Source organism: Apodemus sylvaticus, chromosome 23 (genome assembly GCF_947179515.1).
Source record: "Apodemus sylvaticus chromosome 23, mApoSyl1.1, whole genome shotgun sequence".
Lineage (NCBI taxonomy): Eukaryota > Metazoa > Chordata > Mammalia > Rodentia > Muridae > Apodemus > Apodemus sylvaticus.
Window position 1 is genome coordinate 54,186,401 of NC_067494.1, and position 72,089 is coordinate 54,258,489.

Genomic DNA, 72,089 nt, shown 5'->3' on the forward strand with positions numbered 1-72,089 from the left:
TCACACAGTTAGACTCTATCTATAAAACAAAGAGAGAGAAAGACAGGGATGATTGGACACAGAGGAAGGGGATAAGGATAATCAAACAAGCATGCTGCAAGGCTCAGGGTTTAAGAGTTTGTTGCTCTTGTAGAGGACCTTGATTTTCTTCTTACCATACCCATATCCCACAAATGACTTTATGGGTATCTGATATTCTCTGAACTCTGCAGGCATCTGCCTTCATATGGTGAATATTAACTTACAAGTCACATACAAATGTACAGAAGAAAAAATAATAAATATATGTAAGATGAAAGAAAGGAATTCATAATGATCATGTGAGACTAATAGTACGGATATAAAGCAAGGCCAATGAGATGAAACTCAATAGTTCCAGTCACTATTTTTAAAAAGGAAGTTGATTTCCCTGTCTCTAATTGTTCATTCTAATAATGATCTTTATACATATTGTGGCAAATGAGAATCTGCTTATATGGGATTAATAAATGGAAAGATTCAGAACAGCAAGCAATAGTTTTGTTTTAAATAAATATTTGAAGAGCAGGAGTCATAATGGATGTAAGGAGACATCTGTGTGTACTCAGAAATATAGTCTATATAGATTGCATGTAATTGTTTTGATTGAATCTCTCTCTCATAATCCCTTTTTTGTATCAGAAGTTAATAGAACTCTACAGGAAAAACTTATGAAGAAATCAAAGAACACATATCTGTAGATGATATAATGTTCTAGCTGGTATGCTTACTAAAGTATAAGTTTGGAGAGAAAGAAAGTATAAAATTATCACACTCATACACACACACACACACACAGAGAGAGAGAGAGAGAGAGAGAGAGAGAGAGAGAGAGAGAGAGAGAGAGAATTTCTTATATTCTTTTTTCCTATGGTATTAAGTTAGTAGTTGAGGAAGTTTATGCATCGTGTCCAGGCTTTAAACTCTGTGCTCGTTAGTCAATTTCAGTCGTTAAGCCACATGGAAATAGTCTTAATTGAACATATATCATTATCAGATTAACTTGCGGGTAAGACTGATTTATTCTCTTTATGAATGCTTGATGTGAGAAGTCCCAAACAACTGTGGTGATATAACCTCAGGGCAGCGTTGTATGAGAAAACCAGGAATTGGAATTAAGCAATCAGTGTGTGTGCATTGCTTCCGACATCAAGATTAATGTATCAAAGAGATTATTTGGCAGAAAAAGAGTGGAATGTCTGCCCAATATGGAACTTTATACAACAAGTGCAGCATGCCCAAATAAAGAGCATGATACTGTGACATGGGTGAGTCTGGTGCTACTTAACTGATCTATAAGAAAGCACAATAACACAACCTAGCAATGTGCATTTTGAGTGAACTGTTTCTGCTGCTAACATAACCACTCCTATTCTGGAGATCACTTTCATTTTCAAAACATATTGTCTCTATTTCCTTTAACCTCATATCTCTGCTGCAATTCTATCCCCTCGCATTCAAAAACAAACTGGTGGCCTTATAACTCAGGTAATCAGAAATCTTTTGAATTTAATTATAATTACCAATATACAACACATTTAATAAAAAAAATGAGTTCAATCAGAATGGTGCCAATAGAGATACTGGTGTTAATGAGGAAAACCCAATAAGGGAACTACAGTTGACTAAGGAATGCTGAGAGCTGCAAAAATTATTCTTCCCTGGAAGGGCATTTTAAATTGTTTATCCAATGCCAAATAGGTCAGTCCAGAAATCACACATTCAAGTCACAATATATAGATTGAGCAGGTTGCATTTGAGAATTTATATGTATATTAATATACATATACATACATATACATATGTAAGAATGTAATAACCATGAAAATAGGGACATGATATTTAAAGACAATATTTGGTAATGACAGAAGGTTTGGAGTTCAGAAAAGGAAAGTCTAAATGATGTTTATATGATAATCTCAAAATGAAAGACACTAATATATAATTAACACCAGAATTACAAGAAGTATTTAATTAACAAGTATTATGTTGTTTCTATTCACCATCATCTAATGCAAATGTATGCACTAATACAGCAGAGTGTAGAAAAATTCATACACATGTAAAATGTTCCAACACAAAGAATTTTTGGCTTTCATATACTGTAATGCCATCCTAGTTTGTCTTCCTATACTTATTTCTTGTTATCACCAGTAGGTATTTAGTATTCCTGTCATGGAAGGTAAAACACATATAAAGGTGGAAAGAGAGAACAGCCTCCAAAATTTGGTCCATTCTCTGCACATTGGTATGTTTTATCCACCCCAATTTTGTCTTTCTCTGTCTTTGTTTCTCTCCCTCTGTCTGCCCTCTCTCCTCTCCCATTTCTTCCTTCCCTCCCCCTCTTCTTCTTTCTCTTCTCCCCCCCCAGTATGTCTTTCTCTCACATGAGAACACACACAAAAAATGAATAACTGAGTAAATAATGAATGAATGAATGAATGAATGAATGAATGAATGAATGAATAATTTGTAATAGCCAATAAACAATAAAAGTCAAGTTTCTGGCTTTCACCTTTGGATTTGACTGTCACATGAAAGAGTGACATATCTAATGCACGAATTCAGGGTCTTCTGGCATAGTAATAATATTTACATATCAGCGATTGTGCCTTGATGATCTTTGGCCACCTCAGCTAAGTACTACAGTAACAGGTTAACAAACAACAGAAATTCTCCCAGGTCTGAACGTTGTTTTCTGAGACTATAATAACTTTGAGTAATGGGGAGGGTTTTTGAATCTTATAGGATCATCTTCTAAGATGTTTTAGGAGTTGTTCTTCCCTGCTACACATTGTTTCTTGTCATGGCAGAGTATAGAATGATACAGAATTCTGAGGTCCATTTTCAACCATTTATTCTACTAATGAGGCATTCCTCAAGAGAGCATTACTGAGTCCCCAAACAAATAAAACATGGTGAAACAAGCAGAAATTTTACCTAGCATTGCTTATATGCTGAGTAATCCTCAAAAACTTGTAAATACAAGAATAAATGCCCAGATAATCAAATGAGCTAAAGATTCCAGTTCTCTTTCTTATATGACTGCTGATAAAAATGTCACATGGAAATATAAACTGAATCTCTAAAATAAGGCAAAACTGTGGTAATTGACAGTGACATTTAACTTAGCATTCCAAGTCCTAATAGGAATATTTCACTTTATTTTATGTAGAAGACAGGATACTGCATGCTCTCACGCTGTCAAATGATTTTGGCCTCTCAGCTAGTATTCAATAATGTTCTTTATGTATTACAAACTACCTTAGAAACAAAAGATAAACTGGATAAAACAATCAATCAGAGAAGCCTGAGACCTAATAATTATGGGAGTGAGAGGTTAGTTAAATAGAGAACAAGAAAAAAGTAGCAATGGGACACAAACTAGAAAAGGATGGCAGAAATCCAGATTTAAAAGTAAGGCTTATGAAGACAGTCTACATAGAATGTATATGTTTTGTTGTCTTGGGATATGGTTAATGCGGTGGAATTCTTAGAAATTTTTACATGACATGAGTGAGTACATTGGTTGAATTTTCATCACCACCTGAATTGGGTGTGGTGAAACACTTCTGTAACCCCATCATTTAGGAGACAGATGTTAAGATGACCCAGATGTTCAGGGTCATCCTAGGATACATATTAAGGCTGAAGTTCACCTAGGCTATGAGAGTAAAACAAACAGACAATATCTCCCAATTGCAAATATTTCTGACCTGTTTTCCCAATAAGATGGTTTAGAATCATTTCCCTAAGATAGAAATGAATGAAAAATTTTACTTCTTCTATGCTTTTGAATCTAGCTTCAGAACTCACATGCCTGTTTACACAGGATGTTTTGGTCAGATAATAAACATCAGATTTAATTTTTTAATTTATTTTCACTGTACATTTGGTGTGTGTGTGTGTGTGTGTGTGCGTGTGTGTGTGTGTGTGTGTGTGTGTGTGTGTGTGTGTGTGTGTGTGCTTGTGTGCTTGTGTGTTTATAGTGGTAGAGGTTTTTGTATTAGGCAGATTGGTGCATCAGGTTTCCTGTATCTCAAGTTATTGACAGTTTCGAACTGCCACACCTAGGGGGCTCTGTATACATAGATATTCTACAAGATCAAGAAGAACTCTTAACTGTGGAGCCTTTCATTCCCTTTTATCCTGTTTCCCCAGCTCAAAAAATGAGGCACAGTTTTGGAAAAAATGGCTTAGTGTTTAAGAGTACTTGCTGTTTTTTCAGAGGACCTGAGTTCAGTTTTCAGCTCTCTAATCAGACAAATCAAAATTGCCTATAACTTCAGATTCAGGGTATCAGACACCTTCTAGTTGAAATCCTGGTTCTAATAAGCCCATATAAAACATATAATACATATATTTTATTAATAACTCAAATGCCTAGACTGGGTCAATCTAGGGGTATTGTAACTTACCAGCTATAAAGCCACCTTTTGTTTCCTGGTTATGCAGTTTTAGTTCATTACACTTTCCTCTTCTATATCCATTCTCTCTCTCTCCCACTATCTGCAGCCTCCTTTTAAACCCATAATATTCCCTCCAGTAACAAAGCATAGGCTCTGGCCATTTTTTCATCAATTAAATTGGGGAGAAGATTCATATGCCATTGCTTGAGTATTTGAGCATCTGCTCATCATGGGCAACTGTGTTTTGAGAAAAGATTTTATTTATAGAATACAATCAGCAGTATCACATCAACAAACTACACCTATTTCTAGATAGATAGATAGATAGATAGATAGATAGATAGATAGATAGATAGACAGATATAGATAGATAGATAGATAGATAGATAGATAGATAGATAGATAGATAGATAGATAATATAAAGAAGCTCACTATCTCCATGTATTTGGGTGGGGCAGAGAAAATAGGTGTGTTAAATTATAGTAAAAAAATTGACAGGATCTGTTGAATATGGTCAGAATTTTACTATGACAGCTGGAGTGAGAGTGTGTGCATGATTGTGTGTTGTTTTGTGTGTGTGTGTGTGTGTGTGTGTGTGTGTGTGTGTGTGCAAGCATGCGTGCACACGCATGCTCACAGGTGTATGTGTTAATATTTCCAAGATAACAAACATATATATATATATGTTAAGTGTAGATAAATTTCCACTGATTACATATAATTTAATACAGCCACATCAATAAGAAATCATGCAAAACAGATTAGGAGTAGCATGTTCTTAAAATCTGCAGGACACAGCTACAGCAGCTAGCAGACAAAGCAGGATGTGAAATGACCTGTCAGCTGTTTTATCATGCTTACACTTCCTGGAGTAAGCTAACCCTCATTTTTCTGTATACATGCCTATAGTTTAAGCATCTCCTTTCTTGGGTTCTCTGAGTCTCTCACAGTGGGGAATATGAAGATCTCCAAGACAGAAACTCCAAAATAACAGCAACAGTAAAGGATGTCATAAGAGTTACATAGTGATATGAAAGCTGCAGTGGACTTCATATTTTATTTGCTCCTAATTACAGGCTCTGGAGTCAAACAGAAAGGCTCACATTACAATTTAAAAGAGAAATGCTGTGTGCTAACAGTGTCACTGTTTACCTGCTAGGGTTAGATGATTTTGTAGCCTTCTTCTCATGAGTTAAAGTACATGACAAATAAACTATTAAGAGCCTCTCAGCCACTCAGTTCTTTAGAAACAAAGTCAGCAATTTAAAAAAAAATGTTTTCTTGCATCCAGAATCTGGGATTTTATTCAGTTGGTTGTAAACTGTATATTTCATTACTGAAATGAGAGAATGTCAATTATATTCCTTAATTTTCACTAACACTGCCAAGTGCAAGTACACACAGACATATATGTAAGATACTGTGTATTTATGTGTGTTCGTGTGCTTTTCTAATCATCTGTGCAAGAATACAAAGTCCAGATACCAGATGTTCTATAATCTGAACATTCAACCTGAACTATAACCTGTGCATAAAATCTCTATGCTATAGGACACTGTATAGCTCTTGTATTAAAAGGAAAGTGCAGATAGAATATGAAATCCTCAGAATCAGGATATTCCTTCAGCCAAGATTTTCTGATGTCCCTGGATCTCCTTGCCTGTTGAATTTCATATTCTTAGCAACTTTTTGCTCAACTCAGAATCAGTGAATTAACACATGAAGCTGTCCTGAGGCCAATGAGAAAACTTTTGTACTATCCACTGCTCTCATGTTACTCCCTTATAGTCAGACCATGAACCTAACTTTCAATTTATCCAAAAGAAATCACTCACCAGGGCTGAACTCACCAGGGCTACTGTAACAGGGTCAGGTCTGCGACCCTCAGTAAACATAGGCCACTTACAGCCAGTGCAGTTATAGATTCTCAGGATCCATGAGTTCACTTCTGCACCTGAGCTGCAATTACCTTGTCACCTGCTGGGAGCTGACAACCTGTGCAAAGGGACAGTGATCAGCAGTGAACAAACTGTTATTCTGTGCCAGGACAAGTTACAAGTCCTGGGAATAAGGAAAAGCTGAGTTAATTAGTATTGATGTAAAATTCCCTGGGTCTGTTGCAATGAACTACCTCTAACAGAAAGGAGTTAGTAAGGGGATCAGCTATACCCTTGGCCTGTCCCTCAGCATCACAGGCAATATATGTGTCATATGACAAAACTGGTGCTAATGTTTCAAAATGAGGATAAAGAGTCTGTACTGACCCCAAGCCTTGAACATATATTTAACCACACATTTTTAGAAACCTGGGGGAAAGGCTATCCTAGTGACTTACTCAAGTTTTTATTTTTGGTCTGTCATAGAAATAAGGTAGCAGAGGGAAGACACACATATCTACATCTGTGTCCATTTCAATGTTCATATAAGGCTCTTACTTGAGTAGTTATAATTCAAAACCATAATAATTTGACTGAATTGTAGTCCAAATTACTTTATGGGTAAAAGCATTTCCAATGCAAGCATGAGGACCTGGGTTTAAACATTAAAATCCCATATAAATGCCTGACACTAGGGCAAATGGCTATACCTCCCAGTGTTCTGAAGATGAGTTTGGAAGCTATAACTAAAGAAAGAATCCTTGAGGCCCTCCAGTTTCTATCGCCAGCTTGGGTACATCCTCTGAACAGTGCTCCATACCCCAAGTTTCACAGGGAGGCAGCTTAAACACCAAGGAGTGTGGAGGGACCTACATGCACAGGTAGTACTAACCCCGCTACCCTGCCCGCTCAGAGGATCACTCCCTGAATCCTCTGGCAGAAACCCTCAGGTTTCTGATTCCGGCTTGGGACTGCCCTCTGCCACTGCATACCATATCCAAGTGACACAAGGAGATAGATAACCACTCAAGAATGAAGAGAGGGTCAGACAGCACAGGTAGGATCATGCCTGCTGCTCAGCAGAAACAGCTGGAAACCCTGAAGACACAAGAGCTAGGAGCAGCCTGGGACAGAAGGCTTCCAATTTCCTCCTGCACCCGGAGTTGATGAGGGTCACAGAGCCACATATGCAAATACAACCACAAGAGAGTAGGTCTGACAAGAGTACCTACATACCAGTGTACACAGAGAGAATGGGTCTCCCAGGAGCACAGATACAGAAGCTTGCATGACAGATAAGCCACAGTCAGAGACAGCAACACCAGCTAACATGACATAACCAGATGGCAAAAGGCAAATGCAAGAACATTACCAACAGAAGCCAAGGCAACATTGCACCATCTGAACCAAGTTCTCCCACAACAGCAAGTCCCTGGACACCTCAACACACCAGAAAAAAAAAGATCTGATTTAAAATCACAGCTCATGATGCTGATAGAGGATTTCAAGAAGGACATAAATAAACCCCTTAAAAAAGTACAGGAGAAAAGGATTCAACAGGTAGAAGCCCTTAAAAGGGAAACACAAAAATTGATTAAAGAAATAGAGGAGAACATGTGTCAACAGGTAGAAGCCCATAAAAAAAAAAAAAAACCAAAAAAAAACAAAAAAAAATCATTTAAAGAAATACTGAAGAAACAGGGCAGTGGTGGCACACGCCTTTAATCCCAGCCCTTGGGAAGCAGAGACAGCAGATTTCTGAGTTCAAGGTGAGCCTGGTCTACAGAATGAGTTCCAGGACAGCCCAGGGCTAGACAGAGAAACCCTATCTTGGAAAGAAAGAAAGAAAGAAAGAAAGAAAGAAAAGAAAGAAAGAAAGAAAGAAAGAAAGAAAGAAAGAAGAAAGAAAGAAAGAAAGAAAGAAAGAAAGAAGAAAGAAAGAAAGAAAGAAAGAAGGAAGGAAGGAAGGAAGGAAGGAAGGAAGGAAGGAAGGAAGGAAGGAAGGAAGGAAGGAAGGAAGAAAGAAAGAAAGAAAGAAAGAAAAGAAAGAAGAAAGAAAGAAAGAAAGAAAGAAGAAAGAAAAGAGAGAGAGAGAAAGAGAGAGAGAGAGAAAGAAAAAAAGAAGAAAGAAAGAAAGAAAGAAAGAAAGAAAGAAAGAAAGAAAGAAAGAAAGAGAGAGAAAGAAAGAGAGAGAGAGAAGAGAGAAAGAAAGAAAGAATACTGGAGAACATGGGTCAACAAGCAGAAGTCCTTAAAGAGGAATAAAAAAATCCCTTAAACAATTACAGTAAAACACGAACAATCAAGTGAAGGAACTGTCCAGTATCTAATAAATAAATAAATAATAAATAAATAAATAAATAAATAAATAATAAAGTAGAAACAACTAAGAATCACAAAGGGAGACAACTCTGGAGATAGAAAACATTGGAAAGAAATCAGGAGAAATAGATGCAAACATCAACAACAGAATACATTAGATAGAAGAAAGAAATTCAGCTGCTGAAGAAAGCATAGAAAGTGCACCATAAAAAGCATTGACTCAACAGTCAAAGAAAATGCAAAATGCAAAAAGCATCTAATCCAAAACATCCAGTAAATACAGGGCACAATGAGAAGACTAAACCTAAGAATAATAGTATAGAACACAGCAAATATTTACAAGTTAAAGGGTCAGTAAATATCTTCAACAAAATTATAGAAGAAAACTTTCCTAACCTAAAGAAAGAAATGCCCATGAACATAAAAGAAGCCTATAGAACTCCAAACAGACTGGACCAGAACAGAAATACTCCCATTAAAACACCAAATGTACTAAACAAAGAAAGAATATTAAAAGCAGTAAGAGAGAAAAGCCAAGTAACATATAAAGGAAGACCGATCAGAATTACACCAGACTTCTCACCAATCCCCATCAAAATCCAACTCAGTTTCTTAACAGAGTTAGAAAAAAGCAATTCTCAAATTCATCTGGAATAACAAAAAATCCAGGATAGCTAAAACTATTCTCAACAGTAAAAGAACTTCTAGGGGAATCAGTATCCCAGACCTCAAGCAATACTACAGAGAAATAGTGTTAAAAACTGCATGTTATTGGCACAGGGACAGGCAAGTGGACCAATGGAATAGAATTGATGACCCAGAAATGAACCCACACACCTATGGTCACTTGATCTTTCACAAAGGAGTTAAAACCATCCAGTGGAAAAAAATATGGCCTTTTCAACAAATGGTACTGGCTCAACTGGTGGGTAGCATGCAGAAGAATGCAAATTGATCCACTCTATCTCCTTGTACTAAGCTCAAGTACAAGTGGATCAAGGACTTCCACATAAAACCAGACGACACACTGAAACTAATAGAAAAGAAACTGGGAAGACCCTTGAACACATGAGCGGGGGGTGGGGGGGTGGGGGAGGGGTTCCTGAACAGAACACCAATAGCCTTCTCTCTAAGATCAAGATTGACAAATGGGACCACATAAAATTAGTTTCTATAAGGCAAAGGATACTGTCAATAGACAAAATGGCAACCACAAATTGGGAAAAGATGTTTACCAACCCTACATCTGACAGAGGGATAATATCCAATATATACAAAGAACTCAAGAAGGCAGACTTCAGAGAATCAAAAAACACTATTAAAAAAATGGGGTATAGAGATAAACAAAGGGAATTTTCACCTGAGGAATATTGAATGGCTGAGAAGCACCTAAAGAAATGTTCATCCTTAGTCATCAGGGAATGCAAATCAAAACAACCCTGATATTTTACGTTACACCAGTCAGAATGGCTAAGATCAAAAACTCAGGAGACAGCAGGTTCTGGCAAGGATGTGGAGAAAGAGGAACACTGCTCCACTGCTGGTGGGTTGCAAGCTGGTGCAACCCTGCTGGTGGGGTTGCAAGCTGGTGCAACCACTCTGGAAATCAGTTTGGCAGTTCCTCAGAAAACTGGGCATACTACAACCAGAGGACCCTGTTATACCACTCCTGAGCATATACCCAGAAGATTCTACAGCATGTAATAAGAACACATGCTCCACTATGTTCATAGCAACTCTATTTATAATAGCTAGAAGCAAGAAAGAACCCAGACATCCCTCAATGGAGGAATGGATACAGAAAATGTGGTATATTTACACAATGGAGTTCTACTCAGCTATTAAAAACAATGAATTCATGAAATTCTTAAACATATTGATGGATCTGGAAAATATAATCCTGAGTGAGGTAACCCAATCACAAAAGAACACACATGGTATGCATTTACTGATAAATGGATATTAGCCAAGAATACATAGCTTGGAATACACAAGACACATTTCACATATCAAATGACATCCAAAAGGGAGGAAGAACCAAGTATAGATACTCTGATCCTTTGTAGAAGGGGGAACAAAATACCCACAGAAGGAGATATAGAGACTGAGAGTGGAGCAGAGTCTGAGGGAAAGACCATCTAGAGACTACCCCACCTAGAGGTCGATCCAATATACAGTTACAAATCCCAGACACTATTATTGATGCCCACAAGTACTTGCTGAACAGAGCCGAATATAGCTGTCACCTGGGAGGCTCTACTTGTGCATGAGAAATACAGAGGGGGACACTCTCAGCCAACCATTGAACTAAGCACATCTCCTCCCCAATGGAGGAGCTAGAGAAGGGACCCTAGGAGCTGAAGGGGTTTGCAGCACCACAGGAGGAGGAACAGTATGGGCCGCCCAGTACTCTCAGAACTCCCAGGGACAAAACCATCAACCAAAGAATACACGTGGAGTTACCCATGGCTCCAGACTCATAGACAGCAGGAAATAGTCCTGTTAGACACCAAAGGGAGGAGAGGCCCTTGGTCCTGGAAAGACTTGATGCTGTAGTGTAGAGGAATACCAGGACAGGGAAGCAGGGGGGCAGGGTTGATTGGGGAAGGGGAGATGGCTTATGGGATTTTTGGGGCAGGGGGAACCAGGAAAGGGGACAATATTTGAAATGTAAATAAAGAATATAGTTAATAATAATTTAAAAAAACACATGCAATTCCGTTTTGCTGGATCTTTGTCAAAAGACTGCTGGTTTTATGACCTTTGCTGTTCCCATAAGACATCACTATACCAATACTCTTTTAGTAGAGTTGTAATCGTGTATTTCCCTTCAAGACTAAATGCTTTTCTACCATTTAGTTAATTGTATAAATTTTCATTGAAGATATGATTTCATACTTATTGAGTTGTCAGAAGTTTAACTGCATGCTTTTTTTTATTAATTGATATTTCAAATGATTTCTCTTTTCCTGGATCCCCCCTCCCCAAAAGTCCCACAGGCCTCTTCCCTCCCCCTGTTTCCCAATCCACCCCTTTCCACTTGCCTGTCCTGGTATTCCTCTACACTGCTGCACTGAGCCTTTCCAGAACCAGGGGCCTCCCCTTCCTTCTTGGGCTTTATTTGATATGTGAATTGTGTCTTGGGTAGTCCAAGCTTCTAGGCTAATAATCCGTTTATCAGTGAGTGCATACCATGAGTGTTCTTTTGTGATTGGGTTACCTCACTTAGGATGATATTCTCCAGTTCCATCCATTTGTCTAAGAATTTCATGAATTCATTGTTTTTAATGGCTGAATAGTACTCCATTGTGTATATATACCACAGTTTCTGTATCCATTCTTCTGTTGAGGGACACCTGGGTTCTTTCCAACTTCTGGCTATTATAAATAGGCCTGCAATGAACATGGTGGAGCATGTATCCTTTTTACATGCTGGGCAATCCTCTGGATATATGCGTAGGAGTGGTATAACAGGGTCCTCCAGTAGTATCATGCCAAGTTTTCTGATGAACTGCCAGACTGATTTCTAGAGTGGTTGTACCAGCTTGCAACCCCACCAGCAGTGGAGGAGTGTTCCTCTTTCTCCACATCCTTGCCAGCACCTGCTGACTCCTGAGTGTTTGATCTTAGCCATTCTGACTGGTGTGAGGTAAAATATCAGGGTTGTTTTGATTTGCATTTACCTGATAACTAAGGATGTTGAACACTTCTTCAGGTGCTTCTCGGCCATTCAATATTCTTTGAAATCGAAAATTCTTCGTTTAGCTCTGTACCTCATTTTTAATGGGGTTATTTGGCTCTCTAGAATCTAACTTCTTGAGTTCTTTGCATATATTGGATATTAGCCCTCTGTGGAATGTAGGGTTGGTGAAGATCTTTTCCCAATTTGTTGGTTGCCGTTTGTTCTTTTGACAATATCCTTTGCCTTACAGAAACTCAGTAATTTTATGAGGTACCATTTTTCAATTCTTGATCTTAGAGCATAAGCTATTGGTAGTTTAACTGCATACTTAACAAAATTTTTGAAAAACTTTTGCCTGGAGTATATTAATGAGAGCAATGTGTTAAAGTAACTAGAAGTTAGATCACACACTAGAGTTCTAGCAGTTTTATTGATGTTTTCTCTAACATTGGAATGGGGAAAGGAAAAGGAATTATTTTATTAACTGTTACAATTTTTAAAAATAATGCTGTATCATGGAAATAAGTAATAACATAATAGATTATAAACAATTCATGATTTTAATGGAGGGATATATATCAAAAGCAAATTAAATCAATAATGTCGAAATGAGCATTTCATATTGAAGAAGGATACCAAAATTCAGCATTATCTAGTTATGGGAAAAGCATTTCTTGAACTCAGAACAATTGAGGGACCAGAGAGCAGATTACTAGATAAAAGATGTATAAATGTCTAGGTTTAAATAGAACTGTATACAGTCAGCTAGACTCCTAAGAGCTGACCATGTGACATGTTTTGTGACAAATATTGACTATGTACAGTTAACCTAAAGTTGATTGTTCTGGAAGATTCATATTTTATGTTGAGTAATAAAAGACAGTTCTAAATATTCCTATATACTACATTAGAATTCAGTATAAGATGGAATGGAATAGAATACTATTAAAATAATTGTATCTAAAATAAAATATCTGGTGTTTTTCAATATCAGCAGAAAAATACAATGAAAGCATTATAAATTAAATAAATATTTTAAGTGCTTTAGAAACACCATGTTATTGATTTTTAAACCTGGTGTATTCAAAATTGAATATACAATAACATTACAAAATACTTATATAACAATAAGATTTTAGTATGAATTATTAATGGTCATGAAGACAGTTTATTAAGAAAGGTTTTGCTGCTGATCTCCTTCTCCACCCTGGCCAGATCAGCAGGCCAGATGCACTTCCATATCCCACAGCCTACCAGTCTCACAGGAGTTCTACAGTAACCAGGGACACAGGTAAGACTAAACACAAACACCCATGCCAGTTGGGACACCCACAGAGCCCAGCTGATGCAGGACCTACCCCCAAGCTCAGCTCCATCTTCATTCCAGGCTGTTCCTCCAACCAGAACAGATTATGGTCTGATACTCTGCCATGCCCCAAAGAATGCCTGTCTCCCAGGTCATCTGTAGTAAAAGGGAGACAGGACATCTGCCACAACCATGGACACAGGAGATGGCAATAACTAGGAGTATAATCCTTCCTGTCTAGACCTCTATATGCATCCAGGGAAGATCCTGCCCCTAGAACCCAGAGCCTGCCTGCCCCCCAGGAGTTTCACCCCAACCAAGAACACAGGAGACCAGTTCTAACCAGAAACACACAAGACCTCCCCAAACAGAAACAGCTCAACATGCCTTCAGGGAGGCTGGCTCCTGTCAGAGACACCCAGGGCTGTTAACACCAGAGAAAAACAGATGACAAGAGGCAAACATAAAAGCATAAGTGATAGAGCCAATGCATTTCGGCACCATCAGAACTCAGTTCTCCCACCACAGCACGAAAGCCCTGGATAATCTAAAACATAGGAAAAGCAAAACTCAGACCAAAAATTCATATCACGAAGATGTTAGAAGCCTTTAAGGAGGACATAAATAATTCCCTTAAAGAAATAGTGGAAAACACAGGCAAACAGGTAGCTCTTAGAGAGGAAACAAATAAATCCCGTAACAAGATACAGGAAAATACAATCTAGTAGGTGAAGGAACTGAGCAAAATGATCCAAGACCTAAAATTGGAAATAGAAACAATAAGGAAAACACAGACGGAGGTAACTCCAGAGATGGAGAACTTAGTGACTTCATAAAGAAATTGGAGAAATCCTATACTAGCAACAACAACAACAACAAAAAAAAAAAAAAAAAAAAAAAAAAAACAAAAAAAAAACACACACCTGAACACTCTAGAAAAGAAGGAAACAAACACACCCACCATGAGTAGACTTCAGGAAAGCATAAACTCAGGGCTGAAATTAGCCAATGAGAAACAAAGAGAATGGTGCAAAGAATCAACAAAGCCAAGAAGGGATCTAAATTAACAAAATGAAAAGGGAGACATAACAGAAACGGAGGAAACAAAAAAAAAAATATATATATATATATATATATATATATATATATATATATATATATATATGAAAACCTAACTATAAAAGCCTATATATACTCTACAAAACTGGAAAATCTAAATGAAATGCATGATTTCCTAGACAGTTAACATTGTGAACATAAAAAAAGAAAGAGCTTAGAGAATATGGTATACAGCGGTGTGGGGGAAGGGGGTCCTCAGCCAGCCCATGCTGAGGCATCCCTTCCCCCTGAGGGACCAGCCAAACACCAGCATAGTATAGAATAGAGTTTATTCAGGGCATGGGATGGGAGTTAAGGGGGTAGTAGAGGCAGAGAAAGGCAGAGAGAGAGAGAGAGAGAGAGAGAGAGAGAGAGAGAGAGGGAGGGGGAGGGGGGGAGGGGGAGAGGGAGAGGGAGGGGGAGGGGGAGAGGGAGAGGGAGAGAGGGAGAGGGAGGGAGAGAGAGAGAGAGAGAGAGAGAGAGAGAGAGAGAGAGAGAGAGAGAGAGAGAGAGAGAGAGACTAGAGAAGCAGAGGCCGGCCATGACCACATGGAGAGAGGGGGGAGGGGAAGAGAGCCCAAGAGGGGCAAGAGAGAAGCTTAGAGTGAGAGAGGTAAGAAAGAGATAAGAGAGGAGGGGGTGAAACCCCACCTGGCTGTTTCAAGGTAACCATGGGGGTGGAGCTTAGACAGAACCCTAACAGATAATATGGAACAAAGATAAATCAAGATCAGGTAAACTATCTAAGCAGTCCCATAACAACTAAGTAGCTGGAAAACGACATTTTTTTTTTAATTTTATTCGATATATTTTTTATTTACATTTCAAATGATTTCCCCTTTTCTGGTTCTCCACTCCCCGAAAGTCACATAAGCCCCCTTCCCTCCCTCTGTTCTCCCACCCATCCCTTCCCACTTCCTGGTTCTGGTTTTGTCTTATACTGCTACACTGGGTCTTTCCAGAACTAGGGGCCACTCCTCCGTTCTTCTTGTACCTCATTTGAAGTGTGGATTATGTTTCGCATATTCCAGTTTCCAAGCTAATATCCACGACATTTAAATACCACTAAACTATAAAACGCACATGGCCAGATGAGTTTAGTGCAAAATTCTACCAGACCTTCAAAGAAGAGCTAATACCCACATTCCTCAAACTATTACACAAGACAGAAAAAGAAGTAACATGACCTATTTATTCTACAAAGTCACAGTTACTCTGATACATAAATCACACAAAAAACCCAACAAAGAAAGATCTTCATACAAATTTTGCTTATGAATATGGATGTAAAAAATATTCAAAATATTCTAGAAAACTGAATCTAAGAACACACCTAAACCATCATTCATCATGACCAAGTAGGCTTCAACCCATGTATGCAGGGATGGTTCATGTATAAAATTCCAACATCATGAGAACTCGGCCTCCCACCAGTCAGGAGAGGCGCATCCATCTTGGTTCCGTACTCCACGGATCGGACTGAGGTACAAAAACATAATCCGAGGCCAACACCGCGGTGGTCTGAGCCCGACGGGCGTTGGCCTGCACCCAGGCCCTGGGCGGGTCGGGGGGGCCATCGGGGTGCCAACCCAGGCAGGAGGTTTTTTTGCACAGGCCTGCGAGCGCGCCGCCGCCATTTTGCCTGCAGGACGACAGAGAGCTCAGGCGGGCAGACCTGTAACAGGCATAGCCTAAGGCTAACAAAGCGGGGGTCCAGGCCCCAAAAGGCACAGGACTGACCCCAAGAACTGGGCGGCTTGGTGGGCCATCTCTGAGTCAACCCGCCCAGGTGATTGTTAGCAAAGCAGACTCTCCCGGCACTTTCAGGGAGCGCGGGCGCGCACGCCCGCCATCCTAGTCACCTGGCAGACCCAATTAACAGTCATAGCCCTAGGAGAACTTTGCTCGGACCTTGGCCTCCCAGGCTTTTGCCTGGACTCAGGGACTGGGTGGCCAGGCTAACCTTGTGTGCGACAGCCCGGTTGGCGGATCGGCTGCCCAGCGGAGTGAGCGGAACACAGGGGAGGTCACAGTAGCATACACAGTCTGCACTCCCTGGGAGTGCACACGGGCTCCATCTGCTCCACAGACACAATCTGGGGCAAGGCCTCAGGCAGAAGCCCTTAGCTCTACTCTCTCCGCTTCCGGATCCAGATCAGTCTGGGCAGCAGCATTACATCTCCAAGTCCTGCAAGTGGCTAGCTGGGCTTCCGGGCGGCCAGCTGGGAGAAGTCAGTGTGCTCCAGTGAATCCAGCAGGCCCCAGCGGGAGCCTTCGGGTGCCTGCTTTGGGATCTGAACAGCCTGGGCAGCAGCACACTTTCTACAAGCAGTGCAGGAGGTAAGCTGTGCACCAGAGGCCAACTGGGAAGGGGCAGCTTGCACTGGTGAGTCCAGCACTGAGAAGATAAACTAACACCAGTGAGAACTAGATGGCAAAAGGCAAACGCAGGAACGTCACTAACAAAAATCAAGGCAATATGGCAACATCTGAACCCAATTCTCCTCTACCAACATGTCCTGGATACCCCAGCACACCAGTAAAACAAGATTTGGATTTAAAATCACTGGTCATGATGCTGGTACAGGAACACATGAAGGTCATATATAAAGAAATTCAGGAGAAAATGGATCAAAAGTTAGAAGCCCTTGCAAGGGAAACACAAAAATCATTGAAAGAAATCCAGGAGAATACAAAAGCCAACAAGGAGGAAATGCAAAAAACACTTAAAGAAATACAGGAGAACTTTGGTCAACAGGCTGAGCTCATGAAAGACGAAACACAAAAATCTCTTAAAGAAATACAGGAGAACTTTGGTCAACAGGCTGAGCTCATGAAAGAGGAAACACAAAAATCTCTTAAAGAATTACAGGAAAACACAAACATGCAAGTGAAGGAGCTAAGCAAAACCATCCAGGATCTAAAATCAGAAGTAGAAACAACTAAGAAAACTCAAAGGGAGACAACTTTGGAGATAGAAAGCCTTGGGAAGAAATCAGGCGACAGAGATGCAAATATCAACAACAGAATACAAGAGATAGAAGAAAGAATCTCAGATGCTGAAGATTCCATAGAAACCATGGACTCAACAGTTAAAGAAAATGCAAAATGCAAAAAGCTTGTAACCCAAAATATCCAGGAAATCCAGGACACAATAAGACCAAACCTAAGGATTATAGGCATAGATGAGAGTGAAGATTTACAACTTAAAGGGCCAGCAAACATCTTCAATAAAATTATGGAAGAAAACTTCCCTAACCTAAAGAGAGAGATGCCCATGAATATACAAGAAGCCTACAGAACTCCAAACAGACTGGACCAGAACAGAAATACTTCCCGTCACATAATAATCAAAACACCAAATGTTCTAAACAAAGAAAGAATACTAAAGGCAGTAAGAGAAAAAGGCCAAGTAACATATAAAGGAAGACCTATCAGAATCACAGCAGACTTTTCACCTGAGACTATGAAGGCTAGAAGGTCCAGGGCAGATCTCATGCAGACTCTAAGAGAACACAAATGCCAACCAAAACTACTATATCCAGCAAAACTCTCAATCACCATAGATGGAGAAACTAAGATATTTCATGACAAAACCAAGTTTACCCAATATCTATCCACAAACCCGGCCCTAAAAAGGATAATAGGAGGACAACACCAATACAAGGAGGGAAACTTCACCCTGGAAAAAGCAAGATAGTAACCTTTCATCAAACCCAAAAGAAGTTAAGCATTAAAATTTAAAAAATAACGTCACAAATGATAGGAAGTAACAATCACTATTCCTTAATATCTCTTAACCTCAATGGACTTAATGCCCCAATAAAAAGACACAGACTAACTGAATGGATATGTAAACAGGACCCTACATTTTGCTGCTTACAGGAAACACACCTCAGGGTCAAAGACAAACACTACCTTAGAGTAAAAGGCTGGAAGACAATTTTACAAGCAAATGGTCTCAGGAAACAAGCTGGAGTAGCCATTTTAATATCAGATAAAATTGACTTTCAACCCAAAGTCATCAAAAGAGACCCTGAGGGACACTTCTTGCTGGTCAAAGGAAAAATACAAAAAGAAGAACTGTCAATCCTGAACATCTATGCACCAAATGCAAGGGCACCCTCTTTCGTAAAAGAAACTTTATTAAAACTAAAAGCACACATTGCACCTAACACAATAATTGTGGGTGACTTCAACACTGCACTTTCCTCAATGGACCGATCAGGAAAACAGAAACTAAACAGGGACACAATGAAACTAATTGAAGCTTTGTACCAATTAGATTTAACAGATATATAGAGAACATTCTATCCTAAAACAAAAGAATATACCTTTTTCTCAGCACCTCATGGTACCTTCTCCAAAATCGACCATATAATTGGTCACAAGACAGACCTCAACAAATATAAGAAGATCGAACTAATCCCATGCCTCCTATCTGATCACTATGGAGTAAAAGTGGTCTTCAATAGCAACAGAAACAACAGAAAGCCCACATACACGTGGAAACTGAACAATACTCTACTCAATGATACCTTGGTCAAGGAAGAAATAAAGAAAGAAATTAAAGACTTTTTAGAACACAATGAAAATGAAAACACAACATACCCAAACCTATGGGACACAATGAAAGCAGTGCTAAGAGGAAAACTCATAGCCCTGAGTGCCTCCAAAAAGAAAATGGAGAGAGCATACATTACCAGATTAATGACACACCTGAAAGCCTTAGAACAAAAAGAAGCTATTTCGCCCAGGAGGAGTAGAAGGCAGGAAATCATCAAACTCAGGGCCGAAATCAATCAAGTAGAAACAAAGAGAACCATACAAAAAATCAACAATACCAGGAGCTGGTTCTTTGAGAAAATCAACAAGATAGATAAACCCTTAGCCAGAATGACCAAAGGGCACAGAGAAAGTATCCAAATTAACAAACTTAGAAATGAAAAGGGAGATATAACAACGGAAACTGAGGAAATCCAAAAAATCATCAGATCCTAATACAAGAGCCTATACTCAACACAACTGGAGAATCTGGAGGAAATGGACAATTTCCTTGACAGATACCAAATACCAAAATTAAATCAGGACCAACTAGACCATCTAAACAGTCCCATAATGCCTAAAGAAATAGAAGGAGTCATAGAAAGTCTTCCAACCAAAAAAAGCACAGGACCAGATGGCTTCAGTGCAGAATTCTACCAGACCTTCAAAGAAGAGTTAACACCAATACTCTTCAAACTATTCCACAAAATAGAAACAGAAGGAACACTACCCAATTCCTTCTACGAAGCCACAATTACGCTGATACCAAAGCCACACAAAGATCCAACAAAGAAAGAGAACTTCAGACCAATTTCCCTTATGAACATCGATGCAAAAATACTCAATAAAATTCTTGCCAACAGAATCCAAGAACACATCAAAACGATCATCCACCATGATCAAGTAGGCTTTATCCCAGGAATACAGGGTTGGTTCAATATACGGAAATCCATCAATACAATCCACTACATAAACAAACTCAAAGAACAAAACCACATGGTCATTTCATTGGATGCTGAAAAAGCATTTGACAAAATTCAGCATCCCTTCATGCTTAAAGTCTTGGAGAGAACAGGAATTCAAGGCCCATACCTAAACATAGTAAAAGCAATATACAGCAAACCGGTAGCCAGCATCAAACTAAATGGAGAGAAACTGGAAGCAATCCCACTGAAATCAGGGACCAGACAAGGCTGCCCCCTTTCTCCTTATCTTTTCAATATTGTACTTGAGGTACTAGCTCGGGCAATTCGACAACATAAGGAGATCAAAGGGATACAAATTGGAAAGGAAGAAGTCAAACTATCATTATTTGCAGACGACATGATCGTCTACCTAAGTGACCCAAAGAACTCCACTAGAGAGCTCCTACAGCTGATAAACAACTTCAGCAAAGTGGCAGGTTATAAAATCAACTCAAGCAAATCAGTGGCCTTCCTATACTCAAAGGATAAGCAGGCTGAGAAAGAAATTAGGGAAATGACCCCCTTCACAATAGCCACAAACAGTATAAAGTATCTTGGGGTGACTCTTACCAAACATGTGAAAGATCTGTATGACAAGAACTTCAAGACTCTGAAGAAGGAAATGGAAGAAGACCTCAAAAAATGGGAAAACCTCCCATGCTCCTGGATCGGTAGAATCAATATAGTTAAAATGGCCATTTTGCCTAAAGCACTATACAGATTCAATGCAATACCCATCAAAATCCCAACTCAATTCTTCACAGAGTTAGAAAGAGCAATTATCAAATTCATCTGGAACAACAAAAAACCCAGGATAGCTAAAACTATTCTCAGCAACAAAAGAAAATCTGGGGGAATCAGTATCCCTGACCTCAAGCAATACTACAGAGCAATAGTGTTAAAAACTGCATGGTATTGGTACAGTGACAGGCAGGAGGATCAATGGAACAGGATTGAAGATCCAGAAATGAACCCACACACCTATGGCCACTTGATCCGCGACAAAGAGGCTGAAAACATCCAATGGAAAAAAGATAGCCTTTTCAACAAATGGTGCTGGTTCAACTGGAGGTCAGCATGCAGAAGAATGCGAATTGATCCATCCTTGTCTCCTTGTACTAAGCTCAAATCCAAATGGATCAAGGACCTCCACATAAAGCCAGACACTCTGAAGCTAATAGAAAAGAAATTGGGGAAGACCCTTGAGGACATCGGTACAGGGAGAAAGTTTCTGAACAGAACACCAATAGCGTATGCTCTAAGAGCAAGAATTGACAAATGGGACCTCATAAAATTACAAAGTTTCTGTAAGGTAAAGGACACCATCAAGAGGACAAATCGGCAACCAACAAATTGGGAAAAGATCTTCACCAATCCTACATCAGATAGAGGGGTAATATCCAATATATATAAAGAACTCAAGAAGTTAGACTCCAGAAAACCAAACAACCCTATTAAAAAATGGGGTACAGAGTTAAACAAAGAATTCTCACCTGAAGAACTTCGGATGGCGGAGAAACATCTTAAAAAATGCTCAACTTCATTAGTCATTAGGGAAATGCAAAACAAAACAACCCTAAGATTTCATCTTACACCAGTCAGAATGGCTAAGATTAAAAATTCAGGAGACAGCAGGTGTTGGAGAGGGTGTGGAGAAAGAGGAACACTCCTCCATTGCTGGTGGGGTTGCAAATTGGTACAACCACTCTGGAAATCAGTCTGGCGGTTCCTCCAAAAACTGGGTACCTTACTTCCAGAAGATCCTGCTATACCACTCCTGGGCATATACCCAGAAGACTCCCCACCATGTAATAAGGATACATGTTCTACTATGTTCATAGCAGCCCTCTTTGTAATTGCCAGATGCTGGAAAGAACCCAGGTATCCCTCAACAGAAGAGTGGATGCAAAAAATGTGGTATATCTACACAATGGAGTACTATTCAGCCATTAGAAACAATGAATTTATGAAATTCTTAGGCAAATGGATGGAGCTAGAGAATATCATACTAAGTGAGATAACCCAGACTCAAAAGGTGAATCATGGTATGCACTCACTATTAAGTGGATATTAACCTAGAAAACTGGAATACTCCAAACATAATCCACACATCAAATGAGGTAAAAGAAGAAAGGAGGAGTGGCCCCTGGTTCTGGCTCTTTCCATTTTCTTTTTGGAGGCACTCAGGGCTATGAGTTTTCCTCTTAGCACTGCTTTCATTGTGTCCCATAGATTTGGGTATGTTGTGTTTTCATTTTCATTGTGTTCTAAAAAGTCTTTATTTCTTCCTTGACCAAGGTATCATTGAGAAGAGTATTGTTCAGTTTCCACGTGTATGTGGGTTTTCTGTTGTTTCTGTTGCTATTGAAGACCACTTTTACTCCATAGTGATCAGATAGGAGGCATGGGATTAGTTCTATCTTCTTATATTTGTTGAGGTCTGTCTTGTGACCAATTATATGGTCGATTTTGGAGAAGGTACCATGAGGTGCTGAGAAAAAGGTATATTCTTTTGTTTTAGGATAGAATGTTCTCTATATATCTGTTAAATCTAATTGGTACAAAGCTTCAATTAGTTTCATTGTGTCCCTGTTTAGTTTCTGTTTTCCTGATCGGTCCATTGAGGAAAGTGCAGTGTTGAAGTCACCCACAATTATTGTGTTAGGTGCAATGTGTGCTTTTAGTTTTAATAAAGTTTCTTTTACAAAAGAGGGTGCCCTTGCATTTGGGGCATAGATGTTCAGGATTGACAGTTCTTCTTTTTGTATTTTTCCTTTGACCAGCAAGAAGTGTCCCTCAGGGTCCCTTTGGATGACTTTGGGTTGAAAGTCAATTTTATCTGATATTAAAATGGCTACTCCAGCTTGTTTCCTGAGACCATTTGCTTGTAAAATTGTCTTCCAGCCTTTTACTCTGAGGTAGTGTTTGTCTTTGACCCTGAGGTGTGTTTCCTGTAAGCAGCAAAATGTAGGGTCCTGTTTACGTATCCAGTCAGTTAGTCTGTGTCTTTTTATTGGGGCATTAAGTCCATTGAGGTTAAGAGATATTAAGGAATAGTGATTGTTACTTCCTATCATTTTTGACGTTATTTTTTAAATTTTAATGTTTAACTTCTTTTGGGTTTGATGAAAGGTTACTATTTTGCTTTTTCCAGTGTGAAGTTTCCCTCCTTGTATTGGTGTTGTCCTCCTATTATCCTTTTTAGGGCCGGGTTTGTGGATAGATATTGGGTAAACTTGGTTTTGTCATGAAATATCTTAGTTTCTCCATCTATGGTGATTGAGAGTTTTGCTGGATATAGTAGTTTTGGTTGGCATTTGTGTTCTCTTAGAGTCTGCATGAGATCTGCCCAGGACCTTCTAGCCTTCATAGTCTCAGGTGAAAAGTCTGCTGTGATTCTGATAGGTCTTCCTTTATATGTTACTTGGCCTTTTTCTCTTACTGCATTTAGTATTCTTTCTTTGTTTAGAACATTTGGTGTTTTGATTATTATGTGACAGGAAGTATTTCTGTTCTGGTCCAGTCTGTTTGGAGTTCTGTAGGCTTCTTGTATATTCATGGGCATCTCTCTCTTTAGGTTAGGGAAGTTTTCTTCCATAATTTTATTGAAGATATTTGCTGGCCCTTTAAGTTGTAAATCTTCACTCTCATCTATGCCTACAATCCTTAGGTTTGGTCTTCTCATTGTGTCCTGGATTTCCTGGATATTTTGGGTTACAAGCTTTTTGCATTTTGCATTTTCTTCATTAGCTATTACTTAATTGAACATATCTAACCTTTAAGAAAATATTGCCCCATTTTCATAATAAAATTATAATTTAACATAATAAATTTCATTCTGAATTTTATTATTCCATGTGAATAATATTCAGCATTTTTAAAGCAATGCATCATTGAAATTCAGCAATGGCAGTTTTAAATAACTGAAATAAAATTTGTTTTCTTGTAAGAATGCCAAAATATTACTCTGTGTGTATTTATTTCTCTGCTTCTCTGTCTCTCTCATTCTCCATGTATCTAATTATCTATCTATGTATCTATTATCTATAAACATATATCATATGTGTATGCACCTGTGGATCATTTCTATAACTTTAATTTATGTGCTAGATATTTATTCCTAAAAGGAAAAAAATTTAAATGTGTGTTAAAATACATTCTATGAAATTATCAAACAACTAAAAATTTAGAAAAACATGAAAAATGACTGAGGAACAATCACTATGAAGATACAACAGATCTGAGCATTTTGAGTTTTAAAAATTATTAATATACAGTCTGAATAAAAGTATTTGATAATTTGTTAATAGATGTTAAATGGCAAAGTGAAATTTACCATACAGTAAAGTACTAGGGAATACTTTTCTGTAATAATAGTTATTGGAAGTCGATCAAAGACAGAATGCACATATGATTTCAATGGTTATTTGGGGCCATTTTGAGGGGTAGATATGTATTGTGACATATAATTTCTTAAACAAAGATAGGAAAAGAATTTTCTGACTTCTATTTAGATCATTTACATATGCCAGTGTATTGTAGAGTCCTATGGAAAAATTGGAAACTTTTCTGTAAAGGCTGCATTTACCTGTCTCATTAGAAATCTCATTGTCTGCACAAGGAGTACATTTGTAGCAGCAGACAGCATTGCCCTCCAGGGTTACTTTCCGGAATCCATGCCCACAACTCTCACTGCACACAGACTGGGGCATCTGAGAAGAATGAAAAGAATGTTATCTAATGCTTAGTGTATTATGAAAAACCTAATAATTACAGTTTCTGAATTGTATTCCCATATATTCTTATAAATACAGAGGATTATTTAGAAAGGTTATACCTTTGAGAAGGCAAATGTGTTTAATGGTTGGTCTGAGAATTATAAAGGTGTTAAAAAATTTTAAACCTTAATGAGTTAGGGACAATTTTAGAAAGTTAAGTGATTGGAGATATGATATCTGAGGCTATTGGTTATCTCCAAATCTCTCGACTTTTCGACTACTATGTTGATCACCTTTCCTTCCACCATAACTGTGAATCTTGACTGTCAATTTGACAGAATATAAAATGATCCTGGAAACAAATATAAGTGTATTTTTGGAAGGAATGGAAAGGTGAATTTAGATAATTTGAAAAGGGTCACCTAAACTTTCACTGTCACTATTCACTTACTTATTTCTAAACAAAAGTATAGGCAGCAAAACAAAACTGCTCTATTCATTGCTGTCCGCATTCAACATCATACATTTGAAAATCATGCATTTTGAAATTTAATGTGCTGCCCCCTCAAACTCCTTGATACTGCAGTCATATATTTATTTGTTGGAGGCAGACGCCTCAGTAACTTATACATATGCATTCCATACAGTTTTCCTTTTTTAGTAGCCTGCAGAGTGAAAAACAACTGATCATGGATTGAAACATCAAAGCGTGGAAAGATATTGGACAGATGAGTATGCACAGAGATTTAAGAGATTCTAACACAGCTACTATATGGGATTTAGAATGAAAAATATCTCATGTATGTTAAAATATTTGAATAATTATTTCCCTATTGGTGGCTCTATTTGGAAAGTTATTGAAACTTTAGGAGATTCAGATTTGCTGGAGGAATTATGTTCGTGGGGTTGGGAATGGTAATCATTTTCTTAGATCCAATTTTCTCATTTTATTAATTGTTAATATGTATGGATAAAAACACTATCTTTCTGGTTCCTGTTCCTATCTTCATGACTATGCCATGCTGTTACACTTCTGTCTATTGTGGAATCTCATAGTTCTGGAACCATAAAAAACAAAATTCTCTGTTTTCCAAAAGTTGTTTTTTTTATTGTGTTTGATTACACAATAAAAAATCTTTTATATTTTCCTTTATATTCATCTCAAATGAGGTGTTTTCTCTAGAACATTGAATCATGAGTAATTTTGTAGAAATTTACTCTTCCCTAGATTCCCTAATTTGTGAAAAGTAGAATAATTCTAATCTTCATACAAGTGAACATTGGAGGAACATGTAACACTCAATACTTCTATTGATCTATATAAAGAAAGATGAAAAGCCAATACTAATACTAGTTTTATTGTATGTTATGTTGATAATAGAAGATTGATAGGCCTGGAGTAAGAAAACAGGCACCATTGTACTAGAAAGCACAATGCTATTGCTAACATAAACTCAAAGCATTGAGATAAGACAACCCACCTCTGAAAATTCTTCTGGCCATTGTATCATCTCTTCAGTTAAAGACAACTGTTGGCCCTGGGGAGCATTTGCAGAAAATGATCCTATTTTCACCTTTTTTCCAAGACCCTTTGGTAAATTCCAAATGTTTAGAATGTCATATTCTGCATTTAATTTCTGTCTCCCATCTAAATTCATTTTTTCTCTCACCTCAATGTCCTTCAGGAAAGAGTGTAGCTGAAAAGATTCATGAATTTATATTGCACTGTGTCCAACTAACTGTCAGGGCAGAACCTCTGTTTTAGAATCTGTCTTCTTGTTCTTAATTTCTGATAGGAATGTCAACATTAATGAACCTTCCTATAATGCTAAAGTGAAAATTCAAGTTTGTGGGATGCCATTCTCCATCTGAAAGTTCACTCAGCTCTAATGGAAACCTTTAAATCAAGGTCAGATAATAAATCAATGACTTCTAACTCATGTAAATGTTAGTTATTTGAAACCTACCCAAACCCCTTTGCTTTCAGAGTATCTTCAGAGAACTCGTACTTAAAATGAGGGGTTTGATGCCTAAATAATAAATAAAGACATCATTAAAGTAAAAAAAAGCTGTAATTATTATAGTTAAATGCCCACTTTTTATTTTATTTCTTTTGTAAGAAATTTATAGAGAAAACATTGATTTTTAACAACTATTACAAGAATATTTTACAACTATTAATGGCAGGAACTTGGTGAAGATGAAGCACATTTCCTCCCGGTATCTTGCATCCCATCTCTCAACAACATACTTTGGAAACTCTCATGATCTCCAGGTAAGCTTAGAAACACAAAAATCCCTGTCATTGTGGACAACATAAACTAAATTTTACAATATTGAAGTACATGTCACTGCAAATCTCAACAACAAACACGTGAATCTCTCCTGACCTTTAGATAACTTTAGAAACACAAAATTTCTTCTAACCATGAACAACCTATACTACATTTTACAATACTAAAGTAAATGTCACAGCGAATCTCATACATCAGAGTGCTGACAATACAATACAGTAGAAAGGATAATACCTGCCAGGGGAAAAACACGATTTTTTCCCCATTTTCATATGATTGCATCTGTACTTGTTGAAGTCTCATCTCATGGAGACTGTGAGCCACAGCATACACAGCATTATATATGCTGGTACTCTCATCACTCATGGACACATCAAGTATGTGATGAGGCAATAAATCCAAAGAAGCATTGACCTGACAGTTGTTCAGAAGTTGACAACCAATGTCAGAAAATGAACACTTGAAGAACAAATGCCACAACTTAGGAAGATAAATATCTTCTGGGTATTTGTAGGGATTAACTGTTTGAATAAAATTTGTAAACTCTAATCTTTCTGTATAATAATGTATAAAAATGAGACTTCCATGGAATGAGTCTAACATGAAATAATCAGCAGAGTCAGTAACATGAGGTTCAACGTTCATGACCCAGACTTTCCATGTCAACAACCTTTGCCCAATATTTCTCATTAGACCTTCTAAAGAATCAGTGTCACCATAAATAATTACAACATTTGTGTCATCCATATTTTTCCAGAATTTGTTAAGATGTGAAGTCCAGGTAGCAGGGATCATTTTCACAAAAGCTATGCAGATTCCTTTTCTCTCCATCTAATTTCTGAACTCTGCTAGAATTTTATTTCCTTTATGGTCATCTGGGAGAATGAGACCAACCCAAGACCACCTAAAATGAACCACCAAAGAGACAATACCAAGTGAAAGAGATGAGGACTTGGGGACCATCTGGTAGAGAGAAGAATACTGATTTTGGTCACTCAAAATAGGATCATAAGGACCAAAGGAAAGCTGAAACAATTGAGAAAGAAGAGGAACAATATTAATATCAAACACAATTTCACTTCCTAATCAAAAGATGAGAACAAGAAAAAACTATTTTTCCCAATTTTAAAAGAAAATTTTACTTTTAGCATTTTACAGAAATTCCTGGCAAGCCTGTTAGTTACACATACCTGGTTTAATTTATTTCACAGTATATTCTCCTGCAAACAAGAGACATTGGATTGATCTCCATGTGTTTGAGTTCTTGTTTTGATATTTGAATAATTAAAATAACCCTCTTTTAATTTTAAAAACATCTATATTATCAACAAAGAACTCTCAATTCCCAGTTGCTAAACTACACGTTTTCTCACCTGTGGAAATTTAAAGAGTTGAAATACTGTGCCAATTTGGGCAGATATAGTCCATGATGCTCCTGTGAGTGCAGCAGTAAAATACCTATTTTCACAGTTGTAATTAGGTAAAATATACTTCTTTCTATGAGCTGTGAGCCAAATAAAAGCATTGATAAGTGTGTCCTTCTCAGTGAATCTAACATTGTAGAAATCAAATCCAAGAGATATATTGGGTAAAAGATTGGGGTTCTCATTGATCTCTTCAATGGCAAATGTCAGAGCCAGAATATACTGGTAGTTTTTAAAATTATACCTATGTAAATAGCATAAAAATATGCAAAAGGAATATTACCTTTATCACACATGACTGAATATTTGTACAGCAAATTTTATAGTTCATCTTCTTTCTAAGAAATATAAAATTTAATATCTTCACCATGAGTATGTGGATCTAGATTGGGTAAATGTATTAGAGTTAGGCAAGATAATTTAGCATTACCATTCTTTAATATGAGTTGGGTAAAGAGAACTGGAAAAAGACCAAATTCCCTTTTGAATACTGATGCAAAAACACTCAATAAAATTCTTGCAAACAAAATCCAAGAACACATCAAAGCAATTAATAGTGTACTTTTCCCAGAGAACACAAGTTCTGTGGATAGAAAATATATTAGGTAACTTTCATCAGTCCAAAATTCAAAATCTCAAAGTCCTAATGTTAATTCTAGAGTATTTGACTACCAGAATTATTAAAACATAAAACCATAATGAATAACCTGGCAGCTATGTTAAAAGACAGTTGCTTATGATACCTATTTTTGCACACTTTTAATATTTATTATATTATTATTTTATAAATAAATGTATGAGCTTTGATATTAATTTTTCTATGTATCTGATATTTCAATAGATTTCATGCCAAAAAATAATTTATCAAAATAATTATTAAACATTATTTTTAAAAGAAAATCAGAGGGAGACATAACAAGAGAAACCGAGAAAATGTAAAAAATCATCAGATCCTAAGATAAAAACCTTTATTCAACAAAACTGGAAAATCTGGATGAAATGGACAATTTCTTAGACTGATACCAGGTACCAAAGTTAAATCAATATCAGATAAACAATCTAAATAGCCCCATAACCCATAATGAAATAGAAGCAGTCATCAATAGTCTCCCAACCAAGAAAAGCCCAGAACCAGATGGGTTTAGTGCAGAGTTCTATCAGACTTTCAAAGAAGACCTAAAACCAATACTCTCCAAACTATTCCACAAAATAGAAACAGAAGGAACCCTATCAAAGTTGTTCTATGAAGCCACAATTACTCTGATGCCTAAACCACACAAAGAACCTACAAAGAAGGAGAACCAATTCAGACCAATTTCCCTTATGAATATTGATGGTTCAATATAAAGAAAACCATCAGTGTAATACTCTACATAACAAACTCAAAGAAAAAAGCTACATGATTATCTTATTAGATGCTGAAAAAGCATTTGACAAAATCCAACAACCCTTCATGGTAAAAGTCTTGGAAAAATCAGGAATTCAAATCATGCCATGTTTTCCCAAACATAGCAAAAGCAATATACAGAAAACCCTTAGCCAACATCAAAATAAATGGAGAAAAAATTATAGCAATCATACTGAAATCAGGGACTCGACAAGGCTGTCTATTCTCTCCATATCTATTCAATATAGTACTTGTTCTAGCCAGAGCAATTAGACAAAAAAAAGAGGTCAAAGGGATACAAATTGCAAAGGAAGAAGTCAAAATATCATTATTTGCAAATGATATGATAGTACACTTAAGTGCCCCCCAAAAAATTGCACCAGAGAACTCCTAAACCTGATAAACAACTCCACCGAAGAGGCTGGATATAAAATTAACTCAAGCGATTCAGTGGCCTTCCTCTACCTAAAGGATAAACAGGCTGAGAAAGAAATTAGAGAAACAACTCCCTTCACAAGAGTCACAAATAATATAAAATACCTTGATGTGACTCTAATTAAACAAGTGAAAAATCTATATTATAAGAATTTCAAGTCTCTAAAGAAAGAAATTGAAGATATCAGAAGATGGAAAGACATCACATGCTCATGGATTGGCAGGGTTAATATAGTAAAAATGGCCATCTTGCCTGAAGCACAGATTCAGTGAAATCCCCATCAAAATTCCAACTCAATTCTTCATAGAGCTAGAAAGAGCAATTTGCAAATTCATCTGGAATAAGAAAAAAACCAGGATAGCCAAAACTATTCTCAACAATAAAAGAACTTCTGGCTGAATCACCATCTCTGACCTCAAGCTGTACTACAGAGCAATCCTGATTTTAAAAACTGCATGGTATTAGTACAGTGACAGGCAAGTAGATCAATGGAATAGAATTGAAGACCCAGAAATGAACCCTTATACCTATGGTCACTTGATCTTTGACAAAGGAGCTGAAAACATGCAGTAGAAAAAAGACAGCATTTTTAATAAATGATGCTGGTTCAACTGACAGTTAGGATGTAAAATACAAATTGATCCATACTTATCTCCTTGCACAAAGCTCAAGTCCAAGTGGATCAAGGACCTCAACATAAAACTAATACACTGAATAAACATACACTGAAACTAATAGAAAAGAAATCAGGGAAGACCCTCAAGCACATGGATGGGCACAGGGGAAAAGTTCCTGAACAGAACACCAATAGCTTATGCTCTAAGATCAAGAATTAACAAATGAGACCTCATAAAATTGCAAAGCTGCTATAAAGCAAAGGACACTGTCAATAGGACAAAATGGCAACCAACTGATTGGGAAAAGATCTTTACTAATCCTGTATTTGATAGAAGACTAATATCCAATATATACAAAGAACTCAAGAAGTTAGACTCCAGAGAACCAAATAACTATTAAAAAATGGGATTCAGGGCTAAACAAAGAATTCTAAACTGAGTAATATCAAATGGCTGAGAAACACCTATAGAAATATTCAACATCCTTAGTCATCAGGGAAACTCAAATCAAAACAACCTTGAGATTCTACCTCACACCAGTTAAAATGGCTAAGATCAAAAACTTAGGTGACAGCAGATGCCAACAAGGATGTGAAGAGGAGAGGAACACTCCTCCATTGTTGGTGGGAATTGAAAGCTGGTAAAACCACTCTGGAAATCAGTTTGACGATACTTCAGAAAATTGGACATACTATTACCAGAAGACCCAGCTATACCACTCCTGGGCATGTAACCAGAATATACTCCAACATGTAATAAAGACACATGCTCCACTATGTTCATAGCTGCTTTATTTATAATACCCAGAATCTGGAAAGAACCCAGATGTCCCTCAACAGAGGAATGGATACAGAAAATGTGGAACATTTACACAATGGAGTACTACTCAGCTATTTAAAACAATGAATTCACGAAATTCCTAGTCAAATGGATGGAGCTGGAAACTATCATCCTGACTAAGGTAACCCAATCACAAAAGAACACACGTGGTATGCACTCACTGATAAGTGGAGATTAGCCCAGAAGTTTAGAATACCCAAGATAAAATTCACAGACCAAATGAAGCTCAAGAAGAAGGAAGACTAAAGTATGGATACTTTGGTGCTTCTCAGAAGCAGGAACAAAATACCCATGGGAGGAGATACAGAGACAAAGTGTGCAGCAGGAACTGAAGGAAAGAACATCCAGAGACTGCCCCACCTGGGGTTCCATCCCATATACAGTCACCAAACCCAGACTTGTGGATGCCAACAAGTGCTCGCTGACAGGAGCCTGATATAGCTATCTCCTGAGAGGCTTTGCCAGTACCTGAAAATACAGAGGTGGGTGCTCTCTGCCAGTCATTAGACTAAGCACAAGGTCTCTTAGGGAGGAGGTAGAGAAAGTTCCCAAGGAGCTGAAGAAGCTTCAAGTGCCATAGGAGGAACAACAATAGGAACCAACCAGTACCCCCAGAGCTCCAGGGACTAAGCTACCAACCAAAGAGTACACATGGAGGGACCCATGGCTCCACCTTCATATGTAGCAGAGGATGGCCTTGTTGGACATCAAAGGGAAGAGAGGCCCTTGGTCCTCAGAAGGCTTGAAGCCACAGTATAGGGGAACACCAGGACAGGGAAGCAGGAGTGGTTGGGTTGGTGAGCAGGGGGAGGAGGTATTGAATAGTATTTTCAGAGGGGAAACCAGGAAAGGGGATAACATTTGAAATGTAAATGAAGAAAATATCCCCCCCAAAAAATTAAAACACAATAAAAAAGTAGAATATCAGCACATAATTTTTTTAAAAAATTTAAAATAAAAATTAAAATATAGAAATTTAAAAAAATTGTCCAATGGAAATGAATTGAAAACTTGGATGTTTAATTGTGAAAAAAAAGGATTAATGACCATTCCACATTTATAAATACTGTGTACTCAAACAAATACATATATAAATTTAAAGATACTTATGATTTTTGAAAATTCTACACATGTATAAATATACCAACATTCCCTATTTTGTACTTTATACTACAGAAACCAGAGGAGCACAAACTCTCCAACAACAGAGCAATGATAAGAGGAAACTTTAATAAAACACATTTGGTCTGGTCTTAGCATATCAATTTTGAAAGCACACGGTATATAATAAATATATTTTGATAATGAAAACTCTTTTTACTAATTATTTCCTTCAGATTAGAGTAAAATTGGATTAACTTGCCCTTTCCTTTGCTCTATTTAAAAATTTATGCACCTCCTTTTTCTTTCTTAAATTCACCAAATATTTTTTATTAATTTCACTGGAGGACTCAACCTTACACACACACACACACACACACACACACAGAGAGAGAGAGAGAGAGAGAGAGAGAGAGAGAGAGAGACAGAGAGATACAGAGAGAGACAGAGAGAGACAAAGAGACAGAGAGACAGAGACAGAGACAGAGAGAGCTATAGGTAACCAAGTAATGCAATGAAATAGTCTTCTGACAGTATAATTTTCTTCCATGAGAAAGAGGACAACAATTTGTTTTCCCATAGCAAATGTTCAACCTGAAAGTGTACTTGCAATTAAAAGTATACAGACTAAAAAGTTTTTTAAAGACTAAACAATTTGACTAGAGTTTATGTGAAAATATCTGAAGATAAGGTGAGCTTTCAACATTAGCAACTGCCTAGATGAAAATTAGTGTAAGGATGATAAAACCCATGGGGAGGGAACTCAGACACATGTCGTTAAAGCAGTGATATGATGGAAATGTTAGAGTTAAATAAAATAGAGCAATTGTCAGCATCGTAAATAGACCCTTACATTCAGGACAACATCTAAAGTAAGACCCAGTGAAGAGGAAAGGAACATTTGTGTTAAGAATGATGGACACTTCCAATAAAAGACAAAGCTATGATATGAACAAAATGACTGTAGTCTGATTATCACTACTTTCCACAGAGAGTTTCGGTTTTATATCTCAATTATTGGATAAAATTTTATTTTGATTAATATGTGTAAAGTGCCAGTAGGTTTTTGAATGTGCATAATTATTGAGGTTTCAGCTGTTTGGATATGTCAAGAAATAGGAGGTTTGGTAAAATTAAATGTAATATTCTGAATGCTCAGAAAAAGATATTTTAATTAATGAGAATTGATAAAACTCTATGAAGGATGGTAATGACTACAGAATATACAGACAAATTACTTGAAAACATTAGAAATCAGAGAAATTCTTTGAATTCATTTCTGCAGCATAAGATTTTCACCAAATACTTAGAAACTATCACTATTTACTTACTAATTCAATTGCAATAAAACAAGGTAAAATATTGCATAGTTCTATTTTGTATATATTTCAGCTTAGAACTGATTTTACAAATAATCAATCTACAAAAATCTTAATGTGAACTTTTTAGTTGGATGCACACATATATCTCTATAAGATTAATGGTGAAATAATCCTTACAGTGGAGAGAAACAAGGGCGATCAGCACTTATCTCAGGGAGATCTTCTCAAACACTCTTACGCTATAAAGGTTAGTGTGTATGAATCATATAAGAGGGTTGTGCTTTTATTTCTGGCTTTGCTGGAATCACCTCTGCTGATTACGTATTCCTTACAAAGCACACTATGGAAAATAGGATCTAATAAAGAAGATCTGAGTGACAATAAGAAGCACAAACTGGACCTGAATGAAAACAAGTGCCTAAAACAGGGGTGACACCAAGATGGATATTTCTAACCAACATAAAATAAATGAATGCCATAGAGGAGTTGGCTGAGCACTAAAATCTAGTTTATCTCTGTTCTTAGGCAAATGGATGGAGCTAGAGAACATCATACTAAGTGAGGTAACCCAGACTCAAAAGGTGAATCATGGTATGCACTCACTAATAAGTGGATATTAACCTAGAAAATTGGAATACCCAAAACATAATCCACACATCAAATGAGGTACAAGAAGAAAGGAGGAGTGGTCCCTGGTTCTGGAAAGACTCAGTGAAGCAGTATTCGGCAAAACCAGAACGGGGAAGTGGGAAGGGGTGGGTGGGAGGACAGGGGGAGAGAAGGGGGCTTATGGGACTTTCGGGGAGTGGGGGGCTAGAAAAGGGGAAATCATGTGAAATGTAAATAAAAAATATATCGAATAAAAAAAAAGAAAAACCACATAACTGAAATTCAAAGAAAATGGGAGATAAATTATAAGGCCAATTCAGAATCATAATGTAGTTAGGATTGGAGCCATATGCACTGCAAATATGCCTAAGGTATGACATGATAGAACTAATCTAGGATGGCATTATCTATATAGGAAATGCTCTAAAAACTTGCTATGGAATATTTTATAGGCTTCCTATTCTGATATAAAGGTAATCCACATTTGTTTAACTGTACATATTTTTGTTTTTAAATAGTTCTGCACTTGAAAATAATAATAAAGACTTATTATTTTCAGAGACTGAATACTGATAATTTCTCATCAAAGAAAACCTTCATGTACTTTGAACAAGAAATATAAAATGTGAAATATGTATAAAAACACATCACATTGTAAAATATTTTCAAATAACCTACCAGCATAAATGTTTGTGTATTACTATGGTGAATTGTTCATAATGGTACATAAACTTAGAGAAATAATATTTCTATTTAAATCTAAATTGTCAAGGAGTATATTCTTATGATACATTGGTTTTTATCAAGCAATGCACATAAGAAACAATTGTATAGTTGCTGAAATCCACTTTGAGGTATAAGTTTAAACCCATACTTTACTTGATGTGAAACAAGATAATTCACCCTCCAAAACATTAAAGGAAATTCTCAACTTGATTTGGAATTATGCTAGGTAGACCAATAAAATAATTCAACATATTGCTGGGTAGTGGTGGCGCACGCCTTTAATCCCAGCACATGGGAGGCAGAGGCAGGCAGATTTCTGAGTTTGAGGCCAGCCTGGTCTACAGATTGAGTTCCAGGACAGCCAGGGCTACATAGAGAAACCCTATCACGGAAAACCAAAAAAAAAAAAAAAAAAAAAAAAAAAAAAAAAAAAAAGAACTCAAAATGTCTTAGCCAGTTCAGGATTCTGCTGCTGACGCCTCATAAGGCCTGAGTTTGATCTTAGCACACTCACTGTAGGATGACATAATTTGATCGCAGAATTTTCTTTCACATGAGAATGTTAGCTACCTCAAAAATATGTGCACATACAAATAATGAATGTAATAACAAGTGTGAAAATACTGTACTGTGAATATGTCAATGGTATAAAAAAGCACTTTTCTCTCAAAATCATTACATATTATTCATGAGCACTACAAAACAAATGCTCATCCCCTATTATGATAGACTAAAGAAAAGAATTATATGTAAATGCAAATGTAATAATTACAAGGAATGCATTTAAGCTCACAAAGCTAATAAGAAATATGAATTGTAGAGAACAAAAATATTCATCCATTGAAATGCAAAGAAAATTCCAAAATGATAAATAAAGTATCAAGTGAAAAAAATAAATGAAAGTCCTAATCTTTGTGGAATATATGCCTTTCTGTGGTCAGTGCTACATTAGAAAACTACACCAAATGAATGAGGTTTGTAAGGTAATTCTGTTAATTCCTTTTAATAAAAGCCATTGTATTTCTCTCACAAATTTTGGTTGTTTTTTTCTGAATTTATGACACCTTAAACATTTTGACTGGAAACAATCCTGTGAAATAGCCAGACACTAAATGCTTACATAACTGAAAAATATAGTCTTTCTGCAAAGGGCTTGATGCTTCACAATATAAAGTCAAGCACATTCCAATGGAGAGAGGTGCATGAACTGTTGATATAACGTACAGAGGAAAAGTGGACTCATACGGAACAGTAATTATAATGTAGAAGAAAAGGCCTCAATGAACATCCAAACTTGACATACCTGTTATGCATATGAGAAAACTATGATATTACTTGAGACAAAATTTGATGTTGTAAAAAATTAGATCTACCATAAAGTAGTTTATCCAAATAACAAATCTTGGATAGCCATAATTGCTACATTACAAATTTTCAAAATAAATCTGTCAAGGTAACAAAATATTCAATTTGCTTTTATATCTTGACATTTTTCTCCCCCAGTATCTTTAATTTAATGACTTAATGACTCACTACAATTTGACAAAACATAGTACTGTCAAACACCTGTATTTCATTTGGTCATTTTGCATTTGTTGATATCCAACACATTTATTCTTATGTTCACAATGATTTACAAGTGGTATTGCTCTAGTTAGGGCCTTACTTCCTGGATCAGTACAAATAAAAGAAGGTCTTAGAAAGATAGAAATGTCTAATAAGTAAAAACACTTCTCATTTCCTTCATGAACTAATATTTCTCTCTAATTCAGCCAGACTTATCTGACACTATCCATTAATCTGGAATATATCATACAAACTAAGAAATATCCCAAAGACAACACCCTCATAGTAACTATGTTTTGGTGAACTCATCCAAAGAGATGAGAATAAATAATGGAAACTAATGGAAGATACATGTACACACAGTAAAGGTGAAAAGAAAACTCAAATTAGCAACCAAACAGTTATATCAGAACTTAAGATAAATTAAATATCTGTAGAGAACAGAAGTATTCACAACTTCTAATTGTGACTCTCTAAGTATGGAATCAACTCCATATAATAAAATCAACCTCTTCACTCAATTATTATCATAATGATGACAACTTCTTGCATTCAAGGACATCATCTAATATCACAAGCACAAATCAGGAGTTCAGAAATGCTATGAACAACAAGATCAGGGTCAGATTAAATCATACTTCCAGAAACTCATAACACTGGAAACTATTCAGACTTTGAAAAATGACAGAAATGGTCAAATTAGTGGTTAGAGTCATCAATCAAATGAAGAAACAAACATGAAAAAAGTCAGTTACTAGTGCATTTCACATTTAAGCAAAGAAAAGAGCCAAAAAGAAAATTAAATTGAGAAAAACATTTTAGAATCTCTAATAGAAATAGAAAAATTGTCACAACAAAACCCCCAAATATTAAATAAGTTTAATGAGTACACCCACTAAATTATGATAATTCTGAACTCAAACAATGAATTAGTGTACTTACTGTAGGTAATTGTCCATATAATAGTATGGTAGATATGAATGTGGAATTTTGTTCATGGTGTAGTAAGTATGAATAGGGAAAAATGCACCAATAACCATATCACCTTTATGGTGAAAATCTTCAGTGATTATGTAATAGCATTTACTAATATTAAAGCTTATAAAGGCACAGAAAAAAATAGGAATCTGCAAGATCAACTGGATAAAAATCCAAGAGAACAGCATTTTACTACATGGGATTGCTTGAGGCAGATCAAACAATATCCAATAGATATATATGATCAGGTCATATTTTTGTGACCATGTAAGTTTAAACTTCATTGATGAATGAGGCTGTCACACTATTAATTCCAAGGTTTTCATGTTGCTTCCTAGATGATATTTGGTATTTTGAAACTATTTTTTTCTCTCACCTCTGCAGCTGAGGTCTTGTACTCAGGTAAAAAAACAACCTGGAAAATATGTTTGTTCATATTCTTCCCTAGCCAAAGGCATTATGATTTCAGTCAGTACTACAAATAGCAAGAGATCAGGGATGAACTCCTCCTGAGATGATCTGGCTAAAGTGTGAAGCAAAAAAGCTTTCATATAAAACAACTTTGGGTGTTTCCCACAGGTTACATCAGAAAAAAACCAACTTAGGGAAAATGAAAGGGCAGAAAACAAACTGTTGTAGGTATAACCACTCAAAATTAATGTATTGCCTTGTGTAGGTCCCTTTGGGGTTTAGTAGTAAAGACACAGGGCAACCTGTGTAAGGAAAGGCTGCTGGCACTTTTGATGGGGCACTCTCACAGCTAACCTTCAGGACCTGAATCTCTTATGGCCTTGTTGTGCCGACTGCATGACTCTCGCAGCTCTAACTCTGGGTCCTTTTCCTGTTCTTTCATCATTCGATGTCATTTTTTTTTTTTCAGCATTGCTGCATTTAATCCATCTTTGGCTTGCCCTGCCACAGATACAGCTATTAGCACTTTATTAATCAAAGGCCATACAAAAATAATAATTTTATACAAAAATAGCCACTCCATGGGTAAAAAGGAAAAGGTTCATTCTAAACTGACAAGGCTGTTTCCCAGGAAAGCAAGGAAAAGTCATAAAGCCCAAAAGTGACCTATACAAGTTAATAGGTATGATTCATATGTTAATGTAAGAGGCACATTTTTAATTAACCCACAAAAACAAGACTCTTCCTCAAACCCAATATAGAATGGGGCTTTTGTTTACATGTCTGACATTATAAAAAGGATTTTCTTGAAGGACAAGTAAACATATGTTACTCATATAAAATATTTTGCAGTTTGAGTTTGAGCAATTAGCAAATGCATAAGAAGTCAGAAATACATCATGAATTAGTTTTTGCTAATGTGAATAAGTTTTTGTAACATTAAAGTTTCTATCAAAATACAGAAATTCTTACTGATCTAAGATATTTAAGACGTTTTGTCACTTTTTTTTTAGTTTTTTTTCTTATTGGATATTTTTGGATTTACATTTCAAATGATCCCTTTCCTAGTTCTCCCTCCTCCAGGAATTCCCCTATCCTATTACCCCTCCCTGTGCTTCCATGAGGGTGTTTCTCCACCCACCCACCCACTGCCACCACCACCCCCACCCCACACATTCCCCTACACTGAGGCATCTAGCCTTCACAGGACAAAGGGCCTTTCCTCCCTTTGACGTCCAACAAGGCCATCCTCTGCTACATATGGATCTGGAGCCATGGATCACTCCATGTGTACTCCTTGATTGATGGTTTAGTCCCTCTTGGGGGTACAGGTTGGTTCATATTGTTGTTCCTCCTATGGAGCTGCAAACCCCTTCAGCTCCTTCATTGAGGATTCTGTGCTCAGTGCAGTGGTTGGCTGAGAGCATTCACCTCTGTATATGTCAGACACTGGCAGAGCATCTTAGGACATAACTATATCAGACTCCAATCAGCAAGCACTTCTTGCCATTCACAATAGTGTCTGGGTTTGATGACTGTATATAGGAAGGATCCGCAGGTGGGGCAGTCTCAGGATAGCCTTTCCTTTAGTGTCTGATCCACACTTTGTCTCCATATTTCCTCCATTAAATATTTTGTTCTATCCTTCTAAGAAGGACTGAAGCATCCACACTTTGGTCTTCCTTCTTTTTGAGATTCATGTAGTCTGTGAATTGTATCTTGGATATTCTGAGCTTTGGGGATAATATCCACTTATCAATGAGTGCATACAATGTGTGGTCTTCTGTGAGTAAAACTCAGGATCATACTACTTTCTATTCCATCCATTTGCCCAAGAATTTCATGAACTCATTGCTTTTAACAGCTGAGTATTAATTATGTAAATGTACCACATTTTCAGTATCCATTCCTCTGTTGAAGAACATCTGGTTTCTTTCTGGCTGTTATAAATATGGCTGCTATGAACGTAGTGGAGCATGTGTCCTTATTATATGTTGGAGTATCTTTTGGGTATATGCCCACGAGTGGTACAGCTGGGTCCTAAGGTAATACTATGTCCAGTTTTCTGAAGAACCACCAAACTGATTTCCAGAGTGATTGTACCAGCTTGGAATTCCATCAACAATGAAGGAGTGTTCCTCTTTCTCCACATCCTTGCCAGCATCTGTTCTCACCTGTGATTTTGATCTTAGCCATTCTGACTAGTATGGAATCTCAGGGTGGTTTTGATCTGCATTTTTCTGATGACCAAGAATTTTGCACATTTCTTTGGGTGCTTCTCTGCCATTAAATATTCCTCAGTTAATAATTCTTTGCCTAGCTCTGTACCACATTTTTAAATAGTGTTATTTAATTCTCTGGATTCTAACTCCTTGAGTTCTTTATATATATTGGATATTAGCCCTCTATTAGATATAGGATTAGAAAAGATCTTTTCCCAATCTGTTGGTTGCAGTTTTGTCCTATTGACAGTGTTCTTTGCCTTACAGAAGTTTTTCCATGGTGTGAGGCCCCATTTCTCTATATTTGATCATAGAGCATAAGCCATTGGTGTTCAGTTTAAGAATTTTCCCCCTTGCCCATGTGTTTGAGGCTTTTCCCAACTTTCTCTTCTATTAAATTCAATGTACTGGTTTTATATGGAGGCCCTTAATCCACTTGGACTTAAACTTTGTACAAGGAGATAAGAATAGATCAATTTGTGTTCTTCTACATGCTGACCACCAGTTGAATCAGCTCCGCTTGTTGAAATTGCTGTCTTTTTTCCACCGGATGGTTTTAGCTCCTTTGTCAGCGATCAAGTGACCATAGGTGTGTGGATTTCTTTGTGGGTGTTCATTTCTAGTGTGCTGATTTGCCTGCCAGTACCTATACCATATAGTTTTTATCACTTGCTCTGTAATACAGCTTAAGGACAGGGATGGTGATTCCCCCAGAAATTCTTGTATTGTTGAGAATAGTTTTTATTACCCTGAGATTTTTTTGTTATAACAAATGAAATTGCAAATTGCTCTTTATAAAGAGTTGAGTTGAAATTTTGATTGGTATTGCATTGAACCTGTACACTGTTTTGGCAAGGTGACCATTTTTACTGTATTAATCCTGCCAATCTGTGATCAGGGGAGACCTTTCCATCCTCTGAAATCTTCTTTGATTTATTTCTGATGATGATTTTTTTTTAATTTCCTTGGATTTTGTTCTTATGTCTCCCTTTTGATTTCTGGTTTTAATTTGAATACTGTCTCTGTGCCCTCTGGTTATTCTGGCTAAGGGCTTATCTATCTTTTTTGATTTTCTCAAAGAACCAGCTCCTGCTTTTGGTGATTCTTTGTATAGAGCATTCAGGTGTGTTGTTAAGCTACTAGTGTATGCTCTCCCCAGTTGCTTTTCAGAGGCACTCAGAGTTAGGAGTTTTTCTATTAGCACTGCTGTCATTGTGTCCCATAAGTTTTGGTATGTTGTGTCTTCGTTATTATTAAATTCTACAACGTTTTTAATTTTATTTTTTATTTTTTCCTTGATAAAACTATCATTGAGTAGAGCATGTTCAGCTTCCATGTATATGTGGGCTTTCTGTTGTTTGTGTTGTTACTGAAGACCAGCTTCAGTCCGTGGTGAACTTAGATAGGATTCATGGGGTTATTTCAATCTTATTGTATCTGCTGAGCCTGTTTGATGACAGATTATATGGTCAGTTTTGGAGAAGATACCATGAGGTGCTGAGAAGATGATATAATCTTTTGTTTTAGGATGAGATGATCCCCATACACATATCTGTTAAATCCTTTGGTTCATAACTTCTGATAGTTTCACTGCATCTCTGTTTACGTTCTGTTTCCATGATCTGTCTGTCCATTGCTGAGAGTAGGGTGTTGAATGCTCCCATTATTATTGTGTGAGGTATAATGTTTGCTTTGAGCTTTATTAAAGTTTCTTTTATAAATGTGGTTACCCTTGCATTTGGAGCATTGATGTTCATAATTGAGAGGCCTTCTTGGTACACTTTTCCTTTAATGAGTATAAAGTGTCCTTATCTTTTTTGATAACTTTTGGTTGAAAGTCAATTTAATTCTATTTTAGAATGGCTAATCCAGCTTGTTTCTTGGGATCAATTGCTTGGAAAAAAATTTTCCAGCCTTTTACTATGAGGTAGTGTGTGTCTTTTTCACTGACCTATGTTTCCTATATGCAGCAAAATGCTCGGTCCTGTTTACATATCCAGTCTGTTAGTCTATGTCTTTGTATTGGTGAACTGAATCCATTGATGTAAAGAGATATTAAGGAACAGTGATTGTTGCTCCTGATATTTTTGTTGTTAGAGTGTAATTATGTTTGTGTAGCTATCTTCTTTTGGGTTTGTTGAACAAAGATTACTTTCTTGCTTTTTTTAGGGTGTAGTTTCTGTCCATGTGTTGGCATTTTCTATCTATTATCCTTTGTAGGACTGGAATTCTGGGAAGTTTCTGTGTAAATTTGGTTTTGTCATGGATTATCTTGGAGCCATGGGTAACACCATGTGTACTATGTGGTTGATGTTTTTGTCCCCAGATCTCTTATAATGAGGTACCTAAAGGCTTGGAGGCCTTAGCCAATAAGACTTCCTTCCCAGATTTTCCTCCCTGTAAAATGCATTTAACCTCAAGCCTACCATAACAAGGGGGGGGGGGGGTATGGTTTTACTTATCCACTTTCTGCCATGAAAATAAATGCCATTAAAACCATGGACTGCCTCTTTTCATTGGGATTCACCATGGGGAGCCATGGAGAAGGCCTTTGCCTATAGAATTGCCATCTATTCTCCCATAGAAGGCCTCTCTGTACTCCCAGCCATGACTGCCTCCAAGCGCAAGCCCAAGTCAACCACCAACAAGCCCACATTCACCCCACAGGACCATCAGGAGCTTTCCTCCATTCCTCCCCCGACCCAGCCCACAGCCAGATGCAGCCCATGGGACCCACTCAGTTCTCAGCTCTTCTGGGGCTTCCAGTAGCACCTGTGTGTCAAAGAGTCTGAGAAACAGACAGCCTCAGCCTCACCACAGGCCACGGGAACCCCAGAGTCAGCTCTAGCTGTCTGTACTCAGACTGTTCTTCCCTACCCAGAGCAGTGTCCTGGGGCTTCCCTAGAGTCCAATGCCCACCCAGCACGGGTGTGGGGTAAGCATGGCCATCTTTCCAAGACCTGCCTCGCTGAGTGGCTGATCCCTGTGACAAAATGGATGTGGACATGAGGTCCATAACCCTACAACATTGGTACAGAATTTTGTATATTGGTACAGAAATAAGATTATTTTTGATAAATTGTAGAGCTAATCATATATTGATATATGTTTAAGGTTATATTCACACATATAACATAAACATGTTGTCAATATTTACTCAAGGAATTGTACTTAAATAATTCTGCAATGTGAAGATCTAATCTTTCTGAAAACTGATTGTATGGGGTAAAAAAGAAATACATGTTGGGTGTCAAACAGTTAAACTCAAGCACTAGGGTAGTTAATTATAGTCTATTGTTTTTCAAGGTAATTCAGATAGCAAAGAGCTAAGAATAAGTAATGTTGGGCAACTCAGATATACTATAAATAGATAACTGTTGTGGGCTGTCCTGATGCTGTATGTATTCTGATGTCCATTCTGCTTTCTCAAAAGATGTTGCCCCAAGGAGCAATGCATCATGTACTAAGGCAAGTGAATCTTCTCCCCATTTTGACTTGTCACTAAAGACTACAGTCTGTAATTGAGAAGCAGAGGAAAAGATGGGACAGGCAGAGAATGGGGACCTGGGATGGGGGCTTTAACTGGGAAGGGGGATAACATTTGAAATTTAAATAAATAAAATAACCAATTAAAAAGGAGAGTGGGGACAGGTAAAGAAGACAAAAAAAAAAAAGAAGAAAGGGGAAGGATAGCAGGAGGAAGCCATGATGAGGCATATCCACATGGCCAGGAGAAATTACACGTAGCAAGGGATAAGTTAGTTTATTGTTAGATCTGCCAATTCTAGGCATATAGCTCAGAAATATAATAACTGGATAGTGTGTTTGCTATCTGGGCTTATTGTGACTGGAAACTCTAGCAATTAATTGGTACGAGTTACCTGGCTTAGGAAGCAATTATTCAAAAATAATAGTTCACTCTCCCCACCTCCCAAATATAAACAACTAGAGCTGTGCTATAAAGATGCAGCAGGTTGGAACTTAAACACTGAGTGTGTCTAAGGAGTCTACAGAGATGTAACTAAGAAGCACTCTTTCCAAGCCTCAAGTAAACTGTGGCAACCAGAGGCAGTGCCCCAGCCCGGAGCTGGGACAAAGGCAGCACCAGTGCCACAATGTGTTTGGGTTTCTCTGATCCTAATGAATCAAAGCTTAGGATCAACAGATGAAAAAAAAAAAAAAAAACAGCAACAAAACCCGACAAAAACCAAAAAAAAAGCACAGCTAAATTTCCAAAGCTTTCTCACTGGCACGGCAGGCTCATCTCCCTAACAGAGACCCTTCCCGTGCTCACTTCACCATATTACCCACATCTAAACAGGACACAGAACAGTCCAACCTGCTCCTACGACTGCTTGCACTGTAGGCTGTCTGAGATTATCGAACATGCTGCCTACTACAACCAAAACAAAGACAGAGACAACTCAGAAATAGAGAAGCCTTGGGTCTTCCTAAGCCTCTCCTTACAAAAAGAATTGGAGGGGACTGCAATATCCTGAATCGTTCACAAGAGGGAGACAAAGGTACAAGAAACTCCACATCAGGTCGGTAAGAATTACAAATTATCCACATAAGGGTTTTGAAAAGAAAAAAATGAGGAAGAGAACTTATGGGACTTTCAGAAAGGGCGGGATCCAGGAAAGGGGAAATCATTTGAAATGTAAATAAAGAATATATCGAATAAAAAAAAAGAAAGGAAAAAAATGGAATATAGTAATATTGTAAGAAATTAGACAAATAGGGATGGACTATTAAATCTACTCTTAAACAAAAGCATTTTATAGCCATAATATTACATTGTTAGAGATCTTTATATTTTCATATAGAATTGGGGTTATAATTTGTTAAATTGATACAGAAATTAGTATATTGATAGAACTTTTATGGGTTTTGTTGATATAACCTTGGTATATTTATATAAAATTTAAGATTAAATTTGATACTCTTACTTAGGCATTGTGCCTCCTCAACTCATTTAAAACACAAGGTTAAATCACTGCCCTTTGGAAAGCTGATATTACAAACTATTTAGGATAATTAGTGGTGTAGGTTAACATTCAGTCTCTGACATTTCATTGAGATTTGGAAGCTGTGTCTTTCTACTTCCTGCATAATCAAATATTATTTATTTCTTCCCAAAGCTCTGCAGGGGATGAAGAGTAGATAATTATAATATCACAATTAAATTTAAGTTATTTTGGTTTTTATAAAAGATGTCTTTATGATGGTAATAAAAGTTAAAATCAAATATTATTCTGATAGAAAATTTTAAATTGATTAAGTTAAGATAGATGATAAAATACCATATATAAATTTCCATATATAATGGACTGGGTGCTATAAATATATATCGTATCTTAAAATTTTCTGAATTATAATTGTATTCAATTTATATCTGAGAGAAAGGTTGCCATTTATTGGACTATAAAGGGGAATGGTTGAAGTTTAATCTTTTGCTGTGTATTGTAATTGTAAGCATGGGTGACCAAGACCTGGTTGCTCCAGATATAAGAGAGTCTGCATGCAGACGCAAGTGGCACTATGTGGCCTTGCCTCCAGGTTATTTCTGATTGGCAAATAAATATGCTTATAGCCAATAGCAGGGCAAAGGAGGCATAGGTGGGTTTTATGGTTGCCAGGCATGAGGGAGTTGAGAGGAGCCATAAGGGAGAGAAAAGGTGACAGAAGAGAGAAAAATTAGCGTGGGTGAGGTGAGTCATGAAAAGATGGCTCTGAGAGCTGACCAGTTGGAGTAAGAGTATCCCAGATGAGATACAGTAAGTAATAATGGGGTTATCGATAGGCAAGTAGACTTTAATAGTGTAGACAGAAGATCTCTGCCTATCTCTAATGCTGATTATGACTTTCTAGAATGGCTGGAGAGTTGGCTCAGTGGTTAAGAGCACTGATTGCTCTTCCGAAGGTCCTGAGTTCAGTTTCCTCGCGACCATCTAGAATAGGATCTTATGCCCTCTTCTGGTGTGTCTGAAGAGAACTACAATCTACTCATATAAATAAAATAAATAAACCTTAAAAAAAGACGTACTGGAAATAATAAAAGTTTTATATATTTTATTCAAGAACTAAATGGTCAAATCTAGGAGAGAAACCCCAGGTTGGTTTTTATGAATTTTTACATCTCTTCCCTTGCCTAAGAAAGAATGAAGAGTATAAAGGAGAATGAGAAAGAAATCTCTGAATCAAAGTTCCTAAACTTTATTAGATCCATATCCAAGAGTAAAACGTTGTAATCAGCCCATAATAGAAACAGAAGAACAACTACCTAATTCATTCTATGAGGACACAGTTACCCTGACACCTAAACTGTACAATGATCCAACAAAAACAGAACTTAAGAACAATTTCTCTTATGAACCTTGATGCAAAAATACTCAATAAAATTCTAGCAAACTGAATACAAGAACATATCAAAAACATCATTCAGCATGATCAAGAAGGCTTCATTGCAGAGATGTAGGCATCTTTCAATGCACAATAATCCAGCAATGTAATCCACTACATAAACGAACTCAAAGAAAAAAAGATCACAAGTCCATCTCATTGGATCCTAAAAAAAAAGCCTTTGACAAAATTCAACACCCTTCATGTTAAAAGTTTTGGATAGATTGGAAACTCATGATACATACCTAAACATAATAAAAGCAATATACAGGAAACTAATAGCCAACATCAAATTAAATGGAGAAAAACATGAATCAACCCCAGCTAAAATCAGAGACAAAACAAGGCTGACACTCTATCCCTATCTATTCAATATAGTACTTGAAGTTCTAGCTAGAACAATTAGACAATAAAAGGAGAGCAAAAGGATACAGATTTGAAAGGAAGAAGGCAAGGCATCACTATTTGTGGATGGTTTGAGAATATACATTAGTGAGCCCCAAAATTCTACCACAGGCCTCCTAGAGCTGAAGAACAGCTTCATCAAAGTGGCTTAATATAAAATTAACTCAAAAAATCAGTAGCCATCATTTATACAAGTGATAAATGTGCTGAGACAAATTAGGGAAACACACTTCACAATAGCCACAAATAGTACAAAATATCTTGGTGTAACTCTAACCAAGCAAGTGAAAGATCTATATGACAAGAACTTCAAGTTCCTGAAGAAAGAAGTCAAAAAAGACCTCAGAAGATTAAAAAAAAAAAAGAAAAGAAAAATTAAATAAAAAATTAAAAAGTCTGCCATGCTCATGGATCAGTAGTATCAACATAGTGAAAATGGCCACCTTACCAAAAGCAATCTACCTATTCAATGCAATCCCAATACAATTCTTCACAGACATGGACAGAGCAATATTCAAATTCATATGGAAAAAAACAGGATAGATAAAATAATTCTCAACAACAAAAGAACTTCTGAGGTAATCACCATCCTGACCTCAAGATATGCTACAGAGAAATATTGGTAAAACCTTCATGATATTTGTACAGAGAAAGATGGGTTGACCAATGGAATATAACTAAGACCCAGAAATAAACTCACACACCCATGGGCAGCTGTTGTTCAACAACTGGTGCTGGCCTAACTGGTGTTCTGCATGTAGAAGAATATAAATTGATCCATATTCATCACCCTTCACAAAGCTCAAGTCACACTGAATTTTTGCATAGGACAAAATTTCCTGAATAGAACACCAGTGACTCAAGCTCTAAGATCAAGAATTGATACATGGGACCTCAAGTTTCTATAAAGCAAAGAACATAGTCAGCAGGACAAAACAGCAACCTACAGATTATGAAAAGATCTTCACTATCTCTACATTTTGAAATTAACCATATAATGGAAATAGAATATAATCCTTGAAAACATGCAATAATGGAAAGATCTCACTTTACTTTAACAGAAAATTTTAAAAATTAAAAAGAAATAAAATAGATGAACATTTGTTTCTTTATAAGCAATTGCAAGCATCACTAAGAACACTTCTTCATCAAAGTCTATACATACTTAATTTCCTTAATTTATTTTACTAGGGCAGAAAAACATTTTGATTCAGAAACAAATAGTGACATTTTTCACCCATGAAATATCTACATTAAGATAGCTGCAGATGCAAAATTGCAAAAAAGGAATGCTGTTAGTTTGAAGGAAAAGGTATGGTCTTGTGTCTTTTCAGGATAGACAACAACTCTGGTTGCCCAGAACTTGGATTCAGAGACAATATGAAATTGAAGGCAAAAGCAGCAATGAAGTGCTCCTAATGGTCCTCAGTGAAGAGCTGTCCATTCAAGTTATGGCTCATTTACTAGGGTGGCTCAATCTTTTCCTTATAATTTTACAACAAAAAAAAAATATTCTGCTTGTGTACCTTTGCCTTACTTTTGCTTATTGGATAATTTTATTTTTCATATCAAGAAAATATGTTAACGGCGGCGGCGGCGGCGGTAGCAGTGGCTGCTCCAGCTGAAGGGCCATCAGCAGTGGAACCAAGGCGACACAGGGTCCAGTTAGGCCCTGCGCCCACGACCACTGACCTTCGCTGACCAGCCGGGCGGCAAGCAACTGCGGTTCTGCGGAGCCTTTCGCTGCACGGAAGCCACTTCAGAACTCGGCTGCCCGCCAGTCAGGAGAGACTCACCGCCATCTTGATCCCGGGCTCCAGAGATCGGTCAGACTGAGGTACACAAACATAATCCTAGGCCCAACACCGCAGGGGTCTGAGCCAGACGGGCGTTGGCCTGCACCCAGGCCCTGGGCTGTTCGAGTGGCCATCGGGGCGCCAACCCAGCCAGGAGTTTTTTTTTTTTTTTTTTTTTTGCCCCGGCCGGTGCACGCGCCGCCATTTTGCCTACAGGAGCCAGAGTGCTCGGGAGGGCAGAGACTACTAACAAGCGTAGCCTGAGGCTAACAAAACGGGGGTCTAGGCCCCAAAAGGCACAGGACTGACCCCAAGAACTGGGCGGCTTGGTGGGCCATCTGTGTGTCAACCAGCCCAGGAGGTTATTAGCACAACAGACTCTCCCGGTGCTTTCGCGGAGCGCGGACGCGCACGCCCGCCATCCGGGTCACCTGGCGGACCCAAATAACAGACATAGCCCTAGGGGAACTTTGCTCGGACCTTGGCCTCCCAGGCGTTTGCCTGGACTCAGGGCCCAGGCGACAAGGCTAACCTAGTGTGCGCCAGCCCGGTTGGGGAAATCGGCTGCCCAGCGGAGTGAGCGGAGCACAGGGGAGGTCACAGCAACATTCACCTTCGGAGCTCCCTGGGGGTGCACACGGGTTCCACCTGGTCCACAGACACAATCTGGGGCAAGGCCTCAGGCAGAAGCCCCCAGCTCAACTCTCTCCGCTTCAGATCAGCCTGGGTGGCCGCCACATCTCCAGGTCCCTCAAGAGGCTAGTGGGGGCTTCCGGACGGCCAGCTGGGAGAAGTCGGTGTGCTCCGATAAATCCTGCGGGCCCCAGCGGGAGCGTTCAGGTGCCTGCTTCGGGATCTGAACAGCCTGGACAACAGCACCCTGTCTATAGGCAGTGCAGAGTGTAAGCTGTGCACCAGAGGCCAACGGGGAAGGGGCAGCTTGCACTGGTGAGTCCAGCACTGACAAGACCAAGTAACACCAGTGAGAGCTAGATGGCAAAAGGCAAACGCAGAAACGTCACTAACAGAAATCAAGGCAATATGGCAACATCTGAACCAAATTCTCCTCTACCAGCAAGTCCTGGATACCCCATCACACCAGTAAAACAAGATTTGGATTTAAAATCACTGGTCATGATGCTGGTACAGGAACACATGAAGGACATTGAGGAGAAAATGGATCAAAAGTTAGAAGCCCTTGCAAGGGAAACACAAAAATCATTGAAAGAAATCCAGGAGAATACAAAAGCCAACAAGGAGGAAATGCAAAAAACACTTAAAGAAATACAGGAGAACTTTGCTCAACAGGCTGAGGTCATGAAAGACGAAACACAAAAATCTCTTAAAGAAATACAGGAGAACTTTGGTCAACAGGCTGAGCTCATGAAAGAGGAAACACAAAAATCTCTTAAAGAATTACAGGAAAACACAAACATGCAAGGGAAGGAGCTAAGCAAAACCATCCAGGATCTAAAATCAGAAGTAGAAACAACTAAGAAAACTCAAAGGGAGACAACTTTGGAGATAGAAAGCCTTGGGAAGAAATCAGGGGACAGAGATGCAAATATCAACAACAGAATACAAGAGATAGAAGAAAGAATCTCAGATGCTGAAGATTCCATAGAAACCATGGACTCAACAGTTAAAGAAAATGCAAAGTGCAAAAAGCTTGTAACCCAAAATATCCAGGAAATCCAGGACACAATGAGAAGACCAAACCTAAGGATTATAGGCATAGATGAGAGTGAAGATTTACAACTTAAAGGGCCAGCAAATATCTTCAATAAAATTATGGAAGAAAACTTCCCTAACCTAAAGAGAGAGATGCCCATGAATATACAAGAAGCCTACAGAACTCCAAACAGACTGGACCAGAACAGAAATACTTCCCGTCACATAATAATCAAAACACCAAATGTTCTAAACAAAGAAAGAATACTAAAGGCAGTAAGAGAAAAAGGCCAAGTAACATATAAAGGAAGACCTATCAGAATCACAGCAGACTTTTCACCTGAGACTATGAAGGCTAGAAGGTCCTGGGCAGATCTCATGCAGACTCTAAGAGAACACAAATACCAACCAAAACTACTATATCCAGCAAAACTCTCAATCACCATAGATGGAGAAACTAAGATATTTCACGACAAAACCAAGTTCACCCAATATCTATCCACAAACCCAGCCCTAAAAAGGATAATAGGAGGACAACACCAATACAAGGAGGGAAACTCCACCCTGAAAAAAGCAAGATAGTAACCTTTCATCAAACCCAAATAAGTTAAGCAATCAAATTTAAAAAATAACGTCAAAAATGATAGGAAGTAACAATCACTATTCCTTAATATCTCTTAACATCAATGGACTCAATGCCCCAATAAAAAGACACAGACTAACTGACTGGATACGTAAACAGGACCCTACATTTTGCTGCTTACAGGAAACACACCTCAGGGTCAAAGACAAACACTACCTTAGAGTAAAAGGCTGGAAGACAATTTTACAAGCAAATGGTCTCAGGAAACAAGCTGGAGTAGCCATTTTAATATCAGATAAAATTGACTTTCAACCCAAAGTCATCAAAAGAGACTCTGAGGGACACTTCTTGCTGGTCAAAGGAAAAATACAACAAGAAGAACTCTCAATCCTGAACATCTATGCTCCAAATGCAAGGGCACCCTCTTTCATAAAAGAAACTTTATTAAAACTCAAAGCACACATTGCACCTAACACAATAATTGTGGGTGACTTCAACACTGCACTTTCCTCAATGGACCGATCAGGAAAACAGAAACTAAACAAGGACACAATGAAACTAATTGAAGCTTTGGACCAATTAGATTTAACTGATATATATAGAACATTCTATCCTAAAACAAAAGAATATACCTTTTTTTCAGCACCTCATGGTACCTTCTCCAAAATCGACCATATAATTGGTCACAAGACAGACCTCAACAAATATAAAAAGATAGAACTAATCCCATGCCTCCTATCTGATCACTATGGAATAAAAGTGGTCTTCAATAGCAACAGAAACAACAGAAAACCCACAAACACGTGGAGATTGAACAATACTCTACTCAATGACACCTTGGTCAAGGAAGAAATAAAGAAAGAAATTAAAGACTTTTTAGAACACAATGAAAATGAAAACACAACATACCCAAATCTATGGGACACAATGAAAGCAGTGCTAAGAGGAAAACTCATAGCCCTGAGTGCCTCCAAAAAGAAAATGGAGAGAGCATACATTACCAACTTAATGACACACCTGAAAGCCCTAGAACAAAAAGAAGCTATTTCACCCAGGAGGAGTAGAAGGCAGGAAATCATCAAACTCAGGGCCGAAATCAATCAAGTAGAAACAAAGAGAACCATACAAAAAATCAACAAAACTAGGAGCTGGTTCTTTGAGAAAATCAACAAGATAGATAAACCCTTAGCCAGACTGACCAAAGGGCACAGAGAAAGTATCCAAATTAACAAACTTAGAAATGAAAAGGGAGACATAACAACGGAAACTGAGGAAATCCAAAAAATCATCAGATCCTACTACAAGAGCCTGTACTCAACACAACTGGAGAATCTGGAGGAAATGGACAATTTCCTTGACAGATACCAAATACCAAAATTAAATCAGGACCAACTAGACCATCTAAACAGTCCCATAAAGCCTAAAGAAATAGAAGGAGTCATAGAAAGTCTTCCAACCAAAAAAAGCACAGGACCAGATGGTTTCAGTGCAGAATTCTACCAGACCTTCAAAGAAGAGTTAACACCAATACTCTTCAAACTATTCCACAAAATAGAAACAGAAGGAACACTACCCAATTCCTTCTACGAAGCCACAATTACGCTGATACCAAAGCCACACAAAGATCCAACAAAGAAAGAGAACTTCAGACCAATTTCCCTTATGAACATCGATGCAAAAATACTCAACAAAATTCTTGCCAACCGAATCCAAGAACACATCAAAACGATCATCCACCATGATCAAGTAGGCTTTATCCCGGGAATGCAGGGTTGGTTCAATATACGGAAATCCATCAATACAATCCACTACATAAACAAACTCAAAGAACAAAACCACATGGTCATTTCATTGGATGCTGAAAAAGCATTTGACAAAATTCAGCATCCTTTCATGCTTAAAGTCTTGGAGAGAACAGGAATTCAAGGCCCATACCTAAACATAGTAAAAGCAATATACAGCAAACCGGTAGCCAGCATCAAACTAAACGGAGAGAAACTTGAAGCAATCCCACTGAAATCAGGGACCAGACAAGGCTGCCCCCTTTCTCCTTATCTTTTCAATATTGTACTTGAGGTACTAGCTCGGGCAATTCGACAACATAAGGAGGTCAAAGGGATACAAATTGGAAAGGAGGAAGTCAAACTATCATTATTTGCAGACGACATGATCGTCTACCTAAGTGACCCAAAGAACTCCACTAGAGAGCTCCTACAGCTGATAAACAACTTCAGCAAAGTGGCAGGTTACAAAATCAACTCAAGCAAATCAGTGGCCTTCCTATACTCAAAGGATAAGCAGGCTGAGAAAGAAATTAGGGAAATGACCCCCTTCACAATAGCCACAAACAGTATAAAGTATCTTGGGGTGACTCTTACCAAACATGCGAAAGATCTGTATGACAAGAACTTCAAGACTCTGAAGAAGGAAATGGAAGAAGACCTCAAAAAATGGGAAAACCTCCCATGCTCATGGATCAGTAGAATCAATATAGTTAAAATGGCCATTTTGCCTAAAGCACTATACAGATTCAATGCAATACCCATCAAAATCCCAACTCAATTCTTCACAGAGTTAGAAAGAGCAATTATCAAATTCATCTGGAACAACAAAAAACCCAGGATAGCTAAAACTATTCTCAGCAACAAAAGAAAATCTGGGGTAATCAGTATCCCTGACCTCAAGCAATACTACAGAGCTATAGTGTTAAAAACTGCATGGTATTGGTACAGTGACAGACAGGAGGATCAATGGAACAGGATTGAAGATCCAGAAATGAACCCACACACCTATGGCCACTTGATCCTCGACAAAGAGGCTGAAAACATCCAATGGAAAAAAGATAGCCTTTTCAACAAATGGTGCTGGTTCAACTGGAGGTCAGCATGCAGAAGAATGCGAATTGATCCATCCTTGTCTCCTTGTACTAAGCTCAAATCCAAATGGATCAAGGACCTCCACATAAAGCCAGACACTCTGAAGCTAATAGAAAAGAAACTGGGGAAGACCCTTGAGGACATCGGTACAGGGAGAAAGTTTCTGAACAGAACACCAATAGCGTATGCTCTAAGAGCAAGAATTGACAAATGGGACCTCATAAGGTTACAGAGTTTCTGTAAGGCAAAGGACACCATCAAGAGGACAGATCGGCAACCAACAAATTGGGAAAAGATCTTCACCAATCCTACATCAGATAGAGGGCTAATATCCAATATATATAAATAACTCAAGAAGTTAGACTCCAGAAAACCGAACAACCCTATTAAAAAATGGGGTACAGAGTTAAACAAAGAATTCTCACCTGAAGAACTTCGGATGGCGGAGAAGCATCTTAAAAAATGCTCCACTTCATTAGTCATTAGGGAAATGCAAATCAAAACAACCCTAAGATTTCATCTTACACCAGTCAGAATGGCTAAGATTAAAAATTCAGGAGACAGCAGGTGTTGGAGAGGGTGCGGAGAAAGAGGAACACTCCTCCACTGCTGGTGGGGTTGCAAATTGGTACAACCACTCTGGAAAGCAGTCTGGCGGTTCCTCCGAAAACTGGGCACCTCACTTCCAGAAGATCCTGCTATACCACTCCTGGGCATATACCCAGAGGATTCCCCACCATGTAATAAGGATACATGCTCTACTATGTTCATAGCAGCCCTATTTATAATTGCCAGATGCTGGAAAGAACCCAGGTATCCCTCAACAGAAGAGTGGATACAAAAAATGTGGTATATCTACACAATGGAGTACTATTCAGCCATTAGAAACAATGAATTCATGAAATTCTTAGGCAAATGGATGGAGCTAGAGAACATCATACTAAGTGAGGTAACCCAGACTCAAAAGGTGAATCATGGTATGCACTCACTAATAAGTGGTTATTAACCTAGAAAACTGGAATACCCAAAACATAATCCACACATCAAATGAGATACAAGAAGAAAGCAGGAGTGGTCCCTGGTTCTGGAAAGACTCAGTGAAACAGTATTTGGCAAAACCAGAACGGGGAACTGGGAAGGGGTGGGAGGGAGGACAGGGGAAGAGAAGGGGGCTTACGGGACTTTCGGGGAGTGGGGGGGGGGCTAGAAAAGGGGAAATCATTTGAAATGTAAATAAAAATTATTTAAAAAAAAAAAAAAGAAAATATGTTAACTATAAAATGTATTCTTGCATTACTATTCTTCTATATTGTTTAATTTTATTTCAATTTCAGTAATGCTTGAGAAACAACACAGTCATGTATGGTTACCTGTATGTATGGGTGACTTTACTACTAGAATTCTTTGATAAAATCTAAAAAGAACAAAGCATATGTTAGATTTTGTTGTTGCTGTTATTTTATATCTTATTGCTGTAGCTACTAGAGGCTCAGTAGCTGGTGCTGATTTGCATACTTCTTGGTAAACTAAATGTTTTTTTAGAACAATGGCATAAAGGCTAATAAATTGTGGGTTCATCAGGTGAACATCAGTGCGAGGCTGCAGACAGGAATAGATGCATTAAAGCAATCTATATACTGATTAGGACAAAGATATTTGAGTGAGCAACAACAGCTGCAGTTAAATTGGAATTGGAATTCTACTAAATTTTGTGTTACTAATTTTCAATATAGGACCAGACTGCAAGACTGAAAAAAGATTCAGCAATATTTGAAAGGAAATCCTACTGTTTGAAAGGATATTGAACAATTACAATACCAAGTGATGAACATATTCAAAAAAGCAATTTCTTTCTGATGGTATATCTGATATTGCTCAAATATTAACTAATAAATTGTCTTGAATGGATGCTAGAACTTTACTACAGAATGTGACTCATGCAGTTGGAATAGCCAGTATTCCTTTACTTATTAGTATTGTTTTAATTGGCATTGTTGATTGGCTATTTATCAATGTTGCTTTCATGAGCACACTTTGCAAATACATACCTGTGGCAAAAAGTTTCAAAAACTAAATTTAAAAATAAAAAAGGAGGAAATTGTAGAGAAATGGCATGAAGTGACTGTTTCCAGCTTGTTAACTATGTAGTGACATACGATTCTTATAAACCTCAGCATACTGAGATACTAAGAAGACATACTTTCTTAAGCAGAGAATTCAGATGTTCTGCCAAGTAAATTGCTGCCAGAGTAAGTGCATTTCATGATCCTTTTCTCATGAGAAAGTAACTGTGTTTATAGTTTAATTAGACAACATATCAAAGAGTTGAACTGCAGACAGATTTCTCAGTCTGCAAGGAGGTTTGTGTCACCTTGAACTATGATAAGCTATTGCTAGGGAAACAGGCTATAGAGAACTAGAAGCTGTGGGAAATCTTTATTCTGCTTTGTCTACAAAAGAGGCTGGAACGTTAAATAAACTATCCATTCATATCCTGTGTCTTGACTAATTAATGAAAACCTCACCTGGGACCCCACAGTGTACTAAACATTGCCAGCAGCTGACCTAGACATATGCAGGCACTCACAGCCAAGCATTGGATGGAGGTTGGGGACCCTGATGGAAAAGTTAGGGGAAGTGCTGAAGGAACTGAAGGGGACACAAACCCCATAGGAAGCCCAACAGTGTTAATTAACCTGGTCTCCTGGGAGTTCCTAGAGACTGAGCCATCAACCAAAGAGTATATACAGGTTAGTTAGAGGCCCCTGGTACATATGTAGCAGAGGGCTGCACACAGTGTGAGAAGATGTGCCTATTCCTGTAGAGACTTGATGCCCCAGGGTGAGAAGATACACAGAGGGACACCCTCTCAGAGGGGAATGAGAAGGTCAATACGGGGAAGAATTCTGTGAGCGGAAACATTCTGGATGTAAATAATTAATTAATTAATAATAAAAAAGAATCATTAAGGCTTACTTCAAAAGCCTGTACTCCACAAAACTAAAAAATATAAATGAAATAAACAATTTTCTGGATTAAGTCCACTTACCAACCTGAAATTGATATCAGGTAAACTATCTAAATAGTCCAATTTCTCCTAAGGAAATAGAAGTAGTCAAAAAATAGTACAGGGCAAGATGGTTTTAACACAGAATTCTACCAGACTTTCAAAAAAGAGATACCAACACTCTTGAAATTTTTCCACAAAATAGAAATGGAAGGAACATTGCCAAACTCATGCTATAAGGCCACAGTTACTCTGATAACCAAACCATACAAAGACTCAACAAAAAAAGACAAATTCAGACCAATTTCCTTAAGAAAAATCAATGGAAAAATACTCAATAAAATATTTGCAAGCCGAGTCCAAGAACACAACAAAAACATTATCCACCTTGATCAAGTAGACTTCATTTAAGGGTGTAGGTATGCTTCATTATTTAAAAATATATCAACATAATACACCATATAAATAAACTGAAAGAAAGAAAAAAACCCATGATTATCTTAATAGATGCTGAAAAATTTGATAAAATCCAACACTCCTTCATGTTAAAAGTATTAGAGAAATCAGAGATACAGCATTATCAAAGCAATAATCTAAGCATAAGCAAAGCAATATACAGCAAGCCAATACACAACATCAAACTAAATGGAAATAAACTTAAAACATCAAAACTGCCTAGATGAATTAATTACTTTACAGCATTTCTGATTTGATTCGAATTACTTTAAGAGGACAGTTTTAGGAGATAGTTTTAGTTGTTTTGCCAGGAAGATTTATTAATATTAGAATGAAGAATAGAATGTGTTCCTTCCTCATAGAATAGTAATAGCTGCATTATAAGAAGACAATGAGCTTTCATTAATTGCATTACAAAGACAATTAGGCATGCAATGGATTTGTGATCAAGTGAAAACATTCATTCTAGGTCAGATCCAAGGGTGAAGCCACAGGTATGCAGTGTGATAAACAAAGCCAGGTGAAACAGTTGCTTTGAACTCATAATAAGCTTATAGAATAAAACAGGGTTTTGAACTTACTATCACCACTCTTCAGTAACTCCCCTATCTATGAGGTAATTTTATAAAGAACATATAAAAGGGCTGGGAGAAGAAACAAAGTGTGGCTGTTAGGGCTCCTCTCCACCCACCAAATGCATATATGTGTATATATCTGTCTCTATATATGCACAATATGTCTAGGTATATATGTCTGTCTGTCTATATGTGTTTTCATGCATACATATGGCATGGCACAAGCAGACCATAGACATAAAGAGCTCTACCTACATATGTAGATGTATGTGTATGTAAGTATGCATATATACTTGTGAAACTGATGAAATAGATGATCAGGCTGGGCCACAGTTTGTTTCTGTGTACATCTATGTGTCTGTGTGTCTGTGTGTGCCTGGCTTTCTTTCTCTATTTTTCTCTGTGAAATTGCCAAAAATTATCATCTTCTGGCCCCAGAACAGTAAAAGTTAAGTTGCTGGAACCCAGAGGCTTCTGGCCTACATAGCACTGAAAGTTAAATTGCCAAAAACTTTAGCTTCTGGCACTTAAAACAATAAGAGAGAATTACAAAGCCAGAGGTCATCAGCATTTGGCCTTCATCGAACACTGTGTGCTACTTCAGTACTTGACTGCCATGGCTGGCCCCAGAAATAAGGTCTACATTCTGTCATGCCACACGCAGTGGAGGAAAGATGCCCACAGATCTGCCTTCCAATGCCTGCATAATACAAGCAGACCATAAACAGAGTTGTACTACCACAATGCAGCACAGTGGGGGCAGAGGAAGACAGATACTTATGGACTACCAGGTCCGTGGGTGACTCTCCCCACAGACCTGCCCTACTCAACATAGTACAGATAGGCCTTAGACACACAGAGCCACCATGCAGTGTACCTCAGGAAGACGAAAACAGAATGAGACCTGAATGAATACATTAGCCTGAATGAATACAAATGGCTAATGGTAAGCTTTGGCTCCTTCATTTCTGGGCCTATGAATAGTACAAAAAGTAGAGGCAGTACCACAGAGTCGAGCTGTAGCATAGAATAAACAACTTCTCAAAGGACATTTCTCTAGCTCAGAGAAGTACTGATATCTATGTGATACCATAACTGATTCTCCAAAACACCAAGCCACCTGACTCATTGATTGTGAAAAATAGCTGAGGTTTGATGAGATTCTCCTGACTCTATCTACTAACTCCTGAGATTACACCCTGGTATTGCACAGTAATTAAACTCAATGCAACATACATGCTAAGCACTCTTTCAACTGAGCTACACATCCAAGCCCCAGAACCAGATATGTTTAATCACATCCCCCATGCTTTAGTATCCTCATCAATGGTTGAAAAAAGTTTAAGATAGAAAAGGGAAAAGGCCTGCCCCATGGTTGTGTTTTCCCTGAAGCATCTGTTGTACATCAGCCTCTGAGAAACTAGAACTCTGGTGGAATATGGAGTTGGGCAAGAGACAGAAGAGTTAGATGTGTGAGGGAATCCCAGCAGAGGTTCAAGATGATGCATCTCTGGGAATGTTTTTTTTTTTTAAAGAAAGGTATACAGAATAGTCCATGGCTTGGGGTGAGTGAAACAAGAAGCCAACCCCAAAAGTACCTCCTGAAGAGATGGGGGGTCCTGGTTTAATCAGCAACATAGGGGTTGAAAAAAAAAAGCAGTTCTAAGATCTGGGCAGAAAGGCCGACTTGTTTTCATGCTTTGTGTCTCGACAACCACAAGATGGTACACAGAATCCAGTAAATTGCTTTACATCTACTTGTGAAACAAATTAAAACACCCAGAGGCATTAGTTTTCTGCCTTTGATACCTCCATCTCCTTCTAGATTCAAGATCGGAAAACATCTGCTTCTATATGAAGGGGTTTTCTTTATTAAAGTACCCTGATTCCAGGCAAATGAAATGAAAATCAAGTTTAATGCTCCTATTTTAAAAACAAAAACAAAAACAAAAAACAAAATGTATGCTTAGTTATTCGGCGCATGGTCATGTACCCAAAAGACTCCATAGCCTATCATAGACAACTGCTCATACATGTTTATTGCTGCTGTATTCACAATAGCAAGTAAATTAATTTGCCCTACATATATGTAACAACAATTAATAAAAAAAAATTAAAAGACACCATGGATTTGAAAAAGACAAGAAAGAGTATATGGAAATTTTGGAAAAAGGAAAAGGGAGAATGAAATGATGTGACTCTATTATAATCTCAAAATAAAGATAGACCACACTGGCGATGGCCAACAAAGTGGACATGTCTTTGGATGACATCATCAAGCTGAACCGGAGGCAGCAAGGAGGTCCCTGGTGGGGCCGGGGTCGCAGAGGGGCCGGCTACCAGAACTTCCGTGGCTTCAAAGCAGGCGGCGGTGGTGAGCCTAGGAGGAAGCAGCCTGCCATGGCCCTGCGCGGCAGGAACCGGGTGGCACCATACAGCCACCAGAAGCAAAGTCGTCGGGACAAGTGGCAGCAGGACCTAGTCCACAGGGCCTTCGTGGGTGGAGCCAGCGTGGACAGCGGTGGGAAGCTGCTTGTGTCCAACCTGGACTTTGCAGTGTCCGATGCTGATATACAGGAAGTCTTTGCTTCATCCGGAACCTTGAAGAAAGCCACCGTGCACTATGATCGCTCTGGACAAAGTTTGGGGACAGCAGAGGTGCACTTTGAACGGGAAGCAGATGCCCTGAAGGCTATGCAAGAGTACAATGGTGTGCCTTTGGATGGCCGCCGCATGAAGATCCAGCTCGTCACATCCCAGATCCTTATGCAACCAAGACCTGCACAAAGCATCAACAGAGGAGGCATGACAAGAAACCCTGGCTCGGGAGGTTCGCGTGCCGGAGTCACCAGGAGAGGGACAAGTGGAGGCTACCAGGGACGAGCTAGAGGGGCCAGCAGCAACTCGAAGCAGCAGCTTACTGCAGAGGGGTTGGACGCACAGTTGGATGCTTATATGGAAAGCATGGACACTGACTGAGCAAATCCATGCGAGAAATGGGACCCAGAAGCCTCATCTGTGATGCCTAGGGGGAGGGAGAGAGGAAGGGAGGGAGGGAGGGAGGGTTGGCAACTGGACTGTGCAGACCATGGTGGATTTGGGTTTTGCTTCTTTGGATTTCTCCTCTTTTCCTTGCCTGTTTTCAAATAAAATCTACAATCTAATGTAAAAAAAAAAAAAAAAAAAAAAAAAAAAAAAAGATAGAGAAGAAAATGTGGCAAAGGGACATGTGGAGAGATAGAAGGGTCAAGGTGATGATTGTCCAATGAATTTAATCAGCATATACATATATACTGGCAATGATTAAGGAAAATTCTAAAATTTTCTTTTTTTTTAGAATTTTTTATTCGATATATTTTTATTTACATTTCAAATGATTTCCCCTTTTCTAGCCCCCCACTCCCCAAAAGTCCCATAAGCCCCCTTCTCTCCCCCTCTCCTCCCACGCACCCCTTCCCATTTCCCTGTTCTGGTTTTGCCCTAAACTGCTTCACTGAGTCTTTTTAGAACAAGGGGCCACGCCTCCTTTCTTCTTGTACCTCATTTGATGTGTGGATTATGTTTTGGGTGTTCCAATTTTCTAGGTTAATATCCACTTATTAGTGAGTGCATACCATGATTCATCTTTTGAGTCTGGGTTACCTCACTTAGGATGATGTTCTTTAGCTCCATCCATTTGCCTAAGAATTTCATGAATTCATTGTTTCTAATAGCTGAACAGTACTCCATTGTGTATATATACCACATTTTTTGCATCCACTCTTCTGTTGAAGGATACCTGGGTTCTTTCCAGCTTCTGGCAATTATAAATAGGGCTGCTATGAACATAGTGGAACATGTATCCTTATTACATGCTGGGGAATTTTCTGGGTATATGCCCAGGAGTGGTATAGCAGGATCTTCTGGAAGTGAGGTGCCCAGTTTTTGGAGGAACTGCCAGACTGATTTCCAGAGTGGTTTTACCAATTTGCAACCCCACCAGCAGTGGAGGAGTGGTCCTCTTTCTCCACATCCTCGCCAACATCTGCTGTCTCCTGAATTTTTAATCTTAGCCATTCTGACTGGTGTAAGGTGAAATCTCAGGGTTGTTTTGATTTGCATTTTGCTTTTTATTGACTCTTTTTCACTATCAAAGAAATATTTTAAACCCATTTAATTTTTGGTATTTTAGAAATCTTTCCTATAGCAGTCCCCTTAAACTGACTTATACAATATTTCTTATTAGTTATGAAATATTGGATAGTTCCATATCTCAGCCTCTCTTTTTACCTTTGTTGCTAAAATTGCTTCCCAGGGGGCAAGATAAGCAATTTCTACCCTTTCTCTTCAAGTCCCAAAGAAAACCCAGTATTTGACTCATCATTTTGGAGAACTAATGAATTTTGTGTCAAATTCATTTTTGAGCTACTTAATAGACCATAGATGATGAGGCCCTTACAGTAATATTATCACTCCTTGTACAACCAACAAAACACACACACACACACACACACACAACTAACCTAGAAAATCTAAGGCCTTCCCCTATGCTGTATATATAGAGCCCACATTCTAGGTTTTCCCATGCTCTGTATACTCTAGGCCCCCTTTACTTTACTTCTTTTCCCAAATTCAGGAGACACAGAAGCACTTTTTCAGATTAATAATGCTCTCTGCACAGCATAAGGTAAAACAAAACTGGAATGGAACTAAGGTGGGACAAAAAGCACCCACAGCCCCCCTCATATTGCCTTCATCTCAATGTCTGCAGGAAGTGAAGCCAAATTGGTGTGTGCACCACTGATCTGGCCAGAGTTCTCACTCAGGGCTCTCTCCAGACTAGAAGACAGGGAATGAATCAGTCTTTCTTGAAAGTCCTGGCCCATGAAAACATAGAGAATTGGATTGATGCAGCTATTGTAAAAGGCCAGTGAGCTGGTTGGATTAACCACCCTATGAAGAATTTTATAATCAGCACTAAACAGCATCTCTTTGAGCCAGACTATGCCTAAAAGGGCCACCAATTGAAAAGGAAACCAACAGATAAAGAAGGAAGCCACAACTGCTGTAAGAACTCGGAAGGGACGGCTGGAACAAACAATGGCTTTTTTGTGGATCTAGGTAGTGATGAGTCCATAGCATATCGCAATGATGGACATGGGCATGCTGAAGCCAATAATAAACCTGATGATCCCTCTAGTTGTTAAAAACGTGAAAACTGCGTTCAACTTTTCTACATCAGTTTTAGCCCAGGATCCAAAGTTGAATGTACAGTACACATCCCCTCCAGGAACTCTAACTGTAGTCATGAAAATAAAAATGGGCAGAGTGAGAATCAGAGCTATAATCCAGGGCCCAACAACCACCTTCCTAGCCAGACTCACAGTGCGGTGGTTCTGAGCCAAGACTGGATGCAGGACACAAATACACCGGTCCAAGGCAATGACAGCAATCAGGAAGACACTTCCAAATAGATTTATGTCTAGCACAATGTGCACTAATTTACACAGGAGCCAGCCAAAAGGCCATTTATCTTTCATAGCCATTTTGACAAGGAGAAATGGTCACTGTGAAAGAGAAGTCAGCCAAAGCTAGATTCAGATAACAGACAGTGGTGACAGTGTGTGGCATCCGAAATCCAGCCACTCAGATCACTAGTCTATTGCCCAGCACGCCAAGGAAAAATGTGATGGAGACAACCACCATCGAGAGGATCCACAGAACTCTGGAGATTGTAGAATCATAGACGACCAGTTCTGATCCATGCAGAGGGATGGAGTAGTTGGTTTCAATTTTGTCTGCACCTGAAAATTTTCAAAAACAACCATTTCTCAGATGTGGTTCCCTCTGACATGACCCCTATTTTGAATGTTCACCATATTCTACCAGAGGAAAACCATTTTACCAGTAATATTCCAAAACTACCTTTTTACTGGATGCCTTTCTCAGATAGCATAGCTCTCCAGATCCTGTTTATTCATAAAAAATTCAAGCTTGCAGACTGATTATCAAACACTAATAAGCCCTCATGTCCCAAGAGTGATACTGAACTGAGGGTGAACAGAAAGCAAAATACTTCAAGGAAAGTGGTGGGATCAATAGACTATACTTTGGTGAAGACATTTTTTTCAGTTCTCATGTTCACAAGAGAAATAATTCAGAGGAGATATGCCAAAAGTTCAATCAAAATTTTGTTTAGTAAAGCAATGAACTGTAAACTCCAAAGATAGAGGAAAAGACACAGACAGACAGACAGACAAGAGATATTCAGTGGTATGACCCAAAGCAGTACATTATACTCTGCACTATAGATTTCAAAGGCATTTTTGTGAAGATTTATGAGATGAGTGTTATACATATGGAAATAAGGTGATCCTTTATTCTTCAAACTTGTAGTAGACCACATGCTGTTTTTGAGTATTGATTACTATGATCCTCTTGAAATTTTATAAGGATGAGAGGTTAAAACTACCACAGTTTAGAGGATATTATAACAAAACTAGGGTCACATGCAGAATTTTTGATAATGTATAAATATCATTATTAGTGATGCCTCTTGGTGTCTTGGTTTCTTGTATAACACAAAGACTCTAACTGCATCATAAAGAATGTTTAAACATGAAGGAAATTTCTGGAAACAGTTGGACACAGTGACAGGTAGGTACCATCTCTATATTCAATCCAGTGCCATCCATTTTCCCTGCTTGAGAAGAAGTTCCTCACACCTTGGTTTACAAAAGTATACATGTCTGCACAGTTTAGTGTTATGTGGGTTAGAGGGTGATGTCTAATGTAGACTTCACCAAAAGTCTACAAACATGCATTCTGTAATTATTGTATATGGAACTTATATTGAACTATAAATATAACTCTAAAAGGTTCATTATTTCTCATTTTTGTAAGACTAGAATAAGGTTAATAGAAAATACATCCCTGAAAGCTACCTAAATCGTGGATAGACTTTTACTTAGCTGCATCTGAGTCTTTCTACCATACCAAATGTGACACATGTTGCTAAATATGCCCTTCGACCTCCCCCAAGAGTCTGATCACTTGCTCTCTGCTAGGCAAACCACAGTTTTATTGATGTAAGTTGTCTCTCCATCTATTTTTTAGTATAATTCCTAATCAGACTAGAGAGTATCTTGAATTTTCTTTGCTTCTTAAGGTATTAATGGAGTCATGCATATAACACAATTTTGGATGATAACACTAGAAGTAGAATTTCTCAGGGAGCTTCTGTGATTACTTTTTTAGCTTCTTGAGAATAAGACTCACTTTTACTGTGTTTCCTGGTTTAGAGTTATTTCATAACTGCATCTAGTGTAGCAAGTTAAACCAAGAAGTCTTTGTGAACAACCCAGGATAAAGAAACTTGAAACATTTTCTTATGCTATAATGTGTGGCCTATATCAACTGCATACAGGCTATCTTTTTGGAATTTATTCATAGGCCTGATGTTGTTAATAATAATTATGTTAATAATAATAATGTTGTTAATAATTAATAATAGAGTGCGTGTCTAAAATCCTGTGAGGGGATGGGAAATGGGTCAAAGGTAAAACATATACTAACCTATAATACACTTGTAAGCAGACAGGGCTGCCATACTAAAAATACTAAAAGGAAAACTGTAACCCAACAAGGTTAACTACTCACTTCACTCTCACCAAAAAACAACATAGAAAATAAATAATTCCATAAGAACAAAAACAAGTCAAGCAAACACACACAAAGTAATACTGCCAACATCAAAATAATGGGAAATAGCAACCACTGTTCATTAATATATTTCAAAATCAATGGACTCAATTCTCCCAATTAAAACTCTCAGGATAAAAGAATGGATGCAAAAACAACATTCATCATTCTGCTGCATACAAGAAACATATATTAGCAATAAAAATAGACATTACCTCAGAGTAAAGTGCTAGAAAAAGGATTTCTAAGCAAATGATCCCAAGAAGCAAACTGGAGTAGCCATAGGAATATCCAATAAAATACACTTTCAACCAAAATTAATGAAAAGAGACAGAGAGTGTTACTTCATACTCATCAAAGGAACAATCTGCAAAGATGATAGCTCAGTTCTCAATAACTACACCCCAAACATATGAACACCAATATTGGTAAAAGAAATGTTGCCAAGGGAGACAACCACGAAGATGGAAGACCTAAGAAAGAGATCAGTAGACACAGCATAACCAACAAAATACAAGAGATCGAAGAGGAAATTTCAGGTATAGAAGATACCATAGAAGATATTGACACAACAGTCAAAGAAAAAAACTACAAAAAGCTCCTAACCCAAAATGTCCAAGAAATTCAGGACTCAGTGAAAAGATCAAACCTAAGAATAACAGGTATATAATGGAGTGAAGATTCTCAATTCAAATGGCCAGTAAACATCTTCAATAAAATCATAGAAGAAAACATCCCTAACCTAAAGAAAGAGCTTCCCATAAATGTTCAGGAAGATTAGAGTACACCAACTAGATTGGCACAGAAAAAAAATTCCTTCCATCACATAATAATCAAAACACCAAATTAACAGAACAAAGAAAGAATATCAAAAGCAGCAAGGGAAAATGATCAAGGAACAAATAAAGGCGGACTTATCAGAATTACAACAGATTACTCAAAACAGAAACTCTAAAAGTCAGAAAATCTTGAGCAGATGTCAAACAGACCCTAAGAGAACAAAAATGTCAGCCCAGACAAACTCTCAATTCCCATAGATGGAGAAACCAAGATATTCCATAACAAAACCAAATTTAAACAATATATTTCCAGTATAGAGGATAATAGAAGGGTAACTCCAACACAAGAAAAGAAACTACACCCAAGAAAAAAGCCAAGAAATTAATGTTCTTACAATAAACCCAAGAAAACAGCACAAACATAATTCTACTTGTAACAACAAAAATAACAGGAAGCAACAACCACTGGTCTTTAATATCTCTCAACATCAGTGCATTCAAATCCCCAATAAAAAGACATAGGATAACAGACAAGATACATATACAGGACCCAGTATTTTGTTGCACAGAGGAAACACACTGCAATTACATAGACATACACTACCTCAGAGTAAAAGACTGGGAAAAAACTTTCCAAACAAATAGTTCCAAGAAACAAGCATGAGTAGCCATTCTAATTACCAATAAAATAGATTTTCAAATAAAAGTTACTAAAAAAGTTTGGGGAAGGACACTTCATACTCATCAAAGAAAAATCCACCAAGAGGAACTCTCAGTTTTGAATATCAATGTCCCAAATGCAAAAGCACCCACATTTGTAAAAGAAACATTACTGAAGCTCAAATCTCACACAATAATAGAGGGACACTTCAACACCCCATTCTCATTAATGGACAGATTCATTTAGTTTCTGGAAACAGAAACTAAACAGAGACACAATGAAGCTAACAGAAGTTATGAGCCAAATGGATTTAGTAAATATCTACAGAACATTTCACCCTAAAACAAAAGAATATACCTTGTTCTCAGCAACTCATGGTGCCCTCTCCAAAATTGATCATGTAATCAGTCACAAACAAGCTTCAAGAGACAGAAGAATACTGAACTAATTCCATGCACTCTATCAGACCACGATGGACTAAAGCTGGTCTTCAATAACAAGAACGACAGAAACCCCACATACTCATGGATAGTCAACAGCTCTCAACTCAATGGTAACTTTGTCAGAAAAGAATTAAAGAAAGAAAATAAAGACTTTTTAGAATTTAATGAAAATGAAGGCATAGCATACAAAATACATGGGACACAACAAAAGCAGTCAGAAGGAAAACACAAAGCTCTGAGTGTTATCATAAAGAAATTGGTGAGGGACTAAAGAGATGGCACAGTGGTTAAGAACACTGACTGTTCTTCCAGAGGTCCTGAGTTCAAATCCCAACAATCACATGGTGATTCATAGCCATCTTCATTCAGTGCACTCTTCTGAAGGCAGCTAAAGTATACTCATATACATAAAATAAATAAAATATTAAAAAATAAATAAATAAATTGGTGAGATCCCACATTAGAAGCTTAACAGAACTTATGAAAACTCTAGAACAAAAAAAGCAAATACACCCAAGAGGAGTAGAAAAAAAGAAATACTCAAACTCAGGACTGAAATCAATGAAATAAAAATAAGCAGAAGTATACAAAGAATCAAAACTAAGAGCTGGTTTTCTAAGAAAATCAACAAGATAGATAAACTATTAGCCAAACTGACTAGAGGGCTCAGAGACAGTACCCAAATCAACAAAATCAGAAATGAAAAGACATAACAATAGAATATGCGGGAATTAAAAAAAAATGCCAGATCCTATTACCATAGCCGATATTCAACAAAATGAGAAAATCTAGATTAAATGGATAATTTTCTGGAAAGATACAAGGTACCAAAATTAAGTCAGGATCAGATATGAATTTAAACAGAATCATATCCCCTAAGGAATTAGAAGCAGTCATTAAAAGCCTCTCAACAAAAAAAAAAAAAAAAAAAAAAAAAAAAATCCCAGGGCCAGATAATTTTTGTGGAGAATTCTATCAGACCTTCAAAGAAGACCTAATACGAATACTTCTGAAACTATTCCGCAAAATACAAACAGGGGTCACACTATCTAATTTATTCTATGAAGCCACAGGTAAGTTGATACACCAAGACCCAACAAAGAAAGAAAACTTAAGACCAATTTCCTTATGAATATTGATGCAAAAATACTCAATAAAACTCTGACAAACAGAATCCAAGAACACATCAAAATGATCATTCACCATAATCAAGTAGACTTCATCCACAGGATACAGGATTAGTTCAGTATATGGAAATCCACCTATATAATCTATTACACAAACAAACTCAAAAAATACCACAGCATTATTTCATTAGATACTGAAAAAAGACTATGATAAAATGCAAAACCCCATCATGTTGAAAGTCTTGGAAATATCAGAAAGCTAAGGCATATAACTAAACATAATAAAAGCAATATACAGCAACACCCTTCACAATAGTTAGCAATAACATAAAATATCTTACTGTAACTCTTACCAAGCAAGTTGAAGATGTTTATGAAAAGAACTTCAAGTCTCTGGAGAAAGAAAATAAAGAAGACTTCAGAAAATGCAAAAATCTACCTTGCTCATGGATTGGTAAGATTAATGTAGGAAAAATGACTAATAAGCAGCTTCAACAAGATAGATGAATATAAAATTACCTCTAACAAATCAGTAGCCTTCTTCTACCCATAGGATCAATGTCCCTTCCCCCACAGCATTGAGCTGGACTTCTCAGCACATTCAAGCTGCAACATTCCTGGCTGGCAGCCTCCACCCTTCCACTGGTGTTATCTCCAGCCCTAGTTCACCTTGACAACCAAGGCTGCCTCAGGGCAGTCTCACCTGGAGACCAGCAGAGACCTGCAAGACTTGAAGCAGAGGACCCACTGAGAAGAGGAGCCAAGGAATAGGAGCCAAGGAATTCGCAGCTGCCTTCTCCTTGATGTGGGGGGAGGGCAGGGTTGTTTTCTAAAGACTATATTTATTGGCTAAATAATAGTAAAATCAGTCTCCATTGGCAAAATGTCATCCTGACTCATTTCTCTTTCATCCCCTTCCCGGTTTATTGCCAGAATTCTCTTCCAGGTCTCCAGTTCTCATGTGGCCACAGGCGGCTACAGATCAATGGATGAGAAAGAAAATACAGAAACACTACCCTTCACAATAAACACAATAAATACATAATATCTTTGGGTAACTCTAACCAAACATGTAAAAGATCTGTATGACAAGAATTTTAAGTCTCACAAGAAAGAAATCTCAGAAAATGGCGAGATCTCCCATGCTCACGGATTGGCAAGATTAGCATAGTAAAAATGCCCATCCTACCAAAAGCAATCTTTAGATTTAACACAATCCCTATCAAAATCCCAACACAATTCTTCAAAGGCATGGAAAAAGCAATATCTTTCCCAAAATCCAGCCCTACAAAGGATAATAGATGGAACATTTCAAAGAAAGTAATGTTTTTTTTAAGAAACCCAAAAGAAGATAGCCACACAAACATAACTTTACCTCTAACAACAAAAATAACAGGAAGCAACAATCATTTTTCCTTAATAACTCTTAACATCAATGGACTCAGTTCAGCAATTGAAAAACATAGACTAAGAGACTGGATATGTAACATTCAACATTTTGCTCCATAAGCAAACGGCACCGAGTGACAAAGACAGACACTACCTCAGAGCAAAAGGCTGGAAAAAAATTCCAAACAAGAGGACCCAAGAAATAAAGTGAAGTAGCTATTCTAACATTAAATAAGCCAAAAGTTATCAAAAACATAAAGAAGGACACTTCATAATCATCAAAGGAAAAAAATCTACCAAGATGAACTCTCAATTCTGAACATCTATGCTCCAACTGCAAGGGCAACCACATTCATAAAAGAAACTTTAATAAAGCTCAAAGCACACATTGCACCTCACACAATAATAGTGGAAGACTTTAACACCCAACACTTAGCAATGGACAGATCATGAAAACAAAAACTAAAGGGAGATGCAGTGAAATTAATAGAAGGTATGAAACAAATTGTGTGTGTGTGTGTGTGTGTATGTGTGTGTGTGTATCACTTCATCATAAAGCAAAAGAACATACTATCTTCTCAGTGCCTCATAGTACCTTCTCCAGAACTGACCATATAATTAAATAATCACAAACCAGTCCTCAGCAGATATAAGAACATTTAAATAATCCCATGCACCCTAAAAGATCACCAAGGACTAAGGCTGGTCTTCAATAACAACAGAAAGCCCACATACACTGGGAAGCTGAACTATTCTCTACTCAATGATAACTTGGTCAAGAAAGAAATTAAGAAATTAAAGACTTTTTAGAATTTAATGAAAATGAAGGTAGAACATGCCCAAACCTATGGGACACAAAGAAAGCAGTGCTAAGAGGAAAACTCATAGCTCTAAGTGGCTCCAAAAAGAAACTGCAAAGAGCATACAGTAGCAGTTTGACAGTACACATGAATGGTCTAGAAAAAAAGAAGCAAATACACCCAAGAGGAGCAGACGGTAGGAAATAATCAAACTCAGGACTGAAATCAACCAAGTAGAAACAAAAAGGAGTATACAATGAATCAAGAAAACTAGGAGCTTGGTTTTTGAGAAAATTCATCAAAATAGATAAACACTTAGCCAGCCTAAGCAGAGGGCACAGAGACAGTATCCAAATTAACAAAATCAGAAATGAAAAGGGAGACATAACAACAGAAACTCCCCCCAAAAAATCAGAGCTTACTACAAAAATACGTACTCAGCAAAACTGAAAATTTAAATGAAATAGATAATTTTCTATACAGATACCAGGTACCAAAGTTAAGTCAGGATCAGATAAAGAATCTAAACAGTTCCATAATCCTTAAAGAAATAGGAGCAGTCATT

The 72,089-nt window shown here is 37.7% G+C and overlaps 2 pseudogenes; both read right to left on the reverse strand.

Moving 5' to 3' along the window:
* Positions 1 to 24,329: 24,329 nt before the first annotated feature.
* On the reverse strand, positions 24,330 to 38,429 carry LOC127673771 (vomeronasal type-2 receptor 116-like; annotated as a pseudogene).
* Positions 38,430 to 63,366: 24,937 nt separating this feature from the next.
* Positions 63,367 to 66,233, reverse strand: LOC127673772 (formyl peptide receptor 2-like; annotated as a pseudogene).
* Positions 66,234 to 72,089: the final 5,856 nt, after the last annotated feature.